The following is a 72,089-nucleotide window of genomic DNA, read 5'->3' on the forward strand; positions in this document are numbered from 1 at the left end:
CAGGAGATGCCATCTTTCAAACAAAGCCGAGGCGATTGGTGGTCGTATCCGTTCGTCTGTGTGCAGCCAATGTTTTACTCCCGTCCATTAAAATGATTAGGTGGCATTAAAAGTCTTCCTCAAGGATACTCTGACTGCTCCTGAGAGACAAGAAGATCCACTCCAACGGTCGTCCCTTTGGCTGCTGCTGTGATGTGCTATATATTAGTCCAATTAAGGCAGGTGAAGCAGATTTTTTTTTTCTTCTTGTGTCGGAGGGTCAAAATCAGCAAAGTAAGTTTCAAGCTGTTCTCATTTTCTGCATCAGAAGCACCGCCGCCGGGATGTGGGAATGGCCGGAAAGATGAACACAGGAAATTTCTTTCTCAAAATTGTGCAAAATGATTTAAAAATGAACCTGGAGATGGTTTCCGGTGGTCTTGAGGTTGCGGCAATTTGTAGAAAACAAGAATAGTTGATTAAGAGGAAAACAAAAAATGATTTAAAGCAGAATCCGATTGGGATCGTGGTCCCTTGTTGCAGCTGTTGCTGTTGCTTTTCCTGTTTTTTTTGTTTTTTTTTGTCTGGGAATCTGCACTCTGCAGGGACGCAAAGAGAAGAGCTAACTTTGAAAGGTTTTGCCGGAAGACAAATTGAGCAACCTTCTTCTGTCATTAGTAATACCTTTTCCACCGGTGAACGGCAAAATAGAACCGGCGTAGGCCTGATGGAGGGAAGAGAGAGATGGGAAGGTGGGGGAGAGGAGAGGGGACGAGAGCCAAGCGTCAGCGGTAATTATCCGTGAAACAAAAGCCCACTCGGCTCAGTTATGACTTCAGTTTCACACCTTGAGCCAACTCGCCACGCCTCGGAGGCTCGGCGCTCCGTCAGGACCGCCGTCGCTGCGAGGCGCGGCGCGGGCCCCACGGCGGCCGCTTTTCGAAATGTATCCGCAATCCATCCACACTTCAGTCTCGTTTGGACCGTCTGGCAGGGCGGCGCTTCGTCTGGCTGGTGTCCATCACGGTCTTGATTACGGGTCCCGCCGGGGACGTAGAAGCAGCTTCAAAGGCGAAACAAGCTCAGCGCCACAACCGCCATTGTTGGTTTGCTGAGAGAAGATATCTAACAATTTTCCTGGGGCTTTTTTATCGCGCCAAAACGTCACGGTTGGTTTGGCGCAATTTTAGCCAAAAGTTGTAAAGCAATAGCAGACGGCTCACAATGAAACCACAGATTATTGCATCGCAACCTCATTTGTGCACAATAAATAATTTAAATGCAGTAATTAATGACCTTTTGTGGTTTTATGTGCAGATTTCCCTTTTGCTTCTAAGCTAAGCTATTCTTTGACTAACCTTACCCCTACCATGTAGTTATGTACACGGAAAAGGTAAATAAGTATGTTTTCTCATGTCTTGTGTCTGCCTTTCTCATCCTTTAATATTTATCTATGATTTTCCGCAGTCATCGGATGTACCAATAACATGTTCTGTTGAAAATAAATCTTTATTGCTTGTTATTTGGATTTGGATGTTTGTGACTGATAGAGAGCAGGGAATGAGCCAACGACGTGGGAGTACTTTCCTTTTTATTCTGAAGACTGACACTGAATGAGTCCATTTGCACAAAGTAATATGAAAAGTAATACCATGAAGAAATGCTATAATGGTAAACAAGAACTGTAGTCCTGAGGTGGTTTACAGCCAACATATCATTAAACAGGTGTTGAAGTTAAAAAAAAAAGAAGAAAAAAAAAAGACGGTACTCCTCGCCGCTTCATCAGCTCTCGGCGTGATGTCACAATAATCCATAATAATTACACTTATTGTTCAACTTTTTAAAAAAAATTGTGCAAATGTGCTTTGAATAGCGCCACATATCATCTTTATATTTCAACGCTCCCGTTAATTTTTTTTCTTTATCATTATGAAAAGTCATTACCTGCTTGGTGCAGCTGCCACTGCGGATTCCATATCAGTAATTGCTCATTCCCGACCAGTACTGCTGACGTCAGGTGTGATGAAGGTGTAAGAGGGGAGGGTTCTGACCTGACGTGGTAAAATCAACTATTCACCTATCTGCCTCTCCTGGGTGAGGAGGACGGCGCCGCCCACCTGCTGCAGCAGGCCATTTTGCACCTGGACGGCATCAAGTTCTTTGAATTCTCCAGTGCCTTCAACACTGTACCACCTCAGCTACCAGGGGGGGCAGTCTACAAGGAGAGTGGGGAGGGGTGGTGGATATGGACGTGTCCCTTTGTGTTTTCAGTCTGCAGTTCTGGACCCAGAGCCTTAATGAGAACACTAATTGTCACCAATGATGAGATATTTGCTACAGAAATAGAACTGCCCATAGGGAATGACCATAATTCAAGTTTGGAAGAATTGCTAGAAAGTTAACTCCACCCCCCAGCGGCCCGTGTGTGTCTGTTAGATTAGTGTTTGCATATCCACGTCTCCACTGAGATTATCGCAACGCAGGTGCTGAAAACGCCGGTAAACCGTTTCTCACTTTCCTCTTCAGAAATTGGAGTTCAGCGGGAGACTCTCGAACCTCCATGACCCTTGAACCTCCAAGACTCTCGAATCTCCAAGACTTTCGGACGTCCAAGACTTTCGAACCTCTGTGACTCTAGAACCTCCAGGACTCTCGAACCTCTGTGACTCTAGAACCTCCAAGACTCTCGAACCTCTGTGACTCTAGAACCTCCAGGACTCTCGAACCTCCAGGACTCTTGAACCTTCGTGACTCTCGAATCGCCATGACGCTCGAAACTCCACGGCTCTCGAACCTCCATGATTTCGCTGTTTTCATCCGAGGCTTACGTTGACAGGACGTTCATTCCTCTCTGTCTTGGAAGAGCCTACCACGTAATTAATGTCTGCATGATGGATTGTATGGGTGGGTTGCAACCAGCAAGGAGCTCGGCAGGAAACAGCAGAATTGATGCGAGGCTATTGTCCTTATCGAACACTCCTACTGTGTGCCCCCTTCTGCACTCCCATGCCAAATTTGCTGATTACAAGTCACAATATTTACAGCAGTGGTGACTTTACTACAGGTGCAAGTGAAAATGAACCCCCTTGCTCCTTTACCTTCCTCCTCCTCTTCCTCGTATGGGCATGTGGGAATCGAAGATGGCTGCAGCCCTGCAAATGATTGCCTTTATTGCGTTTCGCACAGGTGGGGCGTTGGGTGGATGTATGCCATTAATCAAAGACATTGTTAATGATGCAGAGAGCGCAGTGGAAATTAAAGACCTTCTGTTCCCCATAACGTTATGGCGCTCTGTGGTTTGAGCTGCGATGATGGAGACCGGTTCTGCACAGCTAGACATCTTGGTGCACCAGTTCCCACACCATTCATCTAAAGGGCAGCCCACCCCTCCTACGTAGCACGTCCTGTACCCCCAAATGAAAAGCGCAAAGTACTTTATTTCTAGAATGTTATTTATATGTGCTGTCATTTGATAGTCTTGAGTAAAGACTCTTCTCTGCTCTGTTCTCCTCTTCCTCCAGAGGGCGTGGCTTGTCCGTGCTCTACATACAGAACAGAGGATTGACGGTAGCCCAAAATGAGCCGGTACGCTACTTACTAACCTTTACCAAATCTAACGATGAACAAACAACAACCACATCAAAATAATTGATAAACGCATTGCTACGCTAAGCTGTGGCTAGATAACCTCATGCTAGCTACCTGGCACCCAACATTCACCTGGTTGAAATATGAAAAAAAGATGATTCTGTCTTTGTTTTTGGTAAAAATAATAATATTTCATCAAAATATGTCAATCCTTTGTTTTTTTGAAAGCCGTCAAGTGTCCCCTGTTTTTAGGTTAGCTTTCATCTTCACTTCCTCCCAGCTTCTGAACTGATATTTACTGGAGACGTCTTCGCTTTATGTCAAAACCGCCGCTCGGTTCAGATTAACGAGTTCGACTTTTTTTTTTTGCCTGCCAGAGAAAATCCACATCAGCGCGCTAACACCTCCTAGCAACCGCCGCGCTACGTTTTAATGACACAAAGTAAATCTGAGCCAACTGCAAAACGCTGCTTTTTAACACAAGAGATCAAGTGGGCTCAAGTGGAATGGCATCTAATTGAAATTTCAGAAAATGTTTGATCTCAGTGTTTTCATTTAATTCTATCCCAGGGGAGATCGAAGGGAAAGAAAAAAAAAAAAAACTCCACTATTTCAGGGTCTTTTTTTGTTATTTTTTTTGGCGGAAAATGTACGTCAAATTTAACTGGGACTGATTTGCGACGCAATGAAAATGTGCTCGGCTTCATGTCCTCTCCTGATGTGCATCAGTCAGCAATGTCAGTCAGCTCCCTGAAGACTCCGGTTCAAATAGAATCATCCGAGTCTTGCCAGTATTCAGTCTAGCGTGCCAATGGATGCAGTGACTTGCTCAATTATACATTTACTTAGACAAGTAATAAAGCGCTGCCACTCTCTGCCAAAGCTGAGGGCTGATTATACCGGCTGTACAAGCTGTTTTCCCAGCCTCCTGTTCCTCCCTTCCTGAATGATCAAGACATTCATCCCAAAGAGATGCGCACTTATTGGAGCAAGTGCATCTCCCACAGCGCTCCCCTCCTTCCTGTTTTTTTACTCATACATATTTTTTCCCCCCGCTTTGCGTGGAGTTCTCATCTTTAGATGTGTGAGCTTATTTTTTCCAACAACTATGATGACACTATCAGTCCAAGCCCTGAGCAGCGCGCCTCATGTCTACAGACGTTGATAAGCTTTATCGGGACTATATTCTTTTTTTTTTTTTTTTTAAGCTCGCCAGCCTAAAGGTAGAGAAAAAAATGTGGTCGTAATTCTCCGTAAGGAGACGTTGGGGTATATATATATATATATATATATATTTTTTTTTTTTTGTTATTGCTGCTGCCATCTTTATCCAGCTGGCTTCAAAAGGCGATGACGCAATCAGGTTTTTAATTGGGGACAAAAAGAGGCATTTTCCTTTTGTTTACGACTGGCCTCGGATGAAAGCATGTTAATGCTAACATGCAGAGAGAGCGTTTGATGCAGAAATGACAGCTCCCCCCCCCCAACACACACACACACTCCCACACACACATTCATTCGTAGCGTGGCTGCATGAAAGAGCATCTTTTATGAGTGCTAACAAAAGACGTGCTTGAATGCGTGATGCACGCGCCTCGTCTTTACACGAGATGTCCGTGACGTCTCCGTGTTTTACTTTCAAGCCGCTGTTTGTTGCTCATATCTTTTTCCACTTCTTCCATCTAAAAGGCTGCCCCCCCCCCCTCCCTGGGGGTGGGAGCTGTCTCCGTATGTTCACACCGACTGGATCCCAATTTGATCTGAAGTTCTACATCTCCATTCTGCGGTTACGAAGCCGGCCCCCCCACCTTTTTGTTCCTTGCCAAGCAATCTAAAACTACCAACCGCCGTCAGGTAGAGGATCCCCCCCGGGAGGAAGTATTTTTTCTACCTCTTTGCAGACTGACAGAGAGCTCCTGATCGAATTGACGGCTCATGACGATGCTCGTGTGCTATGTTTTTTGCAGGCGGTTGAATGATAGCGTTAGCGCCCAGCTAATTGGACATGCATGCACGCACAAGGGAGTGGGCTCCATTTAAAACCAATTAGCCCACTTCACATCTTAAAATCTTAAATTAGCATGCACCAGATTCCAGCTGAGTTTATTTTATTTATTATTCCCCCCTGTAATCTCCCCTTTTTTTGGCCGTCGCTCACTTTACTCACTTCGACACGAGACGAACGTCGTGTTTAATAGTTTCACGCGCAGCGTTTCCAGAGGTAATAGTGCTGACACATTTTCACTCTTACGGCGGCTGTCACGGCAGGGGGGGGGGGGTTAATGATATATCCTCCATTTATCATTGGGGGGGCTTTGGGTGCAAATGATCATTCATCACTTTTCCATAATGTGTCTTTATGGAAATGGATAGCTGGGAAAAATCTGCTGTAGAAGTCATCTGCATAGAGAAACGCTCTTATCGCAAATGAGTAAAACAGCAATGAAGTCTTTTAGTTCAAGGCAAACTTTGTCCCTTTTTCAACTGGCCTTGAATCCGCCTTGCACCACCCAACAGTTTATCGGCAATGTGCATCCTTGTCGTACAAGACTTTTTAATTTGGGCTCATAATTCAGCACATTTCAGAATTAAACACATTTTTCCTTCGATGACATTCTTTCTGTGAAGTTAAAAAAAAACAAAAAACGTTATTTTTGCATGCATGGATCGATTCCAACTTGATTAAACATTCAGTCGAATGTTCACATGTGCCAAAAAGCAACAGGGCTCCATGCAAGGCCCTTCTTGGCCTGTGGTTACCAGGGAAACCTCTCTGCTGTGTGTGTGTGTGTGTGTGTGTGTGTGTGTGTGTGTGTGTGTGTGTGTGTGTGTGTGTGTGTGTGTGTGTGTGTGTGTGTGTGTGCTTGTGTAATTGCACACTCGCAACCGGCAGCATCTGTTTGAGACGCTTTTCTTTAATGCAGCCTTGGACGTATGGCCGTAGCGACCGTCTTCGTGCACCTGCTGCCCGGCTTTATCGAGTGAATATTCGAAGCGCATCCAGCTTGTGTTCGGTGTCCTTGTATTCTCCAGGCTGAGAAATTATTAATATTATTATTACAGTAGCTTTTCGTACAGTGAGAAGTTTTTTTTTTTCAGAATGATGAGATAATATCAGTTTCACTTTTCTTCCTGCTGGAAAATCGCCGTTAAATTCCAACGCACTCCTTTCCCCTTCAGGATGCAACTTAAGGATGCAACCAGATTTAGCATTTTGACACGGTAGCATGAGACGACTCTTAATGCTAAGCCCCAGTGCGGTAAAGGTCACCGATAATGAGTCCCGAGCAGAGGATGAAGTCACACTCCCGCCAATCTGAGCTTTACTGTTATTTGCTTTGGCAGCCGGTCCCAGCCGGGTGCGGACGTGAGCGAACGAGTCTCTTTGTGAGTTTGTTAGCCTTCCCTGCGTTTATATAGAGAGATTAGGAGAATCATATTACAAGGATTTATGACAGATGGCAGATCGAAGAAATAGCTGGGATGCGTTACTAATATACAGCAGGAGGGGGGGGGGCAGGGTGCAGAGCCAGAATATTTTCACATCTAATTTGGTGAATTATGGGTTTATTTTGACCAAATCAAGATGGGGAAGTAGAAAAAGAATACGGACAAGTGGAGAAACCAGAGCACAGCCTAAATAGTTATTTCTTTAAAAATGAATATCATTTTGACAATTTTTTCGGAGAGTACTTGAATGCCTCCTCCTCGGTCGGAGATCTTGATCCCATCCTGGTTCTTTCTACCCTGAAGAAGCCGATAAAGTAATAAATTTGCCCATTTTTGAAATGTAATAGTCCAATAACCTAATAAAAATCCTGAATCAATAACGTAATAACTTTTGGCTAATAACATAATGATTAAGAGTTTGGGTTCGTAATAAATTATTGCAATATCGGCCAAAACATTATGGTTTCAGGACACTTATGACGTTATTGTCCAGTTATTACATTGTTGGCCTTTTACATTTCAAAAACGGGCAAATTTTTTATGTTATTGGCTTTAACATACCTCTTCTTCTGCTTGTTCCAGTTCACATTCCCAATTTCTCCTTTTTTGGTCCCATTTGGGACGCCTCGGATCTCCCTTTTTCTTACTTGCACTTGTACTTCTCCGTGGAACTTCTTGATCTTTGCTTGTTTAACAATCGTTACTCGACGTTGCTTGATTGCTTTCCCTACCTTCAGGTCCTTCTTTTTGAATGGCGTCTTGCCTTTTTTTGTGCAGAATTCAGTCCATGCATGTCTTGGGTATCTCGTATCTCATCCTTAATGCCCTTTACGACGATACTCCTCTATCGCATTCAGAGGATCTACAACGGAGGCGGCTCGGAGAGATCAGCGGTGGAAGCAATCGTCTGACTCCACAGGAAATGCACTTTACATTTATGTCGTGCGCTCAGCCAGACTTCATATCCTTTTACTTTATGCTCTCTGTTGACACGAGGTGATGCTGACCTGCTCGGCCAATCAGATTGCAAGGGGAGCTACAGTTACTCATTGGGATGGACTGGTGCCATATTGAAAGAGCTGACTGTTGGAGGGAGGATATGAATCTCTGTCAGACGAAGAGGAGCGGGGGAGTCGGGTCTGAAGGGAGACATTTCTGCTTCACACCCCTTCCCCTCTCCCCTCTCCTCTCCTCCCCTCTGTGTGGTGAACTCACACAGCGCTGTCGTGCACGACTCGCACACCTATTCGACATCGTAATTCTTATCGTACGGTATATTGGACGAGTGAATTGGTGGCTTTAAATCACCGAGATTAAAGTTTTAATGTTTCGGCGTTATGGCAGAGGACACCGGTGGTTGCCATGCCAATGTTATCACAACAGCAAATATTACACGACCGTCTCACATTAAATATTTAAAGACTAATTTGCTGACGAATAAAAAAAAAAAAAAAGCAAAAATTACCTTTGCCTCGTTGGGGGGGGGGCGCAGCAGCTGGAATTATGCGGAAAAACATCACATTTTGTGTTTATTCTGTATTTTTGGTTTTGTTTACAGTAGAAATAATGATATAAATATTTGTTATGTCAAAGATAACAACAGTCTGCACAATTTCCTGCAAATCCTCCCAAACGTAGGCAGGAAAACATCACCACAGGGAGAACGGAGGATGTATAAAACTGCAAATAAAGACATATGCACTGATAATGCATGGTTGAAAAATGCTGATCATGCATAAAAAAGCAAGCTGACATTGAATCTGGGAAAAATACAAGTAGATTCTGACATGAATTTAACCAGAAATAACCTAACGTGACTCCAGTTAAGGGCTTATTTATCATTTAAAATCAGAACTGAGAGGAAAAAATTGTTCATCCAATCCCGAAGTGTCAGCTCAGAGTTTACTTTTTCATTTTTTCGTTGAATTATTCAGTCGACGCTGGTATTAGAGAAGCGTAATCGATGAAACATCCAAGAGGTCTGAACCCTTCTCTCTATGCTTTATATGAAATGACACCAAAACGCAAGCATATGTGTGTGTATGAGTGTGTGTGTGTGTGTGTGTGTGTGTGTGTGTGTGTGTGTGTGTGTGTGTGTGTGTGTGTGTGTGGATGGAATCTGCATGACTGCACATGTATGTGTGTGATCTGTAGTACTCGGAAGACTGTTGCGTTGTTATTTCCTCCTTCCTGCTCCCCCCGTGTGACTTCCTGTCAGTCGCCCCGGTGACATTTCGAGGCGGTGAACTGTGGGACCTTTCAGTGTCGCCCTCCGTTGTCATTTTTGACTGGTACAGCCTGGACGATGATGCACTCACACTGTGTGGGGAGATGACATTTGGCCAATCTCAAGGTCTGCTCGTCTCCAACTTGTCTTCCTGCCGCTCCATCAATCCGGTTTTTTGTCGGTGCAGAACTTCACTTATTAGTCCGATGAATCCAAAAAAAGTTTGTTTTTTTCCCGCCAAAGTTTCTAGTTTCGTATTTACTGGAGCAGAAGGAGTTTCATTCCCTGCAAATCACCAATCCCAGATGTGGGTTTTTATTTTAAATCAAAATAAAAATCATGGCAATTTCCTTACAGCTCATCATATCGCAGTTTGGATGCCCCGTCGTTGCCTGTTTAATTAGCCCTGACGAAATCAAATAGCCCCCCCCCCCCCGGAGGGAGTGCATAACCGCACGCATCTTATCCATAAATCAGGCTTGGGGTGGGGGTGGGCTGACGCAAGGTGGCGGTGGCAGTTATATAGGAGCCTGGGCTGAATCGCATGCTCGCTGCGAGGAAATGGACCTGTCGGGTGGGCAGTGATATAGTGTGCGGCGACGTAATTCACAGCTCTGCTCTTTTATTTCATTATCATACCCCACACAAAGTGTGTGTGTGTGTGTGTGTGTGTGTGTGTGTGTGTGTGTGTGCAAGGCGGAGTCTGAAATGACATCCGGTTCGAGAAGTTTCAAGATCGCCTCATTAAACGCCGTCTAATGGACTTCGAGGGTTCAAACTCTTTCTTAGAAGTCAACCCGTTGGGACTACTTAACTCTATTTAACTTAAATGAAATAAACATCTGCTGTTAAAATAAAATCCCCCCTCCTTTACCCTCCCCTCATCACCTCGCGTCTACATCCGCCCTTCCCAGAGTTCCTACTAGTTGGGTACCGCTTCCTTTTTTAAACCGCGCTCTCCTTATTGATTGTAGTCTGTCTTGCAACTTGCTATCAGGGTTTCTCCAAGTTCTCTGCTGCATTAAGTCGCGGCTCCTAATTGAAGCCTCCCAGAGGCTAACTGGCTCGATCGCTCCGACATGTCAAAAAGCATCAGTCAGTTAAATGGGGCTCGGAGATGGAGAGACGTTATTGCTGCCGCTGCTGCTGCCTGCAGGCGGTGGTGACCTTGGAATGAGATGGAGCTTGAAGTGTCTTTTCTTAACTCCCCCGCCTTGCTGGAACATCCGAGCTGAATCCTCAAAGGAGAGGAAGCCACCACTGAGTAATTACGTGTAAGTTTGTGTGCATGTATGTTCCCTTGGCGTGGATTTTTCCCTGTAAGTCCAGGATTGGTGCCGTAAACCAATCGGACGAGCCGGCGATCCTTGGGAAGCAGTTTATGTTGCCAGATCTGCCAGGAGATATGTATGCAACCGGATGATGCGGCGCTGAATTTGAGGGATGATTCCAGCGTGTTGCCATGGCAACACAGCGGCGATGACAAGGTGTGATAAGCGACACGCGGTTTTGTGTCAGCTGTGAATTTCAAGTAAGTAAAGCTAATGCACGGAGAGTCGTAAATATATCAAACATGACTTAATTCAGTGTTTATGGTGTCAGCGCTGTAAGACTGCAGCGCTGCAGAACTTTGAAGATCTGGTCCCATCTGTCGGCGTCACGTCAGGCGTGAAGAAGGATCATAGCCGTCTGTACACTCAGCCTTGTGATGCCGCCGTTTGCCGCTCGGAGTCAACAAGGTCAATGAACTAGTCGATGACTTCAGAGAGATGTCGCTTCAAACGTCTCACAGAACCCATCCAGCGTGGCGGGAACCGCGTTGGAGGCGATCTCAGAGCTCAAGCGTCTTTGAATCAGCGGCGGTTGGAGGAGGAGGCTGAGGTAGTGATGTGGGGGGTGGTGAGTTGGCGAAAAAACAAGCAGGTTTGCTTAAAAAAAAAAAGTCTGGCTGCGACAGCCTGGAGGCAGTAGCGGGGTGGGAGCTGCAAACCAAACCGAAATCTGTCCTACACAGAACCGTCTCCTCACTCTCTGGTGACCCGATGTCAATGAAAGAGCACTTCGTTCCCTTGGCTTTTATCCCAAGGTGCAACACCAAGTGCTTCAGATGCCAACATCAGAGTGTATGAAACCTTGTTTTATGAAAAAGCCCAACATAGCGGCTGCCAACGATGCGTTTACGACTGAATCGCAGAATGGGTTGATTGTGAACAACCCAAATGTGGACCAAAGTACAACAACGTAACACAACCACTGTCAGGTGCGTTGGACCACCTTTCACCAAAAGGTAGGCAACATAAAACAGTTGCAAGTTGGAGTTAGCCGTCAAAACAACTTGTCTATGTCCAAAAATATCTCCTGAGTGAAACACCTGCCTTGGTTTGTACCATCCATCCACCACGACATCTGCAGACATTGCCTAGTTTATTCTGCGTTAGCTGTAGTGGCTTTACCCCACTGACAACATATACAACTTTTGGCTTCAGACAAAAAATATCTCCTGCCTTGGTTTGCACTATCCATCCACCATGACATTGTGCACCGGCAGACCTTGCCTAGTTTATTCTGTGTTAGCTGTAGCTACATTAGCTCACTGACAACACACACAGGCACAGGTTGGACTCAACAACTACTCTCCTGTTGAAGACGGACTGCGACCGGGAATGGTGCCAAAGTCACCGCCTCATCAACAGCCGTGGGCTTCATGTGTTCGGAAACGGTTTCATCTCAGATCGGACGGAGAGCTCACGTATGTTGATATAATGACAGCACTCAATCTCCACTGTGTATAATGTCCTTTTCTTGCTGCTGCTGCTACGAATGACGCTTCTGCTTTTAAGCTTCTTATTAAAGGGGCACTCTGGGAAATTACTATTGCAATTTCACAAAGTGCTCACGTTTGAAGTAGAGCTTCTGACTTTTTTGTCTCTAGTATGGGTCTTGCTTCAAAGTTTGAAATGTGCATCATCCCAGCAACAGAACGTCCAGTCGTTCAATCTCTCCCCGCACATATGGTAGAGGCATTGGGGAGTGATGAGCAAACTTCCTCAAAACTCCCTGAAGTTGGATTAGGTGGATTGAGAAGAAGATGGGAAATAGTCGCCGCTTAAGTAACCCAACAATCGCGAGGGCGTGCTCAGCGATGTTTGAGGAGAATGAGGCGTGTCGGGTGGAAGTCGTCCGCCCGAACCAGCTCGCGGGATTCGCTTCATTTGAACAGAATAATATTGGATGATATTTAAATTTCGACTGTCAGCCTCAGCAGCTGCCTGGTTGTGAAGGAAAACTGGCGTCTCGGTGGATTATTTGTCACCAGTGAACCAAACCTTCTAATGAAAGTAATTAATAAGGAAATAAATATTAAAGGGACATTACATCGTCCTCTAAACACCTGCTTGTTCTCCGGCGGCTGTCAGCTACTTTACATCTCTGTAACCGCTAATCGGGAACTATTACCATAAATCCTGAGACAGGAGTTTAGTCGTTACAGCCCCCCCCCCCCCAAAAAAACCAGATCGTTTAGAGGCAATCTGCTCCCCCGGCTCCTCTTTGTCTTGTGGGTGTCTTAATGTAATTGTTTCACCCACTTTGGGGATGGGATATAGATCCGATTAGGCCCCGGGGGGTGAAATTTGGGAATGGGTGTATGTGTGAGGGCATCTTTGAGAGATTACGGATTACTTGTCTGTCTCCATCGACGACTGGAACAAAAATAGTGGATAGAGACCCGGGAAGGGGTTTTTGCTCACCCTGATGCAGGGAAACCAACACGCGTCATAAATCCGTGTAATTTTTTTTATGCGTCCTGTCCATCCAACTGCTGCTAATGTGTCCTCACTCCGCTTGCTTTGCAGCTCATTTTAGCCGGGAGGCGGCCCGTGACAATATGTTCGTGATGGGGCTACGCTGGCAGAGACACTGGGCTCTGTTTTGATTGAACTTCTGTGACCTTGCACCATCAGGGTTACGTAAAAATAGCAAATAACGACAACTAAGATGCAGCAAAGTCTTAATCGGAGCCCGGGTCCTGGAAACGTCCCGTGTGACATTTTTTTAGAGTCTCAAAAACCTCCATGAAGAAACTTCGCATTTACAATCCCGTCCTTCTTTCACAGAAGTCACAAATTTCCCGAAGCTACGAGTTTTGCCTTTCTTGAACATTTGGTGGTTGACCCTGACTCCCTCCCCGGCACAAGCACCGGGGCTGTTGTTGCCCTCATTGCCATCATGTCCTGACCTTCGCTGCCTCAGCTTGTCACACTCTTATCAAATGCTATCTGATGGCACCACGGAGCCCGGAGCCAGCAAAGACTCTGATTCCATCTGTCTGGCTGGCACAGAAGATCCATGTGTGTGTGTTTTTAAGCAAATGGACTCATGCTTTCGGGCAGGGTTGAAGATTCTGTGAAATGGGATGATTGTCTTTCTTGCAGAGATACGATGAGATGATTGATTATTTTGTTTTCCGTGCGGTTACGGGCTACCTTAGAAGAAAAGCCACTTTCTAGATAGCTTTTTAAATGTGTGGCGTTTCCCCCAGTGCATGAAGGGACCGGTCCAGACTGTATGTATAGATATGCTTGTGGCTTTGTCCTGCTTTTTATTGGATTTGAAGAAGATTACAGTCCAGCAACAGCAGCCAAACTTGTTCGGAAGTAGTGTTCTGTCCCCCAAAACACAAAAAGCCTTATCTTTTTTAAAGTTAACTGAAAAGTGCTGTAGAGTGTATCTCTAACCCTTGTATTCCTTGTCCTGGCAAGCAAACAAATCAGCTGGAGTTATATTGGATTAAATCAGGGAGACGTGTGTGATTAAACTCATACATCATACTCGTAAGGACAAGCAAAACAGCTCCACGGAAGAACAATGGTGTTTTTTATTGGTCTACATGGATCATCAGCCGGTAAAGAACTGACTGTTTTCCTGGGACTCTGGTAACATTTTATACCAAACCTGTGCAGTTATGATAAAAAGGTACCAAGATGGCCGTTTTTATGGTTCACCTGTGATGATCACCTGTGATGATTTCAGAACCGGTGCTAAACCTGATCAAACGGCGAAGGTCCTAGGGACCAACCAGGAAGTGAGACGTCACTGTTAATTCACATGCTGTAAGAGAGGAACTCAGTCTATATACTGTATGTGAGATCATTAGGTGACCATGGCAACCATATGTGCATCTTTGGCTGTGATTATAGATTGGGATGTAGGCAGATGTAGAGATCGCCCCTTCAACACGTTCTATCAAGGTTATGAATTTTTTTTTTTTCATGGAATATAAAAATTGAACCTATTTCTCATTTTAAGGGAAATATTTTCTATTCAACTACTTAGATATGAATTGTTCATCACAATTTGAACATTCCCATCGACCACACGCTGGTTGAAGTTGTTTGTTTGTTTAACGTTGATGTAAACAGGAAGCAATTTGAGGCCCCGCCTCCTAGGTTGTTATTTTAAAATGAGTCCACTTGGGGTGCTAATGCCAGTTTATTCAACTATTTAGCTACAGCAGAGCAAAAGTCTAGAAATAAACTCCTGGTTTTGTTAAACTTAGTCAGAAATCAAGGCATTATTTAAAAGAATAAATGTGAATATGTGGTTTTCTAAGGGTTTTGTGATGAACTATTCGTTCTGTTTTCTCCATAGGGAGCAGATACTCTCCATTTATTTTGCTCTGTTATAGTGATGAAGTCTTTACTGGTTTACATGTATTTTCTTGTTCATAAATCATTATAACACGAGGATAATACATAATCCAAAAGATTATTTCACCCTTTCAAAGCAAAAACACTAAATTATACCTGAAGAATATCATTTTAAGATCCAGAATTTATAGAGGTCAAACATGGGAGAGCCCAGTCACATTTTTTATTGTTGTCATGTCCTGTTGTGTGACCTTATTCTGCAGTTTTCACACAAAATAAAGGATAATGATGAATTCACTCTTTTCCACACATTGTATTCACATCCCTTTAGCTTTCAGCGCTGAATTTAAGTGACATTAAAATGGGTAACCAAGCAATAATTGGGTTTGAAATTTAATTCTTGTCAAAAAATATGCATTTTTTTTGACAATAAGTGAAGGAAAACCCAGCATCACTTGGGCAATTTAGGGATTAACAACGCTCGTATGGGAAACTGAATGCATCATCAAAATACAAATCCCTCTGAAAGTCCCTGCATGGATGATGTTTTTAAAATGCAAGTCGCGTCCTGGCAATAATGGACTTCATTTAGCAGCTGCTACATTAATAAGACAATATAAAAAAGAAAAATAGGCAAACACCTTCGTTTTGTAAAGTAGCAATCGGGTTTGGGATGTGAGTCACTTCCAAAAAAGGTGATGGCCCTAGAAACGGTCATTATCCGACCAGGAGAGGAGCGGCGAGCTGAAGAGATTTGTTTTGCAGGCGTTGAGCCTCTCGGCTTCCTAGAATAGCAAACCTGCTTGTCTCTCTCTCTTTCCATTTGTATTCCCTTCCTCTGCAAATATCATCTTCTTGTATTGACCGCGGAGAATGCTGTCCGCGTTCGGCTTAGCGGTCGAGCAAACAGACACAAAAGCACTTAATTGATTGTGGCCCATTTGGCCTCATTTCAGCCGTACCGGGTCGCCTTTTTTAAAAAAAACAAACAAAAAACAAACACTGGGCCAGGTTGACTCGACACGGCAACTCAATACGACTCGGGTTTTGTGTTTTGATTTGCCAGACGGCCTCCGATGCCACGGCCTCTTGATTGCTCCTTTTTTTTCTTTTTTTTTTCATACCGTGAGCTCATTTGACAGCAGCGCACAAATAACAGGCTGCACAATATTTTCCTTTCCCACACACACACACACACACACACACACACACACACACACACACATACATGTACATATTGTTGTTTTGTTTCCCACAAGCCCTCACACACCTGCACTCACTCTCTCACACACACACACGGACACACATACAAACACAAACACATAGGCTGTATTTATTTTGCTCTTCTCTTTCCACCACCACAATTTGGCAGGTGGCACAGTGCCGGGTTCCATTAGGGGGGGAAAAAAAAAAAGGAGCGAGAGCAAAAAAAAAAAAAATCTATAAAGGAAAATAAACAAGAGTGGGAGCTCCTGCCAGCTCGCTCGCATTCTCCACCGGAAATGGAAGCAAGATAATATTTGTATATAACCGCCCACGTAACGAGTTCATCCCCTCCGTATTCTGGCTATGCTGTATGATTTAGTTTATGTAAACGCATCATTTATTCATTCATTATGAGTAAAGGTGAGCAAATTTCACAATCGGATGCCTGGGAGTGACAAATTTCACTTAAAGGAAGGACTGACTTTGTTACCGTCAGAAGAGAATAGAACAAATCGAAGAAAACGGGCAGAGAACACGTCGTTTCAGAAGATTCCCAAAGACTGTCAAAGTCGAGCAATTTACCAATCTTCTTGTCAAGCGTCAAACGCAGCGGGAACACGATGAATCTCTGTGGAGCAGGAGTTACATGACCGCGGTTTTGTTTGTCGAGCCATTTCAGATTGCGTTAAATGGCCTCATCCCGGGGAGGGAGGAAGAGGAGGAAGAGGAGGAGGACTCTCAACGTTCGTCTTGTCCTCTGAAGGGAAATGTAGAGAGCAGGATCAGTGGTCACTGAGGGCGTTCAGTTGGAATTTATTTTCTAACGATAATAAAAACGTACAAACGGGATGCGCGAAAAGTGTTAGTTGCATTACAGATATGTTTGCGTTTCGTTAGTGGAAGCTAGCCAGTCATATTAAAACATGTGGCTGCGGTCAGGAAATGGTTAAAACTAGAAACGCTGAGCCTGATGGGAGAAAAATCAGCAGCATTCATAAAGCTTGTACATAAAATTGAAAAAACTGCAAAATGGAGGATTTATTATTTAATTTTATTCCCTGTGACGGCGCTAGGTTAGCGCTAACCATCTCCAGATTGTAAATTCCTACTAATACGAGAACCAGATCGATGAACCCCTCTCCGTCTCTCCTGGACATCAAACATCATTATCTCCCAAAATATCAGCTTTTTTATTTTTATTTTTATTTTTGCATGCAGCACAAATAACAAAACTGTTGCCCTGGCGCCAAATATTTTGGAAACCATCCACAAGGTCACAGGTGAAAACTTCTCTGATTGGCAGTTCTCATTAGCAAACATGTTCATCGCTCAGAGGACCCGGCCTTTCAAGGTCTGCCTACGAAGCGCCGGCTTGAATAATACAAACTGAAATACGTGATATGATAGACAACATTTGCCTCGTGGCGGACGAAGCGCCCTGCAGCCCGCCAGCCCTCCCCCGGTGTGGGTTTTGATGCCCCGGACCTCCTCAACTTTTTTTTTTTTTTTTACGAGGGGGTGGGGGGGGCAACTCTGAGGTAAATTGCTTGTGACATTCCAAGTGGTTATAAAGCATCCTTACGGACAACAAACGCAACAAACGCGTTCCCTTCACCTTTTCTCGCTATTCTATTTATCCTAATTAGGACCACCAGGAGCTCATAAGTGTTGGAGTCATTGGCGGGTTCACATTCGCCTCCACATGAGGACGGCGGGGATGAAAGGCTGCCGATGAAGAGCTGAAGGACTCAGATCGAAGGATGAAGAAGGGCAGGAAGTGAAACAAAGATATGGATGCGGAAAAAGGGTTTGAGGATGAAATCAAACATATGAAGGGAAAGAAAAAGCAAGGAGACTTCCTCTCGCTACAGATGCTTTAATGAGCTCGTGTGTGGATGCAGCTCACGCTGCCGGTGTCGGAGTTATGAACTTCTTTCATTAATCTCGCCGGCGTGTCACATGTGCCGCACTAGCATGTACAGCAGAGCGCCGGTGCTGTGATGAACATACCTTCCTGCGTGACTCTTCATCGTTCACGCTGACCTACTAGCGGCGTTCGTCAGAGTCCAGAAAGAAACTTAACAGGCGGATAAAAAACGAGGCGAGCCCACGTTCTGGTTGTCGCCGTGCTACCCTGAGCCGGATCATGCATGGAGAAGAAGTTGAATTTAAATCCCTCATTATTCTAGTTCTTTGAGGTGTGTGTGTGTGTGTGTGTGTGCGTGTGTGTGTGTGTGTATGTGAGCAGCGCAACCGGGCAATGCAATTAGCGAGTGCGTTAGCGTGTGTGTGTCTGTGCGTGTTTCCTGTCAGCGCCGCATGTTTTCAAAGAGGCTTTGGTACATACCCCCCAGTCGGAGGGCTGATGAGCATTGATTGGCTGAATTAAAGTGTCAGATCCTTCTGAAGGCCACCCAGCACGTCGTCAAAAAGAAGACACAGGTGTTTGTTTGTTTGTTTGTTTGTTTTTAAATAAAAGTCTCTTTGTACGTCGGATCCGCGCCATGCAACGCACATCGTCGCACCTACGCCGAAGTCAAGTCGATGCCCTACTAGATTACGTAAGAGGCGCAATCTACGTCTAACACACTTACCCTTAGAGGACGGATTATGGGATAAACACAGTGGCGACCCCCCACCCCCAAATTCACACACACACCCATTATTAGTGCCCCTCCTGGGGTACTATGGGACAGATGCAACGTGGCGATCAGCTGAGAGGGACGAGTGCAAATTACACGCCTAGCCTGATGTGCATTTATCTGCATTAGCACATGTGTTGCCTGCCTGATTAGCTCGTTGCTAACAGGATTCACGCACCGCGGGCGTCTGGCGCCCGACGTAAGAGAGAAGAAGCGTCTCAGCGTTTTGTTGTTTTATGTACTTTTAAACTCGATCGTAAAGACTCCAGAGCCAAATGTCACACCTCCATCCTTCACGCATAAAGAGCGCCCAATCCGGCATCTTTTCCCGAATTTGCAGAAATTAGCCGCTAATTGCTAATTGGTAGTTTAAATGCTACACAGATAAAACATCGCATTTTACATTCTCATGTCCAGTGGATAAGGAGATTCTAAGTCTGGCGTCATCTCCTGAATTTATGGAGAGTCCCCGCTGATTCGCTGCTAACTGCTAACTGCTAATCACTGCGTGTTAAAGTGTCTGGATTTGAGCTGCACTGATAACACCTCTTCAAAATAAAATACCTCCATCCTTCCTGTCTATAGTACGTTTTATTCATCCATCTCCACGTTATATCTCGTATTCACACAAAAGCGTCGGGGATGGAACTAATCCCGCCTTGAAGAGTTAATGGAATGCTTGTGAATGTGACTTTTATTTTGAAATGAATTCCTCCCGGACCCTTGCATAGATGTGATCCCGTGTTTAATGATGACAGCAGGAGGGAAGAATGTGTCATCTGCGAAGTGACGACGGCCCATTACCTGAATCACACCCGTCTCCTGCCTTTGGCCACTTTATTGCTTTTGACCTGTCATTTTCACGCCTCGCTCGCCATTTGCACATCCATCCATCCACCTAATGATGCTCACGAGCACGTGCAGATTCACAAACATACATGTTGACTTACATGTTGACTTACAGGCGCACTCCCCCACACTCCCCCACACTCCCACCGTGGTTTCAAGGACACTCAGTCAACATTTACTGGCACTCTGACGGTTTTACCGCCTACGTTATTGCCTCCTCCCTTCCTCCTCCTCCTCCTCCTCCTACCACCCTTTCTTCTCCTTGTGTCATCAGCAGGGCTTTTGTATCATGATGCAATTAACCACACAACAGGGAGCAGCTCAGCATCAACTCTCCTCTCCGGTTCGAAAGAGCAAACCTCCAGCTCCGAGCCGGAACCATCTGCTCCTCTGATTCAGGACCAACATGTACCTTTAAAGACATTTAATTGAACACACAAACGCATTGACGGATGTGTGTTCATCACCTGTACACTGGTTTCTTTTTTAAATCTATAAAATTAATTTATACCATATGGAGTAATGACGTAACCCCAATGTTTTGTTCAATAAGTAAAGGCAATAATAATAAAATAATAAAGAGTAACAAAAATGATTCATTGGTTTGCTTTACATCTGCAAAAAACAGATATGTGAAAGAAAATTAATTAAAAATGAGATGAAAAGCAACAAAAAGAATCAATAAGAAAATCAAGCTGAGAAAAAATATTTTGAACTTCAAAAAAGCAAGCATTAAAAGTATAAAAAGCATAGAAAAACATTTTGAACGTAGGAAAAAAACCGAACGAAAAATAAATTAAAAGCAAACAAATAATAGTAATTAATATAATTTAAATGTTAGAAAAGCAGATACTTCATACTAGCACCACTGCTACTAGCACTGAGTTAGCATGCGGCGCTGTAGGCTGCGATCATTACACAGAATTTAAGGCGCGCTGCGCTAACCCTGCACATTTCCAACGCTTCGTTCTTCGTGTCGGTTTTATGTTAGCCTGTTTTTAGCCGGGAAAATTTTTCCAGAAGATCAGGGGGAAAATATTAAACATGCCCGTAGGAAATGTTGCACGTCTCCCTTTCGACTGTTCCGTCATACCTTTGATGTTTCCAGTGCACACAGCTGGGAAATGATGATTTGATGAGGAACAAAGTCAAGAAGAATCCCTTTTATATGCACAGATTACAATTGTTCTGTTGCTGTGTGCATATATTTCTGATTGTGTAAAAAAAACCCCACAAAGACAGCCTATTTTTAGTTTGTTCATCTCTTCTATGGTTGAGCTGATAAATCACTTTAGACGTATTTCTGACAGAAATGAGGGATTCGTTTTGCGCGAACGGCTGCAAACTTTTTAGTGCTTCGTGAAATTTTGCCCCGTGGCAACAATCCCGCTACGTTTGGCATCCGTTGCTGACTCGCGCATCTGATCACGTGACTCCATCACACACCTTTGCCCCGGCCTCGCCACCACGTCGCGCCCGGAGAGCTCCTGCGAGGCCCTTCCTAATGAAAGACTCATCCAAAACCCTTCATGAATCATCTCCTGATTTGAAAAACAGGCTTTCCCCGAGCGAAGCGCCAACAGAGAGGCCCCTGGGAAATATTTCATTCAGGCGACGCCAAATTCTTCTACTCCCCACTTCCCATGCAGAGACATGTAAGTACAGACGGTGGATCTAATGAAAAAGGCATCTTTGTCCTACATTTCCTGTCTTATTCAGTGGGATGATGGGATGTAAAAGACTTTGAAGGTTAATTCAACCACTTGAGTTCTTCCTCACATTCCAAATCTTTTGTACTCTGGAAATTCCTTCAAGCTCCTCCGTGATCATTTGGAGAGGAACCTTCATTTCTCTCGGCGCGACTCTATCTCCATCAGTTTCTGTCTCCCCACCCTTGGATCTTTCGCCTTAAAGCCGGGGACTGGCGGTGATGATGATGATGCAAACAAACACACACTCTTCACACTTTGTCTATGCCGCAGTCGCACCCCATTAGATGCACTCGCATGTTGGAACACCTCGTCCTTCCCCACACCCAAACAGAGGCCCCCCGCCGAAGTTAATGAAGTGTAAGTCCCTGGTGTTGATTCTGGATGCACAGGTTGGCGTTTGGCGCGAATGTCCTTGTAAAAGCGACGCCTGCTTAATGTCAAACCACAGACGCAACTTTGTGTGTGATCAGTGAAGGAATTTCTTTACTAAACTGTTGGAGATGCTGACAGGAAGACGAAGCCTTCCTGGTTTTTATCAGCTCTTTTCCTTCTTTGCTTCCTTTCTGGATGTGTAATGTACCTCATCGGCGGTGATTTTGCAGAGAAATGGAGCTTGACAAATGCGTAATTGTGAGTTGTTTTGTGCGTGATTGTTTTTTTTTCCCTTTCTTTTCTTTGCAGGAGCAACAAGTGGAGTTGTGTCGTTTCAGATGCGTGGAAAAGTATAGTTTTTTTTTTTTTTTAGTCCGATCAAATGTCGGTTTTTGCTTTGTTGGATGAAAATCGGTGGAGAAAACTTTAGGAGAACATCGTCGGATTTTCTCTGTTGTGGATAATTCATGTTATTTGTATTACAAAAGCCACTATTTTCAGACTCTTGAATGATATATAGACTAGTTTCTCCAACTCCGTAGCATTCCTTTAAGTGTTCCTGTTTGTTTTGGGGGGGGACATGAAGCGGTCTGACCTCGATCGGCTGAGACAAACGATTTCCTAGAAGGGGTTACTCGTCACATCCGCTAATAACTAAAATCGCAGAGCAATCGTCGCCGGACGGGAGGCCTCGAAACTAACAAGGCGTTCATCTCCAAAGGGGGGGACGGAGGAGGAAGGAAGGAGTACGACTGGGCTAGAAAGCTGTTTTTCTTTCTGTCCAGGCTTCTTCTTCTTCTTCTTCTTCTTTTTTTTTTTACACCCAAACATCCCTCAGGTGCAGTACTTATTATTGAGCACAAAATTGCCTAATGTGCTTATTTCTCTTGCTAATGCAGCAGGCAAGCAGGAAGAGAGAGTATAGCTCTCAAAGGGAATGTGTGCAGTACAATAAGACCTGTAAGCACAATTTAAGTAATTAGATAGCGAAGCTGGAATTAAGGCCCCGTGTGTGCACACAAAAGTACACCCACACTCCGTGTTCAAATACACACCCGCAAATGGATAAAATAAGTCAGCGCCGCACACGCGGTCGTGCAATATTTGCTCGTTACTCCTAAATAATTCCAATATCTCTCTGGCGATGATGAAAAGCGGCAATAAAAAGCACATTTGAGTTCGTCGTCCTCCGCGCAATCGTCTTTATCCTTCTGTCATCACCTCCTGACCTTTCCGTTTCGAAGCCTAATTAATGGTGAATAATAATTTGCGGGGAATTTTTAACACCCGCGCCGCTCGCGGCGGGTGGCTTCTTCTTCTTCTCCCCCCCCCCACAGTTTGAGACAAAGGACGGCGTGACGCAAATGAAGACCGAGGAATGGGGAGGGTGGGGGTTGGGAAGTGGAGGCAAAGTGTGAGGAGGAAGCTGAGGCAGGATGAGAAATGCCGAGGGAGTTGCGGCAACATCAAACTTGGAATACAGAAGGGAAGCCAGATGAGAAAAAAAAAGGGGTGGGGGTAGGGAAGGGGCTGGAGGGAAGGAGGGAATGTGGAGCTAAAAAATTGATAAGGAAGCGGGGGAGGAACATGGTGTGGGTGTTGATCCACGCCTCATAATGAGGCTTCCAGGTGATCCTAATAGCCCCGCCCCCTCTAAGAGGCAGGGCGGAGCTAATGGAGGATTAATATCCTTTATAGTAGCTTTATAATAAGTTTTTTCCTTGACTCGCTGCAATTAATGTTTTTCTTGTTTTTTAAAATTCCTAGATTAGCATAAAAACTCAACATGAATAGCAAGGTAAGAAAAAAAAACTAGCAGAACACATATAGCTTCGTCGTTTGTGCTAAGTTAAATTAAATTGCCAGAATGCTACATAAACGTAAGATCTCCTAATAACAGCATGAAAACTCGCTAATTAAGTCAACTCAATAATTAAAAATTTTTTCTACCTCTGCTGAAAGCCAGGCTAACAGCTAAGCTAAGCTAACTGGTTTGCAGACAAGAAAAGAATCTTTGGATTTTATTTTATTTCCTTGGAATAAATTTCCCAACATACATATTGACACAAACATCGCAAGATATACAGTATATACAGGTGGTGTGGTGCAGATTATCTCCTGTTGTGGACGGATGGAGGTCTGTTTACATTTCTCTCATGAGATATAATCCCGGTGAGTCGTGTTTAATGAAGACAATCCTCTCTTCTGCGTCGGCCATATGCATCAAGCTGGTTAATTTCCGTCTCGTTGCTGGATGGATATACAAACACATGGTTACGCTGGGACGACACCGGCGCGTCACGCAGAGAGGCTAACGCACACAGACACGCAAAAAGCACATAGCGTGGTAAACATGCACGCTGTGCAGAAGATAATTTTGCACTTCCCTGCTAATTTCTTTCAATCGGCACAAGCTAATGGTATCACACAGATCTCAGTGGATAATATCATAGTATGTGCGTAGCTTGTTGACTAAGAAGCCACAATGAGATGTTGAAATATGCATTCCTATCATCTGGTTGTTTACTTGAGATCCGTGTGTGTGTGTGTGTTTCAGTTTATTTGTACAGTGCGCATATTATTTTTTCAGCATATGCAACTAATTCAAGAATATTTGCACATCTGCATTTATAAGGGTGCTCTAAGTCAGCAAGTCCCTTTACTGTTTGTGCGACTGTGCTCCTCTGTCATCCTACATTACCCATAATTACCCACAAGAAGGAGACAGTACACGTTCCCTTGGGAATGGTACTCACACATGCGGCATGCAAAGGAAATGCCAAAGAGTGGAGTGTGTGAACATTCAGACAGTGTTTCCCATTAATTACCTTCTCTTCAGATGCATTGTTGTTCTGTAAGGAAAACACAAATTGATATAGCTGGTAGCGATTTGATTCTGCTGGTCGGTAAACTGTGTGAAGAAATGTTATACGGTTTGGCGTGCTAGCTCGTTTAACCGCCGGACTCCAATTTGGGATGAAATTTCGATCGCAATTTGCGTTAATCGAAGCTCAAGTGATGCACATGCAGCTCAGAGACGAGAACGTGACAGACATAAAATGCGTTATTTGTTAAAGTGATTGCTTTTAAGCAAATAGATTTCCACGACGTCGCAAATCCATGCTAACTTCGACTGCTAGAGCCATAGCTACCATTGCTAAAGTTGGCACACGACGCTATAGGTCACATAGTGGCCCAAATGAATGGCTTGCAACCTAAAAATAAATTACCCATAATGACCTATAATCTGCAAGATGTCGTTTTGAGATGAGGATTTTGTAAATACATAATAGTCTATTCTTATGTGCGGGAAGAGAAAAGGACCCTCTAATTCTCCAGGGCCAAAATGTGCCTCTTCAAAATGATTTTCGAAAAATCAAGGTGTCCATTTTTCATCACGTTCATTCTTGACTTTAATAGCAGCATGGGCGCTTGCCCTCCAACATTTAAATCGTGAAGAAAAAAAAAAATCTAGCAGACACGCTAACAAAAGCCTTGGTGTGAACGTTCTACATAGATTATTACACAACTGAAAAATGCCAAGAAGATATATCTCCAAAGTCTGTTTATTTTACCCTCCAGTATTTGGACACCCGCTTTTTAATGGTGTCCAAAAAATGGATTTTATCATAGGATTAAAAACACTGAATCTAAGATCCAACAATTCTTCAGGGAGATGAAAAGCGGAGGAGCTTGGTGTTGTGGAAATATGTAGATAATGGGCCATGCGAGAAATATTCTACTTGAAAACAAGGACAGCTCGATGTCCAAAGGAGGAAAAGTCTAACCACAGGGTAGTGTATTTGGTTTAAACATAAGCATTGTTGGCTAAACAAGCGTTCCACAATCGTCTTTTGAATCTCAGAGCAGCGATAGTCCGAATCTGATACTGCTAGTGGGAACTCGTAAGAAATATCTGAAGCTAGTTAGAGCTACTTTGTTTTTAACAGCGAAACGGTTGCCCTCCAACCGCTTTACATCGTACCCTTCCTCGTTCGCAGCGTCAAACCAACTGTCCGACCGTCAGTTGCCGATCTGAGCGATCCTTTCTTTTGTTGCACCTCCTTCGCGCGACGCACAGGAAACCAAACCGCCCAATGAAACTCACTTCATCCACGACTCCTCGTCTTGTCAGTCAGTAATAGTCTTCTCATCGCACCTGACGAAATGAGAACAGGCGGGGATCTTTTTAATTTTGCATATAATGAATGCGTACAAGCTGTTCGCCTGGCGCCGCTGCCAAACCGCCGGGCTTTGAATTATTCTGCTCGCTCCTTCCAGACTCTTTGAGTTCATTGTTCAGTGAGACTATTGTGTACACAGAACAAGTCCTGAACAATCTCGACTAACTGAAACTTCTCTTTCACAGGCAGCGCCACCGTATGTTTTTACCAACCTCCTCCCCTGCAGAATACTGAGTGCTTAGCTGCTGTTTCATGAGTTTCTTAACGCGCCACAGCGGTGTGTCGATCACCTGCGAGGCTCTACACCCAACACCTTCTGCAGGCGCTCTTCAGACGTGCGCAGCATTTCCTTTTTCCGGCTGTCAAATCACCCGAATTGCTTTTTTTTTTTTTTTTACATTTTCATGTTGGTAAAGGCAGACTCGGGGCTAACGTGAGCAGAGACATCGGTTACTGCATTGCCATTATGTTGGAAAACTAGCGCTTTTTTTTCTTCTCCTCCCTGACATCAAAGTCGTCAAATTTAAAAAAGATCCAAAATCAGCAAAAGACTTAAAAAAGGTTTCTAACATTTGTCTGTTTAATGAACTGAAACAGTACAAAACCAGATTGTAACCCACTTTTCACATCCGGTTTGGAGAACACACGGATAATAAGATCACACTGGAGCCACCTGTTTGTTTGAATTTTCTGAAAAAAAAAACTATTTTCTTCGAGCTCATTTAACAAAGTAGACAATTTCCTCTCTTTCTCTTTTTTTTTTAAATTTATCATAAACAATAGATGACGGTATTTTTGTCACATTTTTCATGTCAACAGTCAACAGACACGTTTGTCAAGTCGAAGCAGTAGCAAAACAAGCAGATTAATAAATTGCATCCTTTTCTTTTATTCTTTTGCTTCGGCTGATACGAGCTCTTATGTTACAATAAATGTGAAGCACAGGTTACAGCAGTATCTAATTATGTTATGTAAATGTGCTGTAATTAATATTTAACAACATTAACAATATCTCTGTTGTGTTTTCACGGTCATTAGGAACTCTTTGCAGTCTTCCCTGAGCAATGCAACACTTTTTGAGAGATGTGTTTAACTCATTGTTCTGGTTTTACGTGAAAAAACAAACAAACGCTCCAATAAATTCACCGTATACGACTCCCAGCAACAAATTACAAAGGCAAAAAAGCCAATTTCAGAGAAGAAATTATATTTTTAAGGCATAGCATGCTAAGATTAGCCAAGTCACTGCTGTTAGAAGAGCATGGTAGACCTTCAAGGTTTTCATGATAACTTCAGTCCCACCATTCTACACTTAGCCTTGAGGGTAATGCTTGGAAAGTATTCCTTGAAGAGGATAACGTACAGCAATATCCTGCTATGAAGAAATTCTCCACTGGCGACTCTCGTCCTGTGTTTACTTCCTTCATCTCAAATAACGTTTTTTGTCAGGCTCGTTTCAAGCCGCTCCGGTTTGTTGAAAGCTTTTGAAAAGAGAAAGGAAAGCAATGTTTTCCTCGCGACTCGAGGGCGGTTTCCTCTCCGTGGGCCCTCAGATGGCAGCGGAGCCACAAACAGCGTTGGACGCCAAAACCCGAGATAAGGAATAATAAGAGCAAAACAACAAACCACAAGCCTTTAAGCGTAGCTGGTGAATCAAACTAATTACGGCAAAGCGCCTGAAACGTTTAGTCATCTGAGAAGCCCATTAAAGAATCCACTAACCTCCCGCTACTCTCTTCCTTTCCTTCACCCGCCCAGAAGACGCCACTCTAAACGGTACGCTCTCCCATGTGAAGAGATTGAACCCAATTTCTGACCTCTATTTTCACAGATCCTGTATTGGAATTGTCGCGGCGTTGACTCACAAGACCATATGTCTCATTGTTTAATGATAATGTCCTCCTTAACACCGTCGCTGACCGTGAAAACTAACACAATAATCACAGAACACTGAAGTAGCAGCACTGAATCAGTGTAATGGGCTTTACTGATTCTTCATTTGCACTGGAATGTTTCCTGGTTTCTCTCACGGGGCTCCTTCATTCTCCCTTAAACTGTCGTGATGGCTTGTGTTTGTCGCATCCAGTCAGCTTTTGGTGTGTAAGACTGATAGATGAGGGAATAAGAAGTGGGGGGAGGACAGATGGATGGATGGGTGGAAGAATGGAATGATGATGGATACGTGGACGGTTACGTAAATGGATGAATGTTGGGAGGATACATGGATGGATGGAAACGGCCCAAATGTTCCTTTGGATCAGTCTGTCGGGCTGATGGATGGATGGATGGAATAGTGGTTGATGGGCGATATCCTCCCTGCATCCGTTGAAGGAATGTTTGTATTCCAAGAAAAGTCCCAAGTCACATAATTCAGCACAACTCGAGGATTCGCACAAAGACTCTCGCCGGCTTTGTGTCTGAGTCTGTCCTCAAGCAACCCCAGCCAAAATCAATACGATTAAAGGTCAGAGCTATTCCAATCACAGCCGGTCTGATTCTGTGTTTACTGTACTGTGTCTCTAGAACACAATAAACACGGCCTTTTATGGATAAAGCAATCTGACTGGTTTTTAGTTTTTTAGCTTGGTCTATCTAAATTGAGCTCCAACTTATTTACGCAATCACAGACTGGCTTCGTCAGTCAAATCCAAAACTTAGACCAACTTTTCTCTCTCCGGTCAGTGCTTGCTTATCATTCTTTGCCAATGATGGAGGAGGTGAGAACATCTGCTCTGTTAATCTGTGGTGCCAGGGAGATTTTTTTCTCTCTCCCTCTCTGAACTCACAATTTTTTTGCGAGGAAGCAGCATGGATGTCGGCTCCAAATCTAACACGCTGCGGCGAGCCAGCGAACTCGCTAGGTGTCCACCATCTGTGTGCTTGACCTGCCAAATGTCATGTCACCATCATCCTCCATCAGTCAAAGAGGCGGTGTGTTTGTGTGTCATGGTAGGGGCACGGCGTTTTGTGCTTGGCTGCACTTCGCGAGATATTCTTTATTAATTCCCACAAGGAAATCTGTCCTCTGGTTTTTGACCCGTCTAATTATTTGGGAGCAGTGGTGGCACCAGGGGACCGGGTCTTTCTTGAGGGTAGAGCTAAGGGCATGGGCAGAAGAGTCACCTCATCCTGCTTTGGACAAAACTTTATGTCCGCTGTTCCATCTGTAGTGAGGGTAACGCTCGGTTAATGTATGGGAATGATGGGAATAAAGCCCAAGAACACGTTGTACCATTTAACTCCCTCCATAAAACACATTCGTGCATTGAGGAAGACGAGTGAAGAAGAGGAAGAGTTGGTATTTCTCACTCGGAGAAGAACGGAACATGTTGTGGTTGTACGACTACAGGATATGAGCTGTTGATCAGATCCACCATCTGAGGCTGTTATGGAGCCTCCTCAACAGATGGACTGATGAATGTCACACACACACACACAGACACAGACACACACACACACACACACACACACACACACACACACACACTGGAGATCAGTGTTTCTAAAAATATGTGAATGAAAGGAAGACTATGCAATAGTGTTAGAATCATCCATCACAAGTACATCGCTGCACTGAAATATGAGACTTCGCTGAACTTTGATCGTTGCTATGGTAATCGACTTTTGTATCAGCATCCCAATGCTTGAATTATAATCTATTTTTTTAAAGAAGAAGCAGACGTTTCATCGACTGCTCCGTAAAAGAGCTGAAAGACTGATAAATATCAGGAAATCGAGCGTCTCTACGGCATGAAATTTATCTCCAAACCTGCATTTCAGATGGAAACACAGAAAAGTAGATTCAAGCGTTTCTGCTGCGAGGAAATATATTCATACCGACTGTATCTGAACACCTTTCATTGTTGTTGTCAGCTCTTATTTGTTTTGCCTGCGATTGAATCGAAAAAATCCAGAAGGTACAGGGAAGAATATTCTTTATAATCCTTCCCCAAAGTCGCAGTTTGTTGTCCAGGCCAGAGATCGTCAAGGGGTTTGGATGACGTGGACAAACGATGTCCTCCTGTCCCTTATGGTATAACACATATTTTACTCACCTTATAAAACGTCTGAACATGATGCTAATGCAACCAACTTCATCCACTAATGGCCTTTTTTTGAAATCGAATCTTTTTTAATTGACATTTTTACATGTTATCGGTACTGAGCGACAGTCGAGCCTGCCAGGTGGCAGAGGCGGTATTCAAAACTCATCTTCAAACAACTCGATCACCTCAATCTATCGAGTCCCTGGTGATGAGCGACCTGGCCTTCTGGCTGTGTTATTCTATTACAGAGCAGCTCATGAAAAAAACAACTTCCTCTCTGCTCATCCCCAAAATAAGATTTCGATTGATTAAATGCCACCGTTGGATGGGAGCATCATTGGATTTGACCAAAGACTCCTGGTGTGTTTCCACGGCTCCGAATGGGTGGAGTTGTGAGGAAGTCCAGGATCTGGGGAGATAAACGTGTAAGGAGAAGCACATGATGAATGCATGGCGGAGTGGAGGAAGATGGGAAAGGGGGAGGCGGAGCTGATTGGGGGGAAAGCAAGGTGATGGATGGCGAGGGGCGGTGAGAGGGGGTGTATAAAGCAAAACCCGGGCATTGAGATTTCTGCTCAATCTGCCGCATAATCATCCAACGTCTCTCCATCTGGCCGACATCATTAGGGGAACCCGGGTCACCGGGGTTCACCGAGCGGACGTGGCTCTGCCACGTGCCCCCCTCCCCTCCTTTCAGTCAGTTTGTACAATTTACTATCAATTCCAAGCCTTGAAGAGAATCCGTTTGACCCTCCAACGCTGAGGAGTCAAGAAGTTGCGTCTAAATGAGAGAGATGGCTGCGAGACTCCACGCGAGTGTGGAGGCGGTCAATCGCCTGGCGGCGAGGTCCTGATGTTGATTCCATCAGATGGTCACTCTTCGGAGGAGTTGTTTAGGTATGCAAGAAGGGGGAGGAGAGGTGGCGTTGATGGGGTGAAAGCAAAAAGTTGAAGGGTGCCCTTCCCCGAGGTGGTTTGTGGGAGTGACCCTGGATTGACAGGGTACTCTGTGGCACACATACTCCTCCGACTCCTTGGCAAAAGTGCCCTCTTGGTGTTTCCAACCCCCCATTGATGATGAGGCTGCACTCTGGAGGATGGAGGAGCGGCGTGAGGAGAGATTACCCAATGTGGAGTCAAACGGGTGTTTTATTTTGTCAATTGGAGTGTGCAAATGGAAATGTCAGAGCGGCCAAAAGACTAATGAATCTGATAAGAGAGATGCCACCTCTCTCGCCAAACCCCTTGATCAATTGCCGGTGTCTTTTCTGTGCTTTAAATTTTTGGTTGTTTTTTATTGTTTTCTCTGCTTGGCTCGGCTGGTTTATGGTTAAGAGTTTGACGGTGAACTTTGAATCACGGAAATGAAGAAAATCGATCCGAGACAAGAATCAATGCTTTCATCTGTTACTTACAAATGCTGGGTCTGTAAAAAAAAGCGATTTTGGATTAGAGTTCTTTGACGCCGCTAGACGAGCAAACAAACTCTGATTCGGCGACTCGTGCCTCTTACATAAATGCAGTCTGGTTTCCCTCCAATTAGCGACGGATGCTAATCTTGAAATTGTCTCACTTCAATTAAAATGAGGTAACTTTCATAATGTCGGTGCATTTATTTGCCAGCCTTGTCTAGTTTATAGTTGTTTATTTTTTGATCCAGTGTTTTCTGCTTATTCAGTTGCAGTTTCTGGCCATTTGATGAGCGTTGCAAGGACTGCGAGTGCCGTGCGGGACGCATCCCTCTGTTCTATTTTGACGTTCAGTCTAATTTCTGCCCAGGGTCATCAATATTCTTGACACCTCACTGGTGGCATAAATGAATAAATATAGAATGGATGTGTCTTTTTCGTGCTCGGGGAGCCGCACAAGTCGACGCATCAACAAAAATCACTCGGATCTATTTGCTAGCTTGTTCAGCTGGATGACGAAAAGTGACGCCGGCGCCCAACTCCCCCATTCCACCCCCAGGGAGCTTGTTTGCTTTCAATATCATGCATCATAAACAAAATCCAATTTGGACTGCTGAACTATGAAAATAAACTACACAAGCGAGGGGTGGGGGCATTACGAGAAAACACCCCGGCTATATGAGCGATGGGCGTAAGCAAGGGTTCGGGGTAAAATAGTACGAATCTGTTCTTGGATATTACTTTTCTCCCCTAAGTGAGTTGAAAAGCAACATGATGGTGCATTTCAAGGAACAGGAGGGCCTATCGGGAGAATCAGTGTACTGTTATTATAAAGAGGCTATCCATTCATCCTGCTGCCGACCTGAATCACAATCTAAGTTGAGTTATATGTCTATTTCCCCCTGACTGCTCCGGGCTTAAGACCTCTTTGTTCTAAGAGCGCTCTCATTCCCGTGATTGAATACCCCTCGTTACCTCAGTTCCCTCTTGATTCGGATCACCCTCAACAACCCGGCTCACATTTTGTCACCTCAGCAGGAGTCACGAAAAGCCGAAATGGCACAAGTTCAAACTTTACGCTCCTCGGTTTGAGTCCAGCGGGGGGGAAGGAGTCTGAAAACACAGCCTTCGGGAAAAACCAACTGATAGACGGGAAGGGTTGCTTCTCGGAGTCGACATCCAACAAAACAGCCTTTTCTCCCGCTAATGGCTCGCAGAAGTAAGGGAAAGGCGCCAGACCCTCGTTATCACCCATGTTCTTTTTGGACACACTTCAGAAGACCTAGAATGGCTTTCTCATTTGACAGGATCGCGAGAGCAGCTGCAAATGGCATACATTTCTACAGCGCGTCGAGCAAAAAGTGCATAGATAGAAGGCTTTTAGTTTTGCTCATTTGGTTCTCATGCCTTTTTTTTTTTGCCACTTTTTTTTTTTTCTTCTTTACTGATCTCGACATATTCCCTGGTAGGCCTTCATGACAAACAGTACCGCTGCATTTCATTCCCCCGGAGAGAGAAAAATGTTTTAACACGGCCAGAAGAGAGAACAATTTGTTATTTGGAACAATAATGAATGTGATGCTATTCCACAGTCTGGTGCTAATTCCAGCATTAACATAATACAATTTAATTGCTTGTGTGGTTTCTTTTATTTCATAGATGAACGGCTTTTGGTCAGCTGAAGCATCGTTCTCGGTGGGTAAATGATGGCGTTAAAGCAGATCATCCCCCCCCCATCCCCGCCATTCCCTTCATTTCAGTCGTAAACAATCAAGGTAAATAATTAATGTAAACGGCAATTATCGTCGGTATGAAACGGTCATTTAGCTTCGGCGGGATCTAATCGTAACCGGTGGATTTGTCTCAACTGGAGACGGGAGGAAACAAGGGAGGAGAAGGGAAGGTAAATATCGAGACAGAAGAAGAAGAAGAGAAGGAATCCGTCAAAAGATAATGAAGATCAAACGCGCGGCTTGGCTTATTGTTATTCTAGTTTCCAGGGAAGCGTGTAATGAACTGAAGGAGTACGGTTGTTTTGTGTAACCTTGTTCCGCGGAACCACACTGAGACGCCATCCTCGTGCACAACGGGCGACGGTAAGGGGGAGGTAGGGATGATTGATGGTCGACCACATCCGTTTGTGTGTTTGTTTCAGGAGAGGGTTTAAAATACCGGTGTAAACAACCCTGACAGACGGCGGGGAGCCGCTTACAAAGACATCCGTCCCTTATTTTAGCCTGATTGGGTCTCTGCAAACGACAGAACTGATGAGCGGCGCGCGTTTGAACCTGCTGGCGATGCAGTCGGTTAAGAATAGTTGTTTCAGACAAGCGAGGAAGAGGAGGAGGAAGACCGCGCTGATGTGCCCCCCCCCATCCCCTCCCCCCCAATGAACGGCCCTCATGAGCCTCGCCCCTTGTCTAGTAAAACCCATCCCTCTCTCCACCCCAAAGCTGCCATCGTTACATCAAAGAGCGAGACCGCCCAGAGCGACGACAGACAACACACCATGTCGATTTATTTAGGTCATATAGGCGTCCTTCCTGCCGCACCGTCGTAGAGCTCAGCTAGGGATTCTGACGCCAATCTGAAGCCGACGTTGCCTTGGTTATCCATTTTTAGGTTGAATTAAATATGCTGGGAAAAGAGATTAACCTTCCACCGGGATGGAGAGAGGGAAGACAAATATCAGCACCAATGACTGCCAACAACAACACACACCTCAAAACCAAATTTATGAATATCTGATAGGAACACAATTCTTCAAAAATGAGAATTGGGTTTTGTGAGTTGTCTTTTTTTATATAACACATTTTATTCACACGTTTTGGTTTGTGGTGATGTGTGATCATGAAGGGAACATCAGTGGGTACAGAACGAACTCCAGAGCAAAGACTGGGGGTATGTTTGTTTTTGCATTTTTAGTTTTTACGAGATACTGTTACATAAAATTGGTTAGAAATAAGTCGTACCTACAAACAAGCAGGTGATAGCTGCTTTAGTGAAGGATTCTGATTGACCATCATTGCCAAACAACTGGAAATTGATATTATGTTGGGACAACACAATCTTTCCCCTTTTTGTTCCATCATTGCAAAATTTGAATTTTTATAACATCTTACATTTTGACCTTGTAAATGAAGTGAAAAGAAATGGTAAATAAAATTAAAAACAAGATGCACAACTGGATCCTCCTAATCGTCGACTCATTCATGGGAAAACCACTCTCAGGTCGGTCAAGTTTTACTGACAGTGGTGATGTAAGAGGTTTTTACTTTCTTCTGAGTTACTCAAAGTGTGTACTTGACCCAAACAGCCAGAAAAAAATTGCAGGGCATTAGCTGTAAGCTAGCGAGTAACGACAAGTGAAAGTGTGTATCTGAGTGTTTTTAATCCATCTGCCGGTGCTTGAATGCGACTCACCAGAGACCCAGGTTCGCACTTACTTCCTCCCTCGGTACATTCATGAACTGAAGCCCATTTCCCTCGCCGTCACCAGTCAACATTACATTAACACCTAGCAGTCGGTGCGTTGGCGCCGCGAAGCTGTAGACAGGTTGATAAGTGAGAGCGAAAATAATCCCAAAAGTTTAAAGACGCCCCGAGCTCTCCTTCCGCCGGTAAACGGCTCTGGATAAGAGCCGGATCCGCTGAAACCGAAGGTGTTGATTCCTCCAGTAGGTCCAGTTTGCCCAATCCCAATCCCTCAATTTAACCCTAACTCCCATTTTCAAAGGGTAATCTCCTGGAAATCAGATATTTGCAAAGCAATCTGGGATTTCTTGCCTCTGCATCCAAAAACACTTTTGTTTGGAGGCCCATCCCAACAGGCTAGGTAGCCACTACCCCTCATGCAAAACGGAGGGGTAGCAGCAAGAGGGAATTGGGACGGGGCCAAAGTTTTGGTGCATACTTGCAGTTTGATGCAATACCCCAAAGGGCATGGGTAGGTTCTCTTTGCATTGACTTTGCCGCATTAAACTTGTAGTTCTCCTTCAGTTTGAGCACAGTCTCATGTGGATGGTGTGAAATGGCGTGGAAAAAAAGACGTGGCAAACGTTTCTACATGCGACTTCATGTGGTATCCTGTAAGTGAAATCAGGAGAGACAAACCAGGCAACTGTTTGGGGCACCAAATTTGGATTGAGATCATTAGACTACCCCATGGGGCCTCCTCTTGCTACAATTGGAGATATAATCAAATGACTTCTTCTTCATACCCTCCCCCCCGACCTGTGAGCTCACGTTGAAGCCGGCGGTTACCTAACTCCTCTTCATCTACCTAATGGAGGCTGCAGCATTTTTTTTTTCTGGAGACTGCAATGAATACGCGGCGCTTATACGAGGACGATAACCAAAGGTGGCTCGTCCAACCATTTCCCAACAAGACTTTAATGTTGTGATGATTAATGCTGGCTGCCACGATTATCGATGACCTCCGTGGGGCTAATTATTCCGATGGTGCGTCAACGCCGTGAGGTTGACAACGCTTTAGAAAACCCACTTAGAAAAGGGTGTTTCTGCACGTCCTTCCATGTTTGCTTGTTAGGTACATGCAACCTCCCCCACTTCATCCTCCTTCCCACCTACCCCCAGTCCCAATCCATCATTAATGTGAGCACATGCATGTGAATAACTCATTAGTCCCTGCATCGATCTTACCCCAGACACAGGCTGCACTTAATAAAGGAAACAGCGGTAAGACAAAGGGAGGTCGTGATCAATCAGTGGCCCAGGAAACCAATCATCTGTTAGAGGAAGGGTCTTCAATTAACGGAAAAGCCCTCTGAGGTGAGGTTTTCACAACCACTGATACAAGAACGCCCAATTTCTCCGTCTGAATCAATGCCCTTCGCGACTTTCAGTCGTGAAACAAGAAGAAAAACACTAAATACGAAAAGCGTCTTTCATCCCCGACACTTGATTGGGTCAACATGGGATTATTTGAGAATGGAAGCCGCTAACAGTAGCTGTTCTGGCACCTTCCCTGCATCCTAACAGCTCCACACGCGTGTTAATGCGCACATCTTGCGACTTTGCGCAGGATGAGACGCCTGGGAAGTCGTAGTTATCGAAATGGAGGCAGGAAGAGGCCAGACAGCGCAGAAACACACACACACACACACATGGCTTTCGACTGGTCGCTCTTTGACGAGCCGTATCAAATCCGACGCGACACCCTGTCTGTACTTTTCAGGAAATACACAGCGATTCGTGTTTGGAATACCGATGCGCAGGGCAAATTCCGGCCTCGCCGTTTGACGCGAGTTGTGTATGAAAAAAATTCAGCCGTCATCTCCGGTAACATCAGCGCCTGCATAAACACATCAAAAGGTGATGAGACACAAAACAACCTGCGCCGCCACAGCCAATGCGGTTAAATTTAATTACTGCGTGTAATATTTTCTCTGTAGTGACTCCGAGAGACAAATCCATTTTTATTCTGTCATAAAAGCAATCAACGCTTTGTTATTGCGATCCATAGGTCATCCGGTTGATTGTCCAAAGCCGGCTACTGAAAAGGCATCTGAAAAGCAAGTAATGGCATTAAACACAGTGCCCACAAGCAGGATTGTAAATTCGTGTTGACATTTCACTTTTCATTGGTGCACGGATGCCGGTAGCGACGACTGGCTGACCTACATGGATGTTTGTAACTTTAATAAGCTGATAATTCAAATGTATAAAAGTGTCCGTGGCAGCGACTTTCGCATTGTTTGCTTTCTGCAGAACCTTTTGGTGCTGGAAGACATTTTTATCTCATCTCAGATAAAGGGGGAATTAATAGCAGCTTTAAATAAGAAAAAAAAAAAATTATTACATATATGAGGTTGTCTGAATGTCTTTCTGCAGGCTTGTAGGAAATCAATCATTCCAGATTATATTTAAGGGTACACATAATAATATTAAAGGAATTTGGGAATAAATTAAAGAACTTTCTGGTCACAATGATTGTCCCGGATTTCAAATTCATATGTAACCATGCAGGAACCCCCCATCTGTAGCCCTTCATAGAATACACTTGAATATCTGCCTCCGAGCAGATGGCATTTTTGAATAGAACAAGACGCTTTTAATATTTCAAATATTTGAAGATTCAGCGAGAAAAACATAATTTCCCCCACCACCACCACCACCACCACCTATTCGCTGCGGATTAAATGGCGACAGCTCGCCGGTTCTTTTCATGTGGGATTTAAGTTAAATCCAGATGGGTTTCTTCTAATATAGGTTGCAGGAATGTACAAATTCAGGTAGAGACAACCCTCCAAATGGCTGCCTCGGGAGTGAGTTTCTCCACGGCGATGGAGGTGGGAGGGAGAGAAGAGAAAGAGATCATGGAAACGCGTGAGATCGGAGGAGACAGCAGGAGAGATGAGTTTCCGGATAACGTTGGGCTTATTCACTCGAGGATGTAATCAAATCACGACTTGTGAAAGAAATAAGGGGAACAATACGGCTAATATCCATGAGCGGCTTTGAATCTCAAAGAGCTTGTTTGGTTTCTCGGGGTCTGTGGGCGGGTCTTTTTTTATTTTTTTAACATATAAATCCACATTTTTACATGAGCGACCTTGACCTTACAGTCTCATGTATGTACACCTCTCTTTTACAAGCACAGGTGGCGTTTCTGCTCCTCCGGGGCTCCTGAGCATTACCTGAGGAGCACGGCGTGTCATATTTTAACTCCCTTTGTCTTTGACGGATAGCTCGCCTCTAAAAGCCTCTGTCCGCCGTGCTGAAGGCTGGCCTGATGTACGAGCGCCAGCACCCGTTTGATAAATCCGACGTGTCACTCCGCCTCTGACAACCATTCGTCTTCACTCTCTCTCATTCGAGAATGTTCTACCGGACGGATTATTCCTGGAGACAAATAAAAGGTGCGTCCACGGGTGTTGGGACTAGGGTTCCGTCCCACCCAGCGTCACGTCGACTCCCCCCGGTAATGTACTTTATCTCCGTGTCGTATGGATAAACCGGTGGCAGCTGTAGCTGTAGCTGAAGCGCGGTGGCTATATTCAGACCGGATGAAGGACGAACGTGTTCTTAATGAGGCAGCTAATTAGTTCTGCTCTTTTGTCGCCGTTTTATTCTCCTTCTGTTCTGGGTCGGGACGACCACGTAAACATTCAGTTGAAAGTCTCTTGACTTCTTCCGTTACGCTTTTCTTTTTGCTTTGCACCACTTATTCATCACCAATACGTAGGCTTGCACGTGCAACGCATTCTCAAATCCAAAAAAAAAAAAAAAGAAATGAAAGGAAATAAAGTAGGCGGTTGTTTGTAAAAGAAACAATGACATTTATTTTTTTACTTAGCACTTTTCTTAATTAGCCTGTTTGTGCCCATTGATCACATATAGTACAGTTAATATAAAAATGGCTTTTAGAACTTTACACCCAAAGCAACAACGAAATGTCTTCTTAAAATATGTATGCTAAAAATACTGAGAAAGTATTTCCACTTAAAAGGACTGGAGAATAGCTGTGATTCCGCGATGATGACACTTCCACGTTTTTTTTTTTGCCGTGGTTTCCTCTCGCTCACCTCATGTACATATAGTTCTCGTTGTAGGCACTTACCAAGGGAATAACAGACCGCTTCGTGAGGACTTACCACATCAATCACCTCAGTTTTAGTCAGCCTATTATGTTTGTTTTAGTCCAACGCGTTTTGCTTCCGAGTCACCGTCGCAATGAGAACTACACAGCATAAACAACCGTTTGGCAAATGGCTCTCTCTAGACGCTCATTTGGTAGCTGAATTCCATTAAGCTTAATGTGACATTGTAATCAAAAGTTGAACGCTCCTTGACTGAACTCAGAACCCATTTAAGCCGTTCGAATACAGAGGATTTGTCATTACATCAACATAATAGAATATATAACAATATCTCGATGAAAAATCAAGAATCCATTTTTAAATAGAAAAAGGGGTGGGGTATATTTCATCAAAAGGCTTACACCATAGTCACTGTTATTTGTCTACACTACTAAATCTCCCTTCCCAATATAGACAGGTGTTATTACTGTATCTCTATCTCGTCTATGGAGGTTTTACAAAGCACAGACGGTATTGCTTGGGACCACACGGACAGTTCCACAACTCTGAACACATTTAACAGTCAATTACAATAGAGTTGACCATCATCATCATCATTATCATCTTCTTCACTTCCTTCTTTCTGCCTTTATTCTTGTCTGAATGTTACTTTTTGCACAAAATGCCCCTTCCTGTTGATGTGAGCTTGGTTTGATGAAACAGTTTCAAAGCCACCACTTCAGCTATAGGGTCCAAACTGGGAATGAACGTAGTCCCTTATAAACTGTTCCATCCCAGTCCAGTAATACTTTTGCCGGTGTCTTTGAGCAGGTTGGTTTGGTGCGGGGGGGGGACCAGTGGTATGCCTTTGGAACAGTACTACAGATACGTCCACCCTTGCCCAAACGGGCTTGTCCATTTAGTGTAGTCGGTTGGTACTCTACAAAACTGCGCTTCTTAAAAGGCATTTTCAGATACATTTATGACCGTGGCTTTCACTTCCACGCCGCTTGGCAGTCCCTTACCCGAAACCCGCAGCTTTGTAAAAAAAGGAGATTGCATACCGGTAGCTTCCACTGGTGCCAGCAAAGCTTTGGAGTCGCATTTCCTTACATCCCCGTAAAGATGGTGGTTCCTAAGAGACCCATAAATAAGCAGACATGCCACTGAAACCAGAGCCAAGAGTACGCCAAAGACGGTGATCACGGCCGCGTCCCATTTTTCAACGTCCTTGGCCGCCAGCTCTAATCCCTTCGTGGTGACATTGATGCATTTGGTGTCATGGTTGTAGTGGACGCTGCGAACATCCACGCATACTTTGTAGAGAGTCGCCGGGCTGAGATGGGTGATGTTGTAGACCTGGACGTCAGAGGGAACCCTGGTGCTAAACGCTGTAGTGGGATGGTTAACGCCCAACGCCGTGTACCACTTGATGTTGGGAGCCAGGGTGCCGGGATCAGCTTTCCACGAAACCAGGATGGAGTTTGTCTCCACTGATTTGATCCTGACATTCAGAGACCCGTTTGCAGGTTGAGGGAAATATCCATTCACCTCCACCGCCACAGATTTGAGATCAGCTCCGACCAGATTGTGAGCAACACACGTGTAAAGACCAGCTTCGTTTTCCGTCACATCGTAGATGTCAAAAGTTCCCTCAGGGTGCATGTAGAACTTGTCAGACACGGTGTTAGGCAGGACCCTGGTGCCAGAAGGCGTGATCCAGTAGATGTCTGGCTCTGGTTCAGCAAAGGCCCGACAATGGAGCGACAATGAGCTGCCGTTCTGCGCTTTAAGATGCCCAGGCATGCTTTCGGGAGAAATGAGTGGCAGACAAATCTCCATCATCTCCCTGAAGTGCACCTGTCGGACATGCTGGCCTTCGTACTCGGGAGGCTCCACGCAGTACAGCGAATCGGGCTCCATAAAGCGAAGGTTGGTCTTGTTCATGTTCATCCAGCGGACTACACAGTCGCAGCGGATGGGGTTACTATGCATGCTGACCTCTCTGAGATTGGGGAGAGACTCGACAGTAATCCTGTGGAGAGCACTGAGCGCGTTGCCATTTAGCATTAGGGTTTCCAGACGCGGTAGCTTGTAGAAAGCATTGGGATGAATATAGGAGAGTTTAGGATTGTTAGTGGCTTCTATTTTGGTCAGCTCAGGGAGGTTATTGAGGGCAAAGCTGTCGATGGAAACAAGCTCTGGCATGCTATTAATCCCCAATTCTTTCAGATGGAACATATCCACAAAGTCCCCTCTCTGTATCCTTGTGATTGGATTTTTATTTAGATCCAGAAACTTAAGACTTCTTGCATTTCTTAGGGCAGAATGAGGTACCTCAGGGAAAATATTATCATAGAAGGAGATGCTCTCTAAATTATCGAGTCCGGCCAGGGCATCGTCGGGAAGCTGAGACAGGTTCATTCTGGTGAGAACGAGGCTGCGGAGATTACGGAGAGGCTTGAAGCTCATATCGTCGATGGACACAACGGGGTTCTCGCCAATCATCAGGATCTCCAGGTTCGGCATGGGCTCGAACCACTCTCTTTTGATGACCTTCAGCTTGTTTGAGTTGAGGTGGAGCCGAACAAGGTTGCTGAGACCCTGGAAAGCCAGCGGGGAAATGGAGGAGATGAGATTGTGATTCATGTAGAGCTCCTGAAGGTTAGCCACCTCGGCAAGACAACGTTCGGACAAGTCCTGTATCCAGTTTTCCTCCATGTGAAGGGAAAGCAGCTGAGGAAGACTCCCCAGACGGACGTCACTGATGGAGGATAAGTTGTTTTGTGATAAATCAATTTCCGTGATGTTGGCCAGGTAATGCAAGGGTCGGTCGATCTTTGCAATATTGTTTGTTTGCAGTAATAGCACTTGTGTGCCCACTGGTAGTTTTTCTGGCAGGCTAAAGAGTCCCAAGTCATTACAGTCAACTGTCTGCGCCTCCATGTATACAGAACTGGGAGAAAACCAGGGTCTAATCTCACAAACACAGAGCTTTGGGCAATCAGGCCTCTCCTCTGTAGCCACAACAAAAGAGGCCACGGCCAAGCCAACAAAGAGATCCACAAACGACACGTCCTTCATATTGGACTGATTCCCTCTGGTAAGAAATTGGTCCTTGTAGATTAAGTGGTCTGAGCCGCTAACTTCACAAGTAATGAATCATTTGCTACAGGTGCTGAGGCGATTGACTCACCGCCCTTACAGCCGCCAGCTGCAGCAAGACTCCCTAGGGTGGTGCTTTTTTTTTTTTTGTCTTGATGCCCTTGGATATAATGACCAATCACTCAACGCTGTCTGTCGGTGACAAGGTCAGGGGTCGAAGCTGCAGTCGGGCCGACCCAAGAAGGTGGGATGGGGGCGGGGGCAAAAAAAAAAAAGACGGGACTGAGTTTACACCTCAAATGACGTATGAGCACATTTATTGGTATCCGTGTAAAACCTGGTCTTTAAAAACGGATATCCTCATTGGCGATGGCTACTAGCTTCCAGAGTCCACGGCCCAGTCCATTCCTTCCTGTGGGAATAAATGAAAGAAAAACTTCATGAGAATCACATGATAATCAAAATGATCAGTGAGCATCATAAAAGAAGGATTTGATTAAAACTTGTTTCTTATAGGCGCACAGATCCATGTTGACATTCATAAAAGCTTCCCTTAAGATATAAAACCGTGGACCTGCGTCCTCCTGACCTTGTAGACTTCATTTGGTCGACTTAACGATGCGCCTCAACAATATGGATTTTAATCCTGATGCCAGCAAAGCCGATCTATTATTGGTTAAATAGAAATCTTTATTGAGATTCTTAAATGGCAGACTTTCTAGGGCTTAAGCATTAGCCTTAAGGGCAGGCTGCTTGAAGACACGGGAATATGTCAGTCGCTATAGCAACAAATAAACGGGCAGCCACTTCCTGTCGACACTGAGAGGGTATGAAAAGGCACACATCTGACTAGCTTGTTCTAATGTGTAGCCGTCGCAGCAACAATGAAGGCTTATTAATGTGTTGACATAATTAATCACTGCGCAATCAGCAAACACGCACGCTAATAGGATTTAGCATTTTTGGAAATCGGCGTTGATGAGGTGTCGCATACACGTTTGAGCACACATGAATGGGGAAAAAAGGAAAAACTTAATTGGGATTCTTTGGTGTCGGATGCACATGTTTACAAGCAGCAATAATGAAGACTATAAAGCAGCAAACCGCTGGCCTTATCTGTGTTTTTGTTAAATTGCATATATATATATATATATATATATATATATATATATATATAAACCCAGGTAGCTATGAATTGCTGGCATTTTTGTGTCATCTCTCACGGGTGGTGGGAAAAAAAAAAGAAGCTCTTTCGGAACAATAATTTTAAAAATTAATGGGATTTTCACTGATGTTTTCATTTTATCGTGGGAATTACAGACGTCCGCATATCAGAGAGCGGGCGGCGCATACTAAATAAAGGCACGTTGATGATTTTTACATATTTTATCTATACCACAAAGATTCAAATAATGTGCATTCGTGACTCTGTTTTGTCGTGAATGGGGCCGTTAATAACACGCAAGGTGACGTACAAGTGGAACTCCGATTCCACGCGAGTCTTTCAATCCGTTGTCTCCTTTTGACCTCATATTTCTTGTGTCCGCCGTCGTGGACGATGCTCCACGCTTGAAGTGTACCATGTAATTTGTCTTAACTGCCTCTTAGCGAACAGATGGGTTCGATGGCGCTCGTGATATAATCCTGGGCCGCTATGAGAACAAGAACCACGTCTACGGGGAGGAAGTCAAGAGAGACGGCGGATGAAATGGGGAGAATCGAGAGGGTGTGTGTGTGTGTGTGTGTGTGTGTGTGTGTGTGTGTGTGTGTGTGTGTGTGTGTGTGTGTGTGTGTGTGTGTGTGTGTGACGGCAGCTGGAGAGCGAGAACAAGGGAAGAGAAAAATGGTTTCATTTCATCGCCCTCGCCGTTTCCACCTCAGTGGCCACGGAGGGAGAAAAAAAAAGAATGAAATAAGATAAATAAATAAATTAAAAGTTCTAAAAAGGCCCTGCTGGCGGCGCCAAGCCAAGAGTTCATTCCTCAAGCCTTCCTCCAACGCCGGCTGGAGTCTGGATCGGAGGGAGTGTGTGTGTGTGTGTGGGGGGGGGTATTTTTCAAAGCACCTGGGACTTTAATAAGCTGCAACATCCAGAGCATTCTGATAAACAGGGTTGAGCTTCTCTCCCTCAGCACTGGCTCGTCTTTGTTGGCGATGGAGTTGATCCATGCCCCGCGAGCGGAGGCCAGAGTCGCCCATTCAGCCGTCGGTGTTTGGGTCTCACCTCTGTTTGCTCTGGCTTTTCTCTTTAGTAATCACAATTACACAACGGCGTAATGCGGTTAGGATACTGTTACAGCCGCAGCCGCGGAGCTTAATTGTATTATTTGTTTCACCAAGGATGTTAATAGCGCCAGCGGGGACATTCATGGCTTTATTGCTTCCACTTTGTGACGGATATTTTCTGTTTGCAATCACAAATAAGGTCTATGGGCGGGAAGGACAAACAGTTCCGCCAACGTTTGTTTCCGATATTAAGGATTACTTTATCGTGGGGAGATTATGTCAAGTCAGCAAGGTTTAGGCATAAACAGATTGAGGACGCGAACCCATTAATGGTAACATTGGTTTTCCCCCTGCTGGTGAAAATCTAAAATGGGATTAGGAAGGGTTTACTGGACAATTTGCAAATGGGGGAAGAAAGCAACGTATTCACCTGGTGATTAAATGGGATAAATTACGCTAATGGGAAACATTTTAGGTGTTATTTTCATCATTTTTCCAGAGCCCATACTGTGAGATTCATACTTTTATTTGTGTTTCAGCAAAATCAAATCCGTAAAATAGAAATATTCAGTAATACAAAGCACAAATCGGCATGCGGGAAACTGCAACAACAGAAATATTGCCTCTTGTGATTTAGTCAATGTCGTACGAGAAAGGATTGACCCCCCCCCATCTCGACTTGAGCCTAACGACTCAATGACGCGTGACCTGTCACCAGCGCAACACACCTGCATCGATTTACAGTGTGTGTGTGTGTGTGTGTGTGTGTTTGTGGTTCCGCCGCATCCATTCTGATCCCGCTGCAAGTCTGAAAATGTCAAGATTGATGTAAGAGCGAAGCACTCAGGTAAATGTTGTCTTTTTTTTTTTTTTCATAATAATCCAATCAAGTGGAGATATTTAATGGTCATCAAATGTTTTTTCAGGAAGCATTTCTCTTCCTTTGTATCCAATGATGTGTTTTTTAATGGGGAGTGATGGATTTACACTCCGGAGCATTAAACTCCAGCCTTGACAGGGACTTAAGTAAACGCTCAAATGATGGAAACTGATGCTGCATCTCAATTCCCGACTTTCGTCATCGCGCATATTTGACACCAGATTAAATACGGCACGCCACAGAAACGCCGTTTACAAAAGCGTGCAAATCAGGTTTGTTTAAAAGCCTTCTGGACGTCAGCTGAGGTCCCGGCGAAAGTCTGTTGGAGGGTAACAATCGAGATTAGCAAAATACGACACGTCTTTGGGCAAAAATGGTTGGTTACTTCGTTGGCTAATGGAACAGTTTGGAATAAAGTCAAACGTGGTGTAACGGAAGTAAGAAAACCCGTTGGCTTCAAGTTAAACCTCCTGAAAGTGTTTACCATTGATATAGTTGTGTTGAAATAAGGCTAGTAAAGCCACAGCCTCCAAAAGGAACACGTGTTTGGATGGAGAAACCATTCAAGACGCATTTCAAGACATTTTTATACATGTATTTTGTTGTGCGATGGACTGAAGAGGCAGTCGACGCTCTGGGTCTTGCACCATGATACGACGCCTGTTCAAACCTATTAATATAAGGGGTCCAGCTGCAGCCCTCCCTCCTCCCACGCACCCACAATCCACTGCTGGGTTTGCTGGTAATTTAGGTTGAGTGAGAAGGGAAGAAAAAAAGGGGTGAGATTTCGAGAACAAAACGACTCGCCGGGGGAGGAACTTGTCGTAGCGTCTATTGCGGTGCATTAACCCCCGCTGACCCCGAGGAATGCTGTCATAGCAGGAAGTGTTAAGCGTGAACCGGCCGTGGGGGAAGGCAGCTGCTCGAGATTGAGAGACGAACAAATAAATGAATGCTGCGGTTTGTTCGGGGAGCAAAACCGTAGGACAAAGAGGAATGTGCTTAATAAGTCCGTGGCAAATAGAATCCAAAGACGGATGCTTTTAATCCGGGTGTGGATAGTCTTGACGGGCAGGATGTGCAATCGGCAGCAGGTGATTTCAGCCGCCTTCAGATGTTTCAGCGCCTCGTAACTCCACTTTGACACGTGCAGGGCGACCCTGTGGAAGCCTTTCATAGGTCAGGATGAGGTCGTCATTCATGGCGCTAATGCTAAGTACCTCCATTACACCAGCTGACAGTTTGACCCTCAGGATGTTCACTTACACCAACGTTATTCCTGACAGTGAACGTTAGCAAACGGACTCCTGGGTGTCCGTTTCTGGTAAACGCAAAAAAAAAAAGATAAAACCTGTAGTTTGAGACTTTAACATTCAAATTTTCAAAAATTTGTTGGACGCAAAAATCAGAATTCTCACCACTCTGCTAAATGCTACGCTATGTTTGCCAGCTAGCTGCTGTCTTTGTCTCTCCACAGTGTGTGTTTTGATGACTCATCAAAATATGATGGGTTTAGAAAGTTGCTGACTCAAGCTAAAGGAAACGATGCCAATGGAAGGTAAACGTTGTCAGGTAAACTGTTATTTAGCGGTTGACAAAGCGCTGCTCGCTGTGTGTGCTAAACATTGCACCAGCTTTGACATGCATTTCTATATATACGTCTTCTTTGGCATGTTGTCACATCGGGGGCAGCGTGACGCCGCCGTAGGTGAGTAAACACACCTGTAGACTCCAATCGGGGGTTTGGCCCGATGTGTTTCCATGGAAACTTTATTGATGGTTCTGATTATCACAAGAGACGCATCTCAGATTCCAAAGAATATTAATTATAGCCTCTTAAAAATATTTACACCCCTGGGTTTGGCGTCATAGAGATCATGTTTTACAGAACAGTCCGTGACTGAGCACAACAGCGACGCCAGCACAAACAGACGTTGTCTTTGGTCCTTGTTAGTCAGACTTCACTCCTCATTAGCGTGACATTTGACATGACGCGAAAGCTCCGATTTTCCTCATTAAGACGCTACACTTTTGTGTTGCTCTTGTTGTCAGGTAAAAAAACACGCAACTTGTTAGCGCGACGTTGAAGTCGAGGATACCGACGCCTCCTCGATGTGTGAACAATGGAAGTTTGTGAAGCTACTGCTGAAAAAAATGGGTGTTGAAGTTGTCAAACTACTCTTTGAACACAGTTGGAAGTTTTATACGCCAGAGGAAAACATTGTCTTCGTGACTTATGTGCTATTTTTAATTGAACCAGCTCTCATGTGGAAATTGCGCCGGACTAATTCCCGACATCCCCAAATTGGGATATTCCGCTTTTTAAGTGCTTCATCTCCTTTCAAGGTGAAAAACATTCCCATTCACATCGTGGCAACACCTCATAAGTTACTCTCCCAGCGGGCTACCTCCATTATGCTAACTGTGGCTGGTCTGGACAGTAATGGCGCAAACACAGTTTGATTAGGGGCCGGTGAGATATGACGACTCTAAATTAATGAGTGTGCACAGCGGGGATGGGAAGCATTGGTCCTCGATGGCTCGGCGGTGCTAATTCAGGCAACCCTGACTCAAGCCGGCTGGGCCGAACTGTTTGTTTTCTGCTGATTATTGAAATGAGCTGTAAATCCTCCCGCTGGCTTCACCGAGCCGTGGAAGGGTGGGGTGGGGGGGTTTTAGTGGTGCGACAATGGAGAGATGATAGCCATCGTGGACGGTCAGGCACCCGCGGATGCTAGACCGCGGGTTTGACCTACGGTTCGGCTTGAAATGAGGCGATTTATTGCGCCAAACGAGTGGACGAGGCCATGGAATCGGTTTTAGACTCTGGGTTACCTTTGGGATTGCATCGGCCCCCTCGGAAGGATGATGATGAGGCCCGAAATTGCCCGGTGTTGCAACTGCTGAAAGGTAGACGTCACCTTTACTGGGGTAAAACTGCGTGGAAGACATAAAGGTCAAACATATGTAGAATGTAGGACGCAGCGGAATGGCCTCCTCTTTCAGGGAAATGGCCTGAATATTGTGGAAAAGCTTCACTGGGAATTTTGATCCATTGGTGATAAACCTCTCTCTCCCTCTCTCTCATTCCTGGGTGATTTCTTCTTCCCCTCGTCTCCTGTATGATTCTTCTCATTCCAAACTTGTATTTTTTTTTAAAAAACATCCTTTGTGTTGTCATTGTCGCTCATCTTCAAACGGACAATCTTCCCTTTCGGATCCAACCTAGAAGTGGACTTGAGGAGAGGCAGGTATTTATTTTAGTCCTCCTGCACATCCCGCTTCCAGTCTCTCTTTCTGGGCATCCTACTTTCTCATTGCTCATTGCTGTCAGCCTAATTGCCTTCTCAATACTTGTCACCCCCGCCGTGCCAAATCTAGTCTATCTGCATACCATCTGACTGAGTCTCTCAGGAGCTGATACTTCCTAATTACTAACGTCCCGGCCTGTTTGCCTTTCGTTTCGTTCCTTTGGCTCGGCTCGGCTTTTTTTGGTCGATCCCGTAAGGATGGAAGTTTGAGGTCACGCTGCTGCTGACAAAGCCAATTACAGTCCGTCCAGCGGGCCGACGCCCGACAGACACGAGACCAGCGACTCCCACCAGTTCTCATCTGCAGCATCTTCGGTTGCACCGTTTACTTCTAGGCCAAACTAGTTTTTGTATCTGGCACCACGTTGGAGCGTAAAAACCAGTATTAATTACACTTAAAGTGAGTTATTATCAGGGTGTGAAGATGGTTGGTGATGGTTCAACTATCGCTGCACACAACGCAGTAATAATACATCTAGTTGTTCCAGTATATCTGCAACCGTCACTTGGCAATAACGCTGATCAACCATTGCTGTCAATGCGATTTCTCAATTAACATTCAAAAAATGTGTGAAATCTGGGTTTTATTAAAAAAACTGTAAAAAAAAAAAAAAAAAAAAAAATTGGGGATTTTACCAAAGGAAAGTTGGGAATTTGGGGGTAGAGTTCTCCCTTGTTACTTGCGGTTAATGCGTTCCAGGAACCACACGCGAATAACGAATTCCGCAGATATTGACATACTATTTATCTTATTTACGGTAATTAAAATGTTTATGAACCCTCCCCACACTTATATTAAACCACTTTCTACCTGTATTACCTTTTCCCACACTTTTGTGTCTCATGGAAGTGGAAAGAACTCAAGGAATGTAGCGCAATTCCGGGTGCCGTCAGCCAATAGAATGCGCGTACGGTATCAGGTGACTACCTACTAAAAATCCGCGATGAGGTGAAGTGGAGCCTTGATGCGCGAAAAGTACGAGGGATTACTGTATTTGCTGTTTCTATCACTTCCTGTCGCTGTCCGTTAGCCTTTCTGGGTAAGCCCCTCGGTGGGCGTCTGCCTCCGGAAGGCTTCGGCGTCCCTCCTCCCTGCCCTTCACCTCATTGATTTACTATTAAACCTCCTCTAAGGTAAGGGGGAGTCCATTAAAGAGGGGTTTCTAGGTGGCGTTGATGCATAATGAGACTTCACGTGGACGAAAATCACGGCTGGCCACGAATTTGCAGAAAGTCGACTGTTAATGTAAAATCGATGTTCCAAATTAACCACAGGACCCAGGTCTCTGGTTTTCAGCACTTATGTAGGCAAAACATGCCCTTGGGCCGATTAAGGGATAACGCACATGCTGCACTATCGAACACTACTGCACACCCACCTGCACAATCACAGCGGACCAGAATGTTCACAAACGCAAGCAAAAAAACGCAAGCTTCCGCAAACACGGGCAACCGGAGAACGTGTAAATCAAACATACCCCCCGCCAATTCGCATAATGCATGCATGGGGTCTGGGCATATAGCGGTAGAACGCACCTCCATAACCCCCACCCACCCACCCCTGTCTAATTCACATCACCCTGCATCTATTACAATTAAGCCCAGGCTCCCAGCTCAAGGCTACCGCCGATAAGGTCAAAGGCGTAGAGACCATTCCGACACTCATTTCTAAGCCCCCCCCCGCCCCGCCCCCCAACATAATCGCACCCACTCTTGACAAAAATCTGCATAATGGTCCATGTATAGCTGTTAGCCGGAATGAAAGAGGGGGAGGTGTGAGGAGGGACGGGGTGGGAACCGGTGGCGTATCCCTCAAAGTCAGAACCAAATTGAATCTGCAGGTGCAAACGTGGCGTCTGTGTGCCCCCCCGCCCCTCCCCCCAAAAAGACGAGCAGCTATCTATATTTATATGAATAATATATAGCCGGTCAAGGGGGCCACGAAGCCTGCAGGGAATCGGCGGCGACGGCAGATGGAATCAATCATTATACGCCGCTGAAATGCGTTTACCGCCGGCTCGGACCTCTTTATTATGATTTCACGGGGTTTGATATGAGCTCCCCCCATTCCTGCTTCCGTTCCCAACACTTCCTGAGCACGAAGCAGACGGGAGATGGGAATCTTTTCAAATGCACAAAGGTTTTTGGGGTTTTTTTTTGGAAGCAGACAAAGCATCGGCTGATTTGGAGACGGTGGTTTTTTTTAATATTTGCATCTCTTCAGATTTAGCCGCTCCATCTATCCATCCGTCCGTCCACATGGCACGTGGTCGGCTCTCGTGATAACGGCGTCCGCCAAGCTTTTCATTAGCGCGCTGATGGGCCTGCACACTCGTGTGTGTGTGTGTGTGTGTGTGTGTGTGTGTGTGTGTGTGTGTATGCAGAACAGATGGACTGCCCAGCAGTAGGCCTCAGATGCGTGCCTCCCTCTCCACTCGCGTTTGAAAAACCAGAATACGTGCATATGTCGCCGTCGTGTCCGACTCTGATAGGAATCGGTCGAATCGCGGCGTGATTAGTGTTTAATAGCTTTGATTGTTTTTATTTGGAAGGGGGGAGGTGGGGGTTTGTTTGCCTGCGTTAATTTAAAAAAAACAAAAAAAACAAAACACCAACCCACCTGACGTTTACCTGTCGTGTTTAACGCACCCTTTTTGTCGAAACTGCGACAAAACCCCCCCCAAAACACTCCAGAAACACGTGGTGACAGAATAACCCAAATGCTAATGTAAAAGTAAATGTCAATGGATACAAATGAAGTGTGCCCCTCCCCGCCCCCCCACCACCTCGCTGACCTTTTGATACGAGCTGAAAACAACAAAATGTCATGAATGCCGCCATCGGAACCTGTTTTGATCCTTTATTTTCCTTTTGTGTGTGTGTGTGTGTGTGTGTGTGTGTTCGATCCTCTATCCTCTGGTCTCTTTTCATTCCACGCAATCTGTGTCCGTCCAGATCCAAAATGGAACCCCCCCCCCCCACCCCACTTTCTCCTCCGGCCTGCACTTGATTCCATTTTAATGGGCTGGCCCCCGTATTTGTTTGGGAACACAATGCTATCAGGAGATGCCGTTGCTCGGCTGTACAGGCTGAGCCCCCGCAGCCGTCGTCTAGTGAATATGTTTACATGCATTCCACTCAGGAACAACCCCCCCCCCCCATTCCATTCCCCTCCAAATGCATCCTGGGGGGCATCTTGTTACCGCCATTGCTAACCCTAAAATCTTGAGATAAATGTGATTTTTAACGGCACAGGATGATCACCCCCCCCCACGCCGAGCCTCCACAAGGCCATCCTGACCCCCCCCATCCTGAACCCACCCCCCTCCTCCTGTGCTGCTGCTCACTCTTTCACACGCAGATCAATAGGCAATTCGCAAAAGCCACTCGCTTTAAGCGCGTGAGTTAGTGTGGACATGTCGTATTGATTAGTTTTGAACAAATGTGCCCAAATTAATAAAGCAACCCATTATGGCTTGGCTGTGCTGTTTTCTGTTAGAGAAGGGGGGGGGGGTGTAAGAGAGGAAGGGAAGGGGGGGGGTAAACTTGACACCTGATCCTGACACCAAACACATCCATCAGGGGAAGGCTGGTGGAGGAATACGAACATTTAAACCAGACAGGATGGTGGTGGAGGTGGGGGGGTGGTGGTGGTGGTGGAGAGATGGGGGGGGGGCACTCTCGGTGTGGCGTGTGATGTCGCCCGTGTGTCGTTTGGATGCATTTTTCATAGCGAGCAGCTGCTTTTGGTGCGTCATTCATAGCGCGAAGGCCAAAATCTATTGTATCTATGGCAAGGGAGAACACACACACACACACACACACACACACACACACACACACACACACACACACACATCTGTAATGGGAAGATTACAGCAATGACATCCTGCAGCCCCCTTGGTGAAAATCACATTTATTATTATCGGCCATTGTCGGTTTTATCTGCCTTTGAAATATTCATGAGTGATACATCTGCTGGATGAGGAGAGGGTGTGTGTGTGTGTGTGTGTGTGTGTGTGTGTGTGTGTGTGTGTGTGTGTGTGTGTTAGAGAGAGAGAGACGCCCAATGCAGTTACAGGGTAACTGAACCCCCTCCACCCCCCCCCACACTGGAGATCCAGACCCCGGGATGTGTTCGGGAACCAGCGGGGGAGCCGCTGATGGGGAGCGGCGCGACGAGGCGACCCCTCTGGGGCCGCTTCGATCCCGCAGAGCCCCCCTCCCGGTGCGGAAATGGCTGTGAGAACCGTGTGTGTGTGTGTGTGTGTGTGTGTGTGTGTGTGTGTGTGTGTGTGTGTGTGTGTGTGTGTGTGTGTGTGTGTGTGTGCGCGTTAAAATAAGGCCCGTGAGCCATGCGTAACATACTTTCCTGACGCGTGTCGGGGGGGGGGGGTCGACTTCTCTGTTTGCAACAGGATGATTTTGAGGGGAGAACGAAAAGAGGAGGAGGAGGAGGTGGTGATGGGGTGGGGGGTGATGTTGGGGAGTGGGGGGGGGGTGGCCACCATTCTGTGGATTTCTTCGAGACGTGTCTGGTGTGCGCGCACTAAGCAGAACCCGGTGATATGAAACTGTCAAACCACACAGTCCGACACACACACACACACACACACACACACACACACACACACACACACACACACACACACACACACACTTGAATAATCTGGGTGGTGTTTTTTTTTTTTAGCTTCAGATCGCTTTAAAAATCCGCTCAGGTTGACTCACATCCTGCGGAGTTGCGCAAAAGCGCGTCTCTCCACGTCCAAGTGAGAATTCGGGTCTATATTGTCATGAGGCGCAATCATCCCGCAATATCCGCACTGATTTCTGTGTTTAACCACGAGGATAGAGACGGAGAGACGACGCGTCCTTTAAAAAAAAAACAAAAAAAAACAAAAAACATCCCCGAATTGGAGATTTCAGGCGTTTTTTTCCCATCAACTTGCGCCGAACAGACGCAGCCGCGCAGTCGGGAATGAAAAGAGGAGCAGAGAGAGCGAACTTACCGGATTTGATCATCATAGCCCCTCGAAGCAGCGTCCGTTTCTCTATATTCCCATCATGCGCGCCGCTCCAATATGACGGTCGAGCCCCAGCGCGCAACAAAAAGAAGAGGAAAAAAAAGAGCCAAGAGAACAATGTATGGTCTTCTTGGGGTTTTTTTTTTTTTTTTTTACGCAGTTGATAAGGAATCAGTTCGAGCCTTTCTTCCACGGCAGCTTCAAGGTGGAAGGAAAACACCAAACGAAACGAAGTCCACGCGTAAGGATGGAGAGAGAGAGAGAGGTGCGTTTTGTTCCCGGTGCCCTTCCCCTCCTCCGGTTCTTCACTGCTGTTCAGGGCGCATCTCTCCCCTCGATCAGGTGTCAGCCGGACCACATAGATGCGCCGCCGTCTCCCCAGCAGTCATTAATATCAGCGCAACCCCCCCCCCCCCACTGACTCTCCAGAGAAACAGCCAATAGCGTCAGAGAAGCAGGCGCGGCGCTCGCAGCATCCGCGCTCCGGTTGGCCGAGAGGCGCCGTCAGTCACCCCCCCCCCCTTAGAATCCTTGTTCTAATCCGCGTCTCCTTCGGTAGGAGGTGAAGTGAAGCACGCCGCAACAAATATCCACATTAACAAGTCATCAGGTGTAAAGAAATGTTGGATTAGACGCGCAAAATGTGGGGAATTTGTTCGTTTGTTAAATTCTACTAAAGATTAAAGGTCATGTTTGAGTCCTCTGCGCTGGGAAAAGACGCACCCTTTGTTTAAGGCGCGTTTTTTTTTTGTATGAATTAATTTGATCTTATTTCTTTATTTTAAAGGATCTAAAAGGTGATATAGAAAAGAAAAATTAGAAAATAAAAGTTTTATCCAGTAGCTAATTTGGAAACGGTTGTGCATTGTGGTCCTCATGAGAAATATTTACAACTTGCCCTGATGAAACAAATATTTAGTTAATATGAAATTTAAGATTTTGGCCAAATCATAAATTCAACTGCAAAAATATTTCTTTAAGTTGGTCCAAAGTGCCGTCCCCCCCCCCCCCAGTGTGCTCTATGGAGATGTGTCACTTCATGAGGGCCCGGTGCCAATTGGACCGCGCTCGACATCGTTGGCCGGCGTTGGGTTTGATTTTCCCTGGCTACGAACGCTACAGGCCAACCAAAAAAAAAAAAATCAAAATCACAAGCATGTCTGATATTGATCGCTGTGCTCTCGGGTCAGCTGTGTGGGACGAAAGCGGCATGACTCACTGCAACCAAACATTCCAAATGACCTTCTGTTCAGAGGCCAAGAACCAGTGGAGCAAAAAGTCACCCCAAAAGTAGCAGAAGCAAACTGGAAAAACAAAAAACAAGAGACATTTGCATACATGTAAAATGTAACAGGGATATTTTAGCCATAGAACGATGGAAAGTATGAAAAGTTCAAGTTCTTATCAAACAAAAAGGCCAAACTCTGAGTGATGGATTTTTACACGTGTATAAATGTATCGTCAGGTAGATGCTATAATGTTCTTGATAACATTTTCATGTGTAGGCAGGACTTCTCTGAAGGTCAAAGCAAAGCTAACGTATGGGTGTAGCCATCAAACGCCACATATAGTTCTTCTACGCGTCTTTAACGTTGGTGTGGAGGCATCCACCAGGGGGCAGCGAAGGTGAAAAGCAAAAAAAGCGTGGATAGCGATGCATTGAGTGGTCTGTGAGGCCTTCAGGTACATCGAGACTTCAGGAAAGAGAGCTTCTTTTCTGCTTTTTTTGCTTCACTTTTGTCTCCACATCTTTTAGTCTCTTGTTCAAATTGGCTCCACACTGCCCCCTATCGTTTCATGGTGATATTGTGCTTTTCAATTGTAAAATTAAAGTCCCAAACCAAATAAAAAAATTAAAAAAAATTTAGCAACCAATAGACATGCAGACTTTACCTGTGTATAATTAGATATATATAAGTTACATAAACAATTATAAAGAACGAAGAGAACAAAAGAAACGCAAAAGTCAGGAGAACACACGAGATACGTCTTTACTCCACCAACGAGAACGAGAACCGGTCTCACTGATGTTGTATCCATCCGCCAACACAAAGAACGAGATCCGGTCTCAGCTGATGTATCCATCCGCTAACTAGCGGTGTTGTGAAGATTTTGCTCATATGAGGAACAAAAAATATGGACAGAGACGTCTCGTATCTCAAACAACTCGTATCTCGAGGTACTACTTTACATGTTTCACTACCATCATTGCTCAACATTGACTTTAACCATGAATCCATTGTTTTTTGCTTCAGTTCCACTAACTATAAAACCCCCCAGCTGTGAATTTACATTAAAATTCACTACAACAGTTTTCTTTCTGATTTTTTCCACAAAGGCATTTCAGCTATTTGCTGTTATATTGTGCAGTCGGGTTTATATTTTAAAGCCGTAATTGAATATTATATTTTGATTCCACTTCTTGGCACATTTTACTTATAGCATCAGCGTAATTGCGCTGCTGCTGCTGCTGGGTTCCTGTCTGTAGCTGTCAGAGTTAAAATCATGGCGAACCGTGGCAGCCTGGCCGGCAGCTGCCAGTTTCCGCCCGCGAGTCCGTTTGAGATGGGATTTTTTTGTATTTATTTAATTTTTTTGCAGTGCAGGGAAAGAGGAGGCACAGGCGCAGGCAGGGAAGAAAATGGATATCTGTACCTATTAGCTCCAGAGCTCTCCACTCAGATCCCGAGAGGCTTCCTAACACATTGTTCTACAAACTGATGTTCTTGGAGGTCAGGCGGGGTTATCCGCAGCCTGGAAGAAGGAGACGTACCTCTTCCTGTCAGGCCAGAGAGTTCTGATCTAGACGCCGTTTTTAACTCCAAACATGTCGGATTTCACCGCATCCTCATTAGCTTCCCTCTGCTTATAGGACATTTTCCCCGCCGCATGTAAATAGAATGAAATGGTCCATTTGAACGTTTCCTGATAAAGGTCATCGTTCACGAAAGCCTGTTGCTTTCCTTTAATTGGATGCAGAGGAGGCGCTGCTCGCTTCAATCTCCAGTCATTCCTTAGAAACGCTTCGCAGATTTTCTGCCTATTTTGCTTATTCCGCATTTTTCTTGTAACTACAAGAGACACGGTTTTTCCAGAAGAACCTTTCCTAGCATGGATGCAGCGGTTTCGACAAAAGATTGCGAGAATCTAAAGATTATATGTTCTCATTTTTACGGCGTCAACCTTTGCCGACGCGACGACTCGTCTCGTCGGTTATTTCATCTGAAATCGTCTATTATGTTACCCCCTTTTTTTTTATTGTTCTGCCTGTCTGCCGGCGCCCGCTAAAAGGACGCAAGTGTGACAGGAGTGACGGGTTTATTGTTTTTATCGGCTTGTATGTTATAAATAGATGCGACGCGTGCACGCAAAACAGACCGCGCATTTCATTACAGCTGTCAGTTTTATTAGAAGTCCGATTCTAAGCAGAGTAAGAACCTGCATTCAGCTCTATTGGTTCTTAAGTGCGCTGCGGTTCCCCGTTGTGTATTTTAAAACATTCGCTTTTGTGTATAATATTCCTAATGTGGGTAATTATCTTGTAATTGCTTCTTTTATCACGCTGTTACGTCATGCGGATGACATGGCTAAACAGGAACAAACCGGAACCAAACCTCATCTTTCTGTAGAAACTGATTTTTGCCGTCAGATCAGTTAGATTTCTCTTCATGAATCGTCTGTAACTCTTTCAGTTTTTATTCCACTGCCATCATTTTGATATCCACTTGTAGAAAAATCTGTTTGGGATCCAACTTGTTCATCTGGAAGCAGAAAGACGTACAGAAACGGACCAGGCATGCCCCGAGCGATTGGAACCCCCATTTTAACTTCGCCCTGAAAATTCTGTACGAAACCAGACATAGTCGGATTTTACGCTAAAATCTGAAATTATATTATCATTTTTGAGTCAGCACGTTATGTTTTGGGGGTATTTCTCGCATTGTATGTCGATGATTTAGCATTTTAAGGCCCAGGCAATGCATAACTGATGCTGATTGGCTGATTCAACCTCAAATCCACTTCCTTCTCTACTTGAAGGAAGTTGTACTGTATTTTTGATCTTTTTCTTTTACTTTTCGACTTGGTTTATTAATTATTTTTAGGCTCTATCGTGCCCTAAAATGTGTCTTTAATGCTTCCAAGTCATTTAGTTATTTATTTTTGCCAAAGAAAGTTTTAGAAAATAAGCACTTATGAAAGATTAGTGCCAGTTATGCACAGCTGGGCATCGCTTCATGTTATCCCGGTGTGACAGCGACACGGAAAAACACTTCAGCATCCTGTCTGCGTATTTAACCGTCTACAAAGTGAATTCTTTCTGACACTGTATTCTGTAATCCTTCGTGAAATGTTTGAAAATTATCTTTATTTAATTATTTAAAAGCTACAGATGCCAAAAAAAAAAAAAAAAAGGTTTTACTTTTCATCCTGACAAATAACCGAAACCTTTAAAAGCTTTTTTCAGATTAATGGTGCCGTGATGAAATCATACCCGGAGGAGACGGCGCCCTTTTTACCTTCTAGACCCCCCTCTCTATTAAACCTTCAGTGTATTAGTTGACCTCTGTGACTTCACGCCTCATGAAGCCCGTCGGAGGGTTGCGCTCGATTCGCGGTACAGCCCCTCCAACTCGGCCCCCACTTGGATGTCGAGGATCTCTCGTCGGCTAAAGAAGGATGCCGTCCCGCCGAGAAAAATATGCATCAAATTCAAATGCGGTGAAAGATTACGTCGGGGAGGGGAAGTGGAAAAAGCCCGAGGTGCTTCTTACTCTGTGAGTTATTTTCTCGCTCATGCTTGTTTATTTCAGAGTTGAGGGACTATTCTGAAGGCGTTTGGTTGTGACATTTTGCGTGTTCTGCAGAGGGAGAAAAGGCCGCAGAGGGCACTAGAATTTATTGACTGAATTTCACAGTTATAAATGGGTCTTTACAAGTGACATAAAGAAAATGATTTGTTCTGTGCTGAGGCGGTGGAGATCTGTAAATTTGTTCTGCGCACTACCGGTAGTCACGGCGCTCGTATTGAATAAAGTTTCTCTCACTTTGCCTCGGATAAACACAGGGCGCAAAATCATACACGAAGGCGAAGTATTTAAAAACACCTGAATGGGTTGGCTTTCATTTTGCCTGAATAGAAACATACAGGCTACGTTCGCGTCGTACAAACTCCTCCAAACTGACGTCTGAACGGAGGTCTCTGGAGGATTGATCGACTCCACAGGGAAGCGGAATACAAACAGGCCACATGTCTGAGCTGTAGTTTTATTCCAACAACACATCCGTGGCAAAAAAATAAATAAACTGCCCTAAGGCGACCGCAATGAGAAATCCAACTTCATCACACGACATGCAAATGAATTGTTTTGAAATCAGGAAAAACAAAAAATGCAGCTTTAAAATATTTGTTTTCTGCAAAAAGAAAAAAAAAAAGCTGGAAATTCTGTAAATAAACAGCTCGGCGGCGCGGAGGTGAGACGACTGGTGACAATACCTCAGAAAGAGACGTGTCACTCATTCTGTCTTTAAAGTCAAAACGATTGAGGGAGATTCAAGGAGCAGGAAGCCGCATTGGAATAAACAAGAGATCGTGACTCAAGGAGTCCTCAGATCATTTCTTTATTTTAATAAAAGCAGCGTCAGATTGTAAAAAAAAAAAAATCTATTTGTGCCAGAATAAAATAAAAATCAAGTGCATTACCCACAGCTCTTATTTTACTGATGCTAATGCTAATGCTAATGCAACCTCTCACCCGGATCGTCACCTCTTGAACACGCCAACGTCCGTCCTCCGTTCAAATCCATCTGTCGGATTTGACAGAGACATAAAAAGGACCGAACCGATCCCGTCGCGTCTTCCACCGCGTAATTGTGTGATGAAAACGTTTGCGAAGAATAAAATGCTTTAAAGTCAGATTTGAAGAAAAAAAAAGAAAAAAAAAAGGGGGCCAAGAAAGTGATGAGTTCTCCAGGGGGGGGGGGGGGGGCAAAAGCAATAACGGTGGAGAATCGCGGGTTTAATCATTCATAAAGCTTTTATAAGCTTATAGTTTCTCCAGTTTGGACTTGATGACGCTGAGCTACCTCACAGGATCCTCGTGTCCTATTCCACGCCTCCGATTTGGTCACATGGTGAACATTTCCCGGGTCAAATACGCCGGTTTGTGATCAATACGAGATTCCCATCAATGCACACATGTATATAACATCAGTGCAGAAACAAATGATCGTACTTCTGACAGATCGAGACAATCTGTCGCGTCTTTGTTAGACCGACTGCCTTTGACTCCCGCCTCACCAGCATTTCTTTTATTTTTTTTTAGTCATCTTCACATAAAACTTGAAAGTAAAAGCAGGAGCAGCCGTCAGATCCTCTCAGCGGTATAAAACATGGGGTGTTTCCCCCTGAATACAGGTGGATAATAAGCAGCAGTAGCTGCAAAGATGTCAGCAAAGACTGCTGATAAATGGCGGCATTGCGTAAAAAGAGTGGATATGTAGAAGTAGAAGTCATACACCATGTTGTTGTTTTGTTTTTTTTTCAAATTGCTATTTACATTCTGCTGCTACAAGCAGTTAGTTTCCTCAGATTTGCACCGAGCCTGACACGGACCACCTGCGTGGGTAGAGACATGTCAGCTGGTATTTTTCATTAATGAGGTTTTTGAGGTTTTTTTCTCCTTGAAACTCTTTTCTTTGGTCGGTGTAATCATCACAACTGTTGCTGCAGACTTTTTTTTACCTCAATTTGTAAACTTTATTATCGAGATACAAAACCTGTTGGACCGTAAGAGTAACAAAACAGATTGGAATCTTATTGTAAATATTCCACCTCTCTTGTGCAATTTATGAATATTCTCCAATGCCCGAGGCTGGAATCACCAATCCCGTTCCCTGAGGATGCCATCCACAGCTCCGACTCCAACACTATTTATAGATAATCACACCCACAACAATGGGGGGATGACGTCAAGCGTTGGCCCTCATGGGTGCTTCTTTAAATAATAGCTAAGACCGGTTTGGGCACGCGGCACCAACATAAGATGGAACAAGCAGCCGGTGCTTCGGTTAAAGCCCTGAAGAAATGACAAACCTGGATTTCAGCAAACTCCGAAAGCTCTGGTCTCAAAATTCTAATTATGATTTTTATTCTCTTGATATTTGCTTCGAGAGTAAAGGGAGGAGTGGGGGGGTTTAAAAAAAAAAAGCATCTTGGGTTTGTTTTGTTGTCCCTTTTCTCTGCAATATGCTGCGTCTCGCTAAATTAAACCCGGTGCCCTTTTCTAAACAACTGAGTGGAAGTTGTATTTCTCTTCCTTGTAATTATAATGATGTGATTGAGTGGAGAAGAATATGCATGAATTCCAAAACCTTTAATAAATGCAAAAACAGCACGCCGCGCACAGTGTTTTGCATAATCGGCTTCAAGTTTTTGATTGCAAACATCTCTGCTCCTTTTGTAAAATGAACGGTCGGCGTCACAGAAGCAGATGTACGGGCTCGGGGAAAAACCGGGCCGTCAGCTTTCCCTCCCGCGGCGATGGAAGGACGGGAGCGCCATCTTTATTATTGATCCGCCTCTCTAGTTGGTTAGTTTACGAAAAAAAAAATCCATCTAATGGACAAATGCGTCTCGGGTCGACGCCACGTTGCGCGTTGACCTACTTCACGTGAAACGACGTTCGTGCCAATTTACCTGGTGGCGATGACAGGAGAGCGAGAAGAACGAGAAGTGTCATGTTAACTCTGGAGACCTTGTTCTTCTAAAGCAGTCAAAATGCCTCCGTCGCACCCACTCATCTCTCTAAACCTCCCACACACACACACAGGCAGACACACACTCTTCATCGCCTGAAGTGTGATCCCAGCGTGTTGTTTTGAAAAAAAAAAAAAAAAGCCTGCTTCAAGTGCGAGGCGTAAAAACGCATCCTCCGATCCGCTAATTGGGTAACGGCTAAGCCACGCCTTAAAGTTGGATGTTACCCTCCTCTTAAAGTCACCTGGGATAGGCTCCGCCCCCTTCCCCCCAACCATAAACCGGAAAAACGGCAAAATCATTTGTAATGTTGGAAAGAAAATGATTAGATACCATTAGCATCAGTTGTTAGAAATAGCTGACAAAATGAACACCAGTAGCTTTTTTACATCGAGTCATTTTTTAATCATATTATCTTTGCGTTATCACATCCTTGGTGTTAAGTCAGTGTAAAAACAATTCCTTCATTGAAACGGGGTTAATTTGCCATGAAATGTATTTGTTAAATGTTGTTTTTTTAAGCTGTAGCGTAGCTTAACACCTCATTTGTATCATCAGATAATGTCCGTTTTTTGTTTAAATCCCCGTGGGTTGTTTTCCCTTTTTCTTTCTCTTCTTGTTACCGTGATGGCGTGCCAATTTCTCACCTGAATATATTAAAAAATGTAAGTAAAAACTCAGAGAAGAGTAATTACACATCAAAAAATGGAGGTGTCAGGTAGTCTGCCGGCCACGTGTTCATCCATCTTCTCGGCCTCTCATCCGGTGACGGTTGCCGCTTTTGCCCTTGTCAAAAAGATCACTCGTCTCGCTAACGTCTTAATGCCTCAACGTATTCCCTGTTTCGTGGTCAAAGGAGTGCTAACATTGGTATTCCTCCTCATCCTCGCCCTGCTGCGCTTGCTCCTAATCCCCGTCTACCATGCGGCAAAGTTTACAGCATAAAAGCCAAGTTTTTGTCTCTTCACCCCGAGTGAGCCGAGGCTGAGGAATATCGCCTGAGGATGTTTCATATCCCCACAGCTCTGACTGCACACTCCCTGCTCCCTGCTTTTATATCTCCTTCTTAATCACTCATCTCTTCTCTCCATCTTATCATATCCCACCGTTTTTATCCTCTTTTCTGGCTCCACCGTTTTCCACCCCTTCCCTCCCGCTACCCATCTCAGGGCATACATTCCCCGCCTATCTCCACTGGAGTGTTTGCAGGTCTTTCTGGGGGTTCCTTGGGCATCCACCCCCCGCCCGCCCAAACACACACACATTTTCCTCCCTGTCAACCCAGCAGCATCCATGGGAAGAGGCAGCGCTTGTCACCGCCGACCGGCTCTGGGGAAGGCGAGGCATACCGAGAGGAAGTCACGGATAACCGGAAGGGAAAGGGGAGGCGGAGAGGATGACATGAAGGAGGTGGTACGGATGACAAGTTCCTTCATTGGGGAGTTTTGTGAAGTTATGAAGCTGCAAGAAATTCGGAAGGGAGGGGGTGACACCAGTAGGCATGCAGGATGTTGTTTATAGGAGAACCAGATTGGGGATTGGCAATCGTACTTTTCTCCCACAGGTCGGCCAAGCGAACGCTTCTCGAAAACGAGCTAGTCGGCTGCAGATGTTTCTTGGCGGCTGAATGTATAATTCGATCGATGTTTACATAAAGACAATCTCAGCCGTCGGTTGAAGGGCATCCGGCTTCATGCAACATGAATGCATCGAGCCAAAGAGACAATGACCTCTCGTCGTGAGCCGTTTTATACTCATACGTTAGCCTATTTGTTTGTGGGTGGGTTTTTCTGCGCGGTATAGAAAACGTACATCGTTAGCATAACATGAATTATTGATTCCCAGTTGTTATTTTGACATTAAAGTTTAAGCCACCTCAGCGTGGAGACTAAATAAATCATTAGCCTGATTGGATGAAAGATGATCTGTCTCACCCGTGTTTGACTGGTCTCCCGTTCTCTGTCCCAATAACCAATAAATGAGGATCTGACGCTTCAAAAGGTAGAAGCGTTTATTTGAACATGTCCACAAGGGAGGTTATAAGGTCTGTTGATCACGGCTCATGCCATTCTCTTTCATGTGAGCTCAAACGTTTTCTAGTAAAGCAAAGTTCCAGGGAAGATTTTTGTTTGTCCCCGAAACGAGGTGGAAAACGATCAATGGCGTGTTTTTTCCCCGTGTTGAGACTGAGAGAAAACTTTTACCACCACTCTTTTGATGAGACACTTTGACCTAGAGATTCAAAGAGCTGTGTCGATACTTCTCTGAACGCCGCCAGCAGAAGACCCGACGGACAATAAAACGGGTGCGGAAAAACAAAGGGACCTCGGGAATGGGATCAGATTCAAGCAGGTTACCTGTGGTCGCGAGAATATTGGCTCAAACTACAAGTCAAAGCTGGTTTTTTTGTTCCGATTTGTCATAGAACAAGAAAACTTTTATTGAATAGGAAGCCTCTCAAAACCCAAAGTAAAATATAGCATTCTTGAATCTTTAGCATTCTTTCAGCTAGCCAGACAACTTGTCCAATTCATTTTTGAGCACTCCTGGTTGGAGGAGCTAGAGGTAAGATCTTAAACCTGAGTCCAAGCCCGACCCAAAATTCAAGTCGGGTTGCGCTCACAAAGTCAATAATTCCGTTCAGGTAAGGTCGGGCTTTAATACCCGCAGGCTCAGGTCGGGTTGGGTGCTGATTGGTAATTGTTATTCAATTACTAAACAAGAGTAGAGGTAAGATCTTAAACCGGCCCAAAAGTCGGCCCGAAAGTCTTATCAAAGACTAAATGGTTTTAATTTGCTTAAATTTAAGTAGATTTCTCTTGCTATAACTTTGAATTTCCTTAGTCAGAAGGTATTTGCCCATCGCATATATTTCAAGAAGAATATAGTTCAGATTTTTGCTAAACCTCGCACTGAACAAAATTGTAATTGAAGTGAATTCATCTTGCCCTTTATTGCAGTACCTCCACGTTCCTGGAATACATTTTGTGTGAAGTAGAAGTTCTGTATCGATGCTGGAATTTTGTCCACGAACACCAATTGTCTTTTGTATTCGTTTAAACAACTACCCATACAAACGCTAGGAGACATTTAGCTGTGTCTGATCTACATTGTGCATTAAGATCAAGGTCTTCCGCTGCCTTGCACAGAGCACACTTGGTTTCATAAGTAAAGCTTGGAGAAACGACTGCAGATTCAAAAGTGGACATACCTGACAGCGCCTGCTGCTTCCACCTACTGCGTTTGTTGCTACAGCATGTTTGTTAAGGAAAAGAGGATTCTTTATTCCACTTCCCACTCTCTGGATCACCTCTCTACCAAAACTCCACACAAATACGGCAACCTAAGTAGGCAACACTCCGTTACGCAACACAAAATACCTGGGGACACGTTGGCCGAAACATTTCAATGATTTCTCTTCCTCTAAACAGATCATCGCTACATCTCTCCTTCTGTTTGCTGGTGTTCTGCACAATATCAGGCGACAATGGCCGCCCTCTCAGCGCAAGTCTTCAATGGCTCCCTGAAATGCCTCGTTTCTCTGTTGCCTCATTATAATCCTTTGTGTGTCCTCTGTGAATGGCTGATGATGATTATGCAAATGTTCCATTGGAGAGCAGCATGGGTAATTATCACTCAGCAGAGACTGAGGCTTTTTGAAATTCTCTGACTGCTGAGGAGAAATCTATGGGTCGTCAGTGTGGGTGAGATGGTATATTTATCAGGTCAGACAAGTCAGGCTTTCAGATTGTGGTCATGGTGATGCGAAGACCTGGCAACCTTTTTTTTTGCATCACGGTTTGTTTTAACCCGCTTCAGCCTTGCCCACTCATCTACAGACCGAGTAGGAGTTTTATAACCTGTGTGTGATTGTAACGGACACCCGGTGTACTCCAGATATGATCAACATGGAGAAAGACACATGTAGAGCATCAGTATTCACACAGCCGCTAATGAGGTCAGCCAGGAGGCGCGGGGTCCCACAGTGAACAGGTGGGGCCCTGGCAGTGGACCTTATTTCTCTGAGGTGTGAAATGATTCATTATTGGTTGAGAGGGTCACAAAAAGAAATTAATAGATGTCAGCACTGCAAACCAGGGATTATGATCCTGTCAAAACTTTTCTTTATTTTTCCCATTTTCAATTTTTTTTTGCAACAAAATGCTAGTGAGAAACAACCAGAATATCCTCTATAGTCAACACAAACTTCTCTCTGATGTCAAACTTCATACTTCAGTATCTGAATGTCGACATGATTGGTCACAGTTTGCTTGAGTGTACAGAATCAGAATATTAGTCCAATGAAAAGGCTAGGGGTCAGAAAAGAGAGACAGTAAAAAGCTTTTTCATGAGGAAACGGGAGACACTCCTCTAGGGGATCCATCTTTGAGAGTTCACTACCCAGCCTCTGTGGCCCCCTGGCTGGGGTGAAGGGAGGAAGACTGCCTGAGGTCCATTAACCTCTGGAGCAGCCCAAGATGGGCTTGAAGGAACACTGACTTTTATAGATACTGACGAGGCACAATTTGTCTCCTCGGACTACGAGGGGTACTTGCGTTAAACGGGTCACGGAGAGATGATGCGTTGAAGCCATACCGACTAAAACAAGAAATCCCACTTTGGACTGGCATGTCATTTCTTATCCAGAAACTTCCCCCAACAGCGTAAAAGCTAATCTATGTCGATCAATTTTCATTGTTTTATAGAAGAAAGGCTTGTCAGATGAAAAATCCAGGTGACTCTGATGGGTCAAATTTGCCACAGTTGGCGAGGATGGAAACACAGCATCAATCATTGCCCCGAAAAGTTGCAAGAAATGAGTCCATTTGTCAGCAAACTTCCTCACGCTTCTGGTCGCTGCCTGGCCCGTCTCCAATAAACCAACCGAGCAGAAAGACCGCAGCTATGTCGCTGCAGGAATATGACATACTCAATCTCTCCTTTCACATTCCTAATGTGATTAAGCCAGACTAGTTAATGTAATAATCTTGCAACAGTGCACAATAATGCTCCAATCAATGCCAATAAAACTGCGCCCTTTCTTCTCATTGGCCGAGCCGAGAAAACACAAGTCATCAAGTTTGCGTTTGCTCCTCCTCGCCCCCGTACTAAAGCATTCCGCTGCAGAGCGTGAAAAACAAGAAGAGCAAGCGACACCTTAATATGAAATATAAATAAGTGCTTTTTTTTTGTGGTTTATGCTTTCATGTAAAGACGAGCAGCAACGTCTTTCTTCCTCTCCTCCGTCACGCTGGAGGAAACTGTCACAAAGCCGGCGAGTGTTCATCGGAGGAATGTGACGGCAGTGCATGTAGAGGCCGACGTGGATCCCAGTAGGTATAAAAGCCATTAAAACTCAACATCATGCAACTGTCTCATCTGCAGCTCTTATAGGAGACATCGGAGAGATGGGAGGAGTTAATTAGATGAGATGACTTCCCACCACAGGGAACTTTTCACACCAAAAGTGAAGAGATGTTCCTACTTCCTGCTCTGTTCTCCTGGTTTTCCCTATCCTGTTTCTCGTCGCTACAATAAATGCATTCTAGCGCAAAAACACACAAAGTGAAATCAATAATAATAACCGATAAGTAAGACTAGTTTTGTTTATTTTGAAGTAGAATTTCAGATCTATTCACAGTTCTTGATCTTTTTTAAAAGTTCAGAAGAAAAATATACTTTTACTGTCCCTTTTTTAAGATGAGAAAATAGTCAGAAAATACCCTTAATTTGCGTGAAGCAAAAGCAGCCTATGGTCTACCGTAGGTCATATTAAAACCCCCGCAGGCTCTTCTGGACAGCTGCTCATCTGCTTGAAGGTAAATTGGTTTGACTAGCACTAACGTTTTTGAACTTCATTTTTTTTAACAACTGTTTTTTGGCCAAACTTTGTCAAGTCTAGCGTCTCTATCCATAGACTTAAGTCCTACCACTAAGATTTCTACCATCAATAATTCTAAATAACAAGAACAATAATAAAGATAATTTGGTGTATCCCAAGGTTCAGTTCTTGACCCATTGCTATTCTTTCACGTGTAATTACATATGTTCCTCTTCCTCAGCGAGAAAGAACCACCGAGATTTCCTCCATTCCCACAGTCGGACCCATTCATCTTACTCTCTGCCTTTGTTTCATCTGGACGTGATTATTGTAATGTAAATTCTTGTAAAGTCTTCAAATAGTTCGGAATGCTTCAGGAAGAATCTTAATTAAAACCGGAGTTTTTTTTTATACTTTATGGCGTTATTAGATAGCGACGGCTGAAGGCGGGTAGGAAAGGAGGCGATGGCATACATTTTGATGACTTCATAAAAAGAAGTCAGCTGTCTGCAGGGCCTTTTCCTATCGTGTCCCCTTCCTCTTGATTAACTACCCTGCTGGCATTAGACTTTGTTGAGGCCTGTAAATGGAATCCTAAAACTCTTTTCCTCACCTTAACTTTTAAATTAGTTCCTTTCTCTGATTAGGTCAAGCCTTTTAGTGGGTCTTCTGGTTCTCAATGAATCTTTTAACCTTGGTACATAGAGTTCATGTATGAGAAGGAAATTAGAAACGGTCTAATAATCCCTGGAATCACTTTCACTCCTGTCTTCCATACCTGAATGAATTAAATCTGTTGACAGAGGTGGACAGATTATGCAGACATTTTTGGCTAGTTTATTTTCTGCACTATATTTGAGGCGCACTGGATTATAAAGTGTACTGTTGGTTTTTGAGAAAATTAAAGGCTTTTAGGTGCACTTTATAGTGCGGAAAATACTGTAATTGTGTTTATGGGCTTGATGAATACAATTTGACTGGGTTCAATTTCAGATTAGGAGTTTCTCATGGAATCATCCAGATGAACTAACATTTGATTGACAGGTCTGATGTAAAATATTCTAAAAGAAGATGCTACGTGACCAACTTCAGACCCCTGACTGGTTTCTTCTGTATGACAAAACAATGTTATCATGGATTTCATATTGAGAACACCTGTGAACGCCACAGTGTCGTCAGCATACGAAGTTTGTTGGGTTTCTTTGTCCGCACAAACTTTTACGACCCCGTCCATCATGACGTTTTCACATCTCTGTGTGAAAACATGCATCTGCTCTGCTGGAGTAGAGGACGACAATGGTGGGTCCGCACTCATGCTAGCAGCACCTTCTGAAGAGGTTGCTGATGAACAGTAGTACTCCAGCTCGGGAGGAACACTCTGCCTCTTTGTCGCACAAAAGCATTCGCTCAAGAGGGAGGAAGAACGAGGCTGGCAGAACAGAAAATTAGAGGAGAAAATGAACTCTGGTTCTTTGAGAGACTCTTTTGGAGGGCTTATCCTTGCGAGCATGTTGTGCACAAATTTGCCGAGGCATACAGTTTCACAGAGTAAAGCCAGTGTGAAACGAGACCGAATTCAAAGTGCGTTATTTGTGGATGATGTCATTTCTCAATTAAACAGATTGTTTGCAGGCGGCTCATAGACTGAGGTCTGTTCCATTTGCTGCACCATTAGCAGAATCGATGGCACATATAGTTAATGAGGAATAACTGGAACTAATGGCTGTCTGCTTCGGCAAACACTCACGGGTGAGTGTTACATCCCATTTGCGCTTATTATCTTGCATTAAGCTACATGCTATCAATTAGCAATTTGTGCATTAATTGTCTTTACAGTGTGTTCTGTTGTATTTAATTCCGGTGCTAACCAAAATTAACAAGACATAGATTTTTGTATATTTAGTTATAAAAAAAATTGCTAACCTGTAGATGCAAAACTTTATGGGATTGATTGATTATTACAACAATACTAATTGGAGTGTCAAGCTTTTAAATCTCATGAAAAAACTGATTTATCCCACTCATTTATCCATAATTACTTTTTAATTATTATCACAGTTTTTTCCCCCTTTCTCTGTGTGGATTGTGAAGAAAAAGCACTAAAATATTGTCAATCATCCATACAATAAAATAATAATCCATTCAGGATAAACCACCAACAGTCCAGAGGGCTTCTCTGCTAATTATTAGGGCGAAAAAAAACTCTTTCTTACAACTTTTCCTTCAGTTGAATAAGCTTTTATTTCTCTCTGGCCAACAATAGGAGACGGTGGCTGAAACAGCGGCTTGCTAAATATGGGCCTTTCATCCGGCTTAACTCTACAAATGGACCTCATTGTCTTGAGGAATTCGATTTTCTGCCATTCTGCGTGCTCGCCGCGTCCCTCTCTGGGGCCCGATTGCAGCCGGCGTGGCCCTTATCAACAGCACTCAGGGTGTGGAATTGAAGAATTGAGTTCTGCCTCACATAAAACCAACGGGAAAGAGTGACAGAGAGTGAACTGGAGTGAGACGAAGAATGGGGGCTTCAGGATAAAGATCGTTTATGCCAGCGTTGTCACACGCTTTATCGTCATGTGTGAGCTTGTTCATGCTAACAAGACGACATGTTATAAAAGAGACTGACTGTACTCCCAGTAGGGTGGTCTTCTTCTTCTTTTCCTTTTGGCTTTCCCCTTCAGGAGTCAGCAGCCTCCATCTAACCCTGTCTTCTGCATCCTCTTCTCTCACACCAACTATCTTCATGTCCTCTCTCTACATCCATAATCCTCCTCTTTGGTCTTCCTCTAGGCCTCCTGCCTGGCAGTTCAAAACCAGCATCCTTCTACCAATATATTCACTATCTCTCCTCTGGACATGTCCAAACCATCTCAGTCTGGCCTCTCTGACTTTATCTCCAGAACCTCTAACATGTGCTGTCCCTCTGATGTACTCATTCCTGATCCTATCCTTCCTGGTCACTCCCAGAGAGAACCTCAGCATCTTCATCTCTGCTACCTCCAGCTCTGTCTCCTGTCTTTTCCTCAGTGACACTGTCTCTAGACCAAACAACATCGCTGGTCTCACCAGGGTATCTTCCCTAATTCCCAGTGTCTTCTAGTTTTTACGGAACACCGAAATAGACTTGTTTTTATCTACGAGATATGGTCTATGTTTCTTTGCCTCTGCTAGTATGTTGGACATAAAGAAAGACATCAGATCACATGTGCACATAGAGAAGATGCTTTGCTATCAATCTGATGTGTTAGCCGTGACAGTCAGGGCGAGCAGAGAGTCACCTTGCTGTCAGGACACAGTAACTAAGCTCAGCGGTGTTCTTTCACCACCGCAGGGCAGCAGGCCAGTGTGAACGGTGTCAAGGATAAGTTACACATGGGGGTGTGACATTACCACCATTGTTGAGACAATAAACCGGGCTCTGTGGGGGCTTTCACCCGCCGAGCTTCAGTTATGTGAAATATCCCTTCCGGGCCGGAGCCCTTCAAAGTACCGCTCGGCGTGGCCAAGCTCTGCATCTCGCTAAGGCAGCGGCCAAGAGGCACAGTCGTAATTCAAAAGGTAATAAAAAAATAAGGGCGGAGAATTATTCAGTCTGAGCAGCGAGTCAATATTTAGCAACTTTGCAGTCAAAATGATGAATTTTTCAATATGTTTCTTGTTTAGCGTAGAACTTGTTTAATCCAATAATGTGTACGTGAGTTATTGCTCTATACCTCCAGGAAGTAATGTGTTTAAGAAAGCACTGTTATGCTGCAGTGGGTCATGGGAAAGAACAAATCAAGACGGATGAGCGTACGTTTTTACGTCACGTGCAAAAAATAAGCGCATTTTCTTCTTCAGTTTGAACAGGGAAACACTAATAATAACCTCCGTTGATCGCATACAACGCAATTCCAGCGGTATTAGTTTTCTTTAATGTGTGCATACAACAGCTACTCCTTTGATAAGTGCTGCCCCCCACCCCTGCCGGGTGGCAACACACACACACATAGACCAGTAATGATTTCAGCAATGGGGGAGCCGAGCTTCACACGGAAGTCTCACCACAACAAATGTTGTCGCTTGTCGGGTGAACACAACAGGCGTCGCCGTGTGCGCGGTAAAGGTTGACTTATTGTAATGTGTGTGTTTTTTGCATGCAAATGTCAGAATATGGGCTGCATTCCAAACTAAAGCTGGATCCGTGGTGCATTGGAACGTGACCCTCCCAATTATATTAGTATTCTGGGTCCAGATGATGCCTTGAATCACCATCAAAGTCTTAAAGCCCACTCCTGGGGTCAAACCCTACCCCTCCAAAATAAAATCCCTTATAGTAGCCCTGCCCAACCCATACGAAGACACCATGTGTCTGCAGAAGCAGTGCAAAACCACAAGCCCTGCTGGAGGGGTTGTGCATTTAATTGAGGTCAGACTTCCTTTCCCGACCCTGCTCTCCAGTCGTCTTTCTAGTTTTTCCACCAACATCCCTCCAGCAAGACGTCCACTGTCAAAAGCGCAAGTCGGCGCTGACTGTAATCCGGCCCGGTCGAGGTTCCAACTGGAATTACATCTCGCCCTGTGAGGATGAGATGTGATAGCACAAAAACATCTCTTGAGCCAAACGATTTTAGACTCATAACGGCTCAAATTCATGAATATAATCACACGTCATCATCAGTTAGATTACTTTTGATAATGGGTCTTAATAAATCTTCCAGAAGGGGACGTGACCCTCAGCTGACCCAGACCCGCTGATACACTGAAAGACTATTGGAGCGTCTTTATTTCTTCTATCATTAGAGTAACTTGATCAAGTCCTTTTTTTTTTTAGGGAAAGGGCACGACCTCGCAGTTCCTCTTCCATGCGATACCTCAGAGGACATAAAGGTAATGAAACTGGTGTGATCAATGCAGCCTGCTTGAAATGCTTGTGGGAGGAAGGGAATATGTGTGTGTGCGGTATCCTTCTCCGGTTTATGAATGCATGACAGACTTAAATGCATTTTGATTTATTTGCGGAGGAGAACAATATTCCTCCTCGGCTTTAAACGCTGGCTTGGAGGCTAACCTTTACCACCGAGCGAAAGTCTCATTCGCTGGATGGGAGAATTATTTCAGGGTCAGACGC

General features: G+C 44.6%; 1 protein-coding gene across 1 annotated transcript; it reads right to left on the reverse strand.

Annotated features, from left to right (window-relative positions):
* Positions 1-38,622: 38,622 nt before the first annotated feature.
* LOC137589275 (leucine-rich repeat neuronal protein 3) lies at positions 38,623-53,740 on the reverse strand. The gene is made up of 2 exons (XM_068306905.1): positions 53,388-53,740; positions 38,623-42,370 (listed from the first exon to the last, which is right to left on the reverse strand). Exon 2 carries the CDS (start codon positions 41,935-41,937, stop codon positions 39,811-39,813), a length of 2,127 nt encoding a protein of 708 aa, XP_068163006.1. The 5' UTR covers positions 41,938-42,370; positions 53,388-53,740; the 3' UTR covers positions 38,623-39,810.
* Positions 53,741-72,089: the final 18,349 nt, after the last annotated feature.

The sequence above is a fragment of the Antennarius striatus genome, chromosome 22, assembly GCF_040054535.1.
Source record: "Antennarius striatus isolate MH-2024 chromosome 22, ASM4005453v1, whole genome shotgun sequence".
Classification (NCBI taxonomy): domain Eukaryota; kingdom Metazoa; phylum Chordata; class Actinopteri; order Lophiiformes; family Antennariidae; genus Antennarius; species Antennarius striatus.

Bases quoted from the DNA above. Each gene is read 5' to 3' on its own strand.
- LOC137589275 (XM_068306905.1), bottom strand. From the start codon at position 41,937: ATGAAGGACGTGTCGTTTGTGGATCTCTTTGTTGGCTTGGCCGTGGCC.